Source organism: Bidens hawaiensis, unplaced genomic scaffold (assembly GCF_021521415.1).
Source record: "Bidens hawaiensis isolate Kalapana, Puna unplaced genomic scaffold, B.hawaiensis_p1.1 tig00056956_1, whole genome shotgun sequence".
NCBI lineage: Eukaryota > Viridiplantae > Streptophyta > Magnoliopsida > Asterales > Asteraceae > Bidens > Bidens hawaiensis.
This window is the reverse complement of record NW_027500270.1, coordinates 23906-95994: the sequence shown is the minus strand read 5'-3', so window position 1 is coordinate 95994 and position 72089 is coordinate 23906. Positions and strand designations below refer to the sequence as shown.

The 72089-nt window shown below is 36.8% G+C and overlaps 2 protein-coding genes and 1 long non-coding RNA gene across 3 annotated transcripts; 1 reads left to right on the top strand and 2 right to left on the bottom strand.

The window, feature by feature from the left end:
• Positions 1-8797: 8797 nt before the first annotated feature.
• Positions 8798-11017, bottom strand: LOC143601675 (uncharacterized). Its single transcript, XR_013147696.1, has 3 exons — positions 10959-11017; positions 9638-9703; positions 8798-9134 (listed from the first exon to the last, which is right to left on the bottom strand). It is a non-coding gene; the product is annotated as an uncharacterized LOC143601675 (long non-coding RNA).
• Positions 11018-42880: 31863 nt separating this feature from the next.
• Positions 42881-45203, top strand: LOC143601674 (amidophosphoribosyltransferase, chloroplastic-like). Its single transcript, XM_077079025.1, has 2 exons — positions 42881-43380; positions 43894-45203. Exons 1-2 carry the CDS (start codon positions 42882-42884, stop codon positions 45111-45113), a joined length of 1719 nt encoding a protein of 572 aa, XP_076935140.1. The 5' UTR covers position 42881; the 3' UTR covers positions 45114-45203.
• Positions 45204-47514: 2311 nt separating this feature from the next.
• On the bottom strand, positions 47515-50512 carry LOC143601673 (bZIP transcription factor 29-like). The gene is made up of 5 exons (XM_077079024.1): positions 50450-50512; positions 48985-50270; positions 48448-48580; positions 48099-48183; positions 47515-47981 (listed from the first exon to the last, which is right to left on the bottom strand). The coding sequence occupies exons 2-5, from the start codon at positions 50247-50249 to the stop codon at positions 47770-47772; spliced, it is 1695 nt and encodes a 564-aa protein (XP_076935139.1). The 5' UTR covers positions 50250-50270; positions 50450-50512; the 3' UTR covers positions 47515-47769.
• Between the last annotated feature and the right edge of the window lie 21577 nt (positions 50513-72089).

Below are 72089 nucleotides of genomic sequence, written 5' to 3'. Positions count from 1 at the left end.
CAAAAATGGTCGGGTAGCGTAGTGGGTGATAATGAACCATAGCAAGGGTGTTAAAATCGCTCGAAATGCCGATCAGAAACTAAAACAGCGCTGTCTGGGCAACTTCGCCTTCATCTGGGCAACTTCGCCTTCAAAGCGACGAACTTCGCCTGCAAGCTAAGTTCGCCTGATGAACTTCGCCTGCAAGCTAAGTTCGCCTGATGAACTTCGCCTGCAAGCTAAGTTCGCCTGATGGCAACTTCGCTGTAAAGTTAAGTTCGCCTAACTGGTAACTTCGCCTGAGGCCAAGTTCGCCTGATGACAACTTCGCCTGAAGCCAAGTTCGCCTGATGGCAACTTCGCTGTAAAGCTAAGTTCGCCTAGCTGGTAACTTCGCCTAAAGCTAAGTTCGCCTAAGTTTAACTTCGCCTAAAGTCAAGTTCGATTAGAAAATAAATTAAAAATCTAATGAAAAATGTGTTAAGACAGTTAATGGAAATAAAACTTTTCCAAGCTGACCTGGCAGCTCGACCCCAGCCAGGGGCTCTGCCCCTTGGACCCTGCTAGGGGCTGCCGCCCCTAGACCCCGCTGCCAGGGGCGCTGCCCCCCGGACCCCCGTTCGTTGTGGGTAGTAATTAAGACTAGAAAGATGTTATAAGTAGTGATAGTTAAATTGATATGTATACTTGTTATACAGTCAGCCGTGCACAACTGAAGAAAGGGATTACGATCAACGGAGAACGTAACCGTGTTCAGGTGAGTTTCTAGCCCCATTTATGTGTTACGTTTTCGGGGCTGTGTGCATACTCAATATGTTTGTTAATACACTTATCCTAAGAGATAAGTGTATGCCTTATGTGGATAATGTGAAATGTATGAATGATTGCTTGATAGTACGTGAACGATCTTCGGATATTGCACGTACTGTCAGGTTGTAACGCTATGTATAAGGTAAGTATGTTATGTATGTTTATGTGTATGAACATGATAGAGATAACAGAAGAAAGAAATGATAATGTATGGGTACGAAAAGGGTACCGAGCCCTAATAATACTCGAGGTATGATGTATGGTTGTATGGTTACGAAAAGGGTACCGAGCCCTAATAATACTCGAGGTATGATGTATGGTTGTATGGTTACTAAAAGGGTACCGAGCCCTACTAATACTCGAGGTATGATGTATGGTTGTATGGTAACGAAGAGGGAATCGAACCCTTCTAATATTCGAAAACTAGGGACCAGACCCTTATAATATCTGTGATGATAGGGACCAGGCCCTTATAATATCTGTGATGTTAGGGAATCGAACCCTTCTAATATTCGAAAACTAGGGACCAGACCCTTATAATATCTGTGATAATAGGGACCAGACCCTTATAATATCTCCCTTCTAATATTCGAAAACTAGGGACCAGACCCTTATAATATCTGTGAGGTTATAGGGCGAAAGGCTCTTTAAAAAGTATGATTATGTATGTAAGGAAAGCATGAAGGTAAAAATGAGCGTATGATTATGAATGTAAAGAAAGTATGAAAGTAAAAATGAAATTAAAAGCACTTAGGTGTTTATGAAAGAAAGTTAAGAGATTAAGTATGAAGCGTACGAATGTATTGTATGATTATGTGATTAACTAGAACTCACTCAGCGTAGCTGACTTTTAGTATGCACGCAGGTGAGTAGGATGAGGCAGCTCGCTTGAGGAGACACATGGCACTGAACAAGAATCTGGTATCTGAAGACTTATGATGTTTTAATTTTAATGCTTTAATGTTGAAAGACAAAGGATGTTTTGAGACAAGTTATGAATTATGTAAAGTTTTATGAAAGTTTTATATTCCGCGTAAATGTTTTAATTAACTCTGATATTTAGAACTGTGTTTATGAGTAAATCCAACACGAAAGTAGGGCTACCGGTAACGGGGCCTTACAGTTTCAGTCATCAATTAACCGAAAAAATATTTAGTTATGAAACTAGGATCGTAGAATAGATGCTTAAAAGAAAACCCGAACAGGACCCCTGACCCTTCTCAAGAAGACACCTATGGGTTTCTAATAAGTTTTAACGCACACCAGTTTTAAGAATCAAGTTTCCTTACGGTCACCTACTTAATTATGAACTAGTTCCTTTATACGAAATCATACCTTACAACGCGGAAATCAAAGGCAATCTATCTATACTATATAATAAATAAAGGTTTCTTAATGCCACACGGCATCACACAAAACAACTTCTTACAAAATTTTCCCACCTCTCTCTCTTATTAAATAAATTTCTCTTTCTTATTAATAATTTATATTTAACTTTTTTTCTTTTTTATCTATTATTTTTTTAATACTTATTTTTTGGTTTAAAAAATTTAATACTTACATAAATATTTTATTTAGTTTTGTATAAATATACTGTATTAATCATTAATATTAAGCTATTATAAGTAACGATTTTTCATGTTAATCTAGATAAAATAATTAATTTCAAATTTCAAAAAAAAAATTTCCACTTTATGATTGTTTTACAATAAAGATGAATAAGCACTAAGGCCAATCACTATAGACTATAGGTAGTTGATTTGTTTTTAAGACAACCTTTTTAACGCAATATGGAGGTTAAAATTACAAATATTGTATACACAAAAATATTTAAAGACTTGTGAATTTTCAACAACTTTTACTTCTATATTGTGTAATGTGTAATTTGTTCTACAATATGTTATATCTTTTGAACATTTTTTTTTATTTCACACTGTGTTATATTTAAATAAATTTATTTATTATAACTCGTGTTCTACACGGGTCTTAATGGCATATGTTACTACACATGAGTGATCCTTACAAAATTTTCTCACCTCTCTCTCATTTGTACTATATAATAAATAAAGGTTTCTTTATGCCACATGGAATCATACAAGATAACTTCTTACAAAATTATTCCACCTCTCTCTTAATAAATACATTTCTTTTTTTATTAATAGTTTATATTTAACTTTATATCTTTTTTATTATTTTTTGTTTTTAATAATCATTTTTTGATTTAAAAATTTTAATACTAACATAAATATATTATATTAGTTATTAATGATTTTTCACATTGATTTAGATAAAATAATTAAATTCAAATTTTAAAGAAAAAATTTTTATTTTATGTTTCTTTTGCAATAAAGATTAATAAAAACAAAGCTAATCATTATAGATGGTTGATTTGTTTTTTTGACAAACTGTTTTAACACTTAGTAAGTTATGTTTTGTTATCTAACGTTGAAAGTAAAAACAAAATAAAACTACTAATTTTGATATAGAGGTTAAAATTACAAATATCGTATACAAAAAAATATTTAAAGGTTTATGAATTTTTAACAACTTTTTATTTTCATATTGTGTAATGTGTAATTTATGCTGCCATATATTATGCCCATATATCTTTTAAACATATTTTTTGTATTTGACAATGTGTTATTACTTAAATAAATTTATTTATTATAACCCGTGTTCTACACGAGTTTTAATGTCACATGTTATTACACATGAGTGATTCTTCCAAAATTTTTTCATATATTTCTCATATTAAATATATTTTTTTTTCTTATTAATAGTTTCATATTTTTTTCTATTTGATCTATTATTTTCTCTTTTAATAATTCTTTCCTGGTTTAAAAAATTTAAAACCAGCATAAATATATTGTTTAGTCTTATATAACTATATTGTATTAGTTATTAATTATTAAGCTTTTGTAAGTAATGAATTTTCACGTAAATTTACATAAAAATAATTTATTTCAAATTTCAAATGAAGAAATTTTCACTTCATGTTTGCTTTGTAATGAAGATTAATAAAACTAAGGCCAATCGTTTAAGATGGTTTTTTTGTTTGTTTTGAGACAACATGTTTTAACACATGGTCAGTTATGTGTTCTATTATCTAGAGTTGAAACCAAAAAACAAAATGAAACTACTAATTTTAATATGAATTATAAAATTAAAATTAAATTACAAATTTTAACAAAATGTAATCATTACCTTGCTTATTACAATTAAAGTTATATAATATTAATATGAATATTAATTGCAAATATTGTATAAAAAGAAATATTTAGAGATTTATGTTTAACTTTTTATTGCATATTGTGTATTGTATCATTTATTATACCATATATTATATTTTTTATATGTTGAAAATATTTTTTATATTTCACATTGTGTTATTTTTAAATAAATTATTTATTTTAACCCGTGTTTTACACGGATACCTAACCTAGTTTAATATATTTAATTGATTCAATAGACAATATTAAATAATCAAACCTATACGGACTCCTTACGAAGAACTGAATCTAGCAAGAGTAATTAACAAAGACCTATTAATAACCTAGCACCTTACAACTATTTAGGTTAGCATCACACTTTGGTTTATTTGATTAAACAATATTATTCCTATGATCTTATCGCGAATCAATCATAAAATAGTTAAAAACACATAGTAGATGACCTAATAATAAACCTATCATATGACAAACATTAATCAAGGCAACTATGGAATAATAAAACTCAACAAACAACCCTAAGTATCCATATGCATCAACTGTATATAATTAAACCTTTTACTAGTTCGTAAAACCATAACGATAAATAAATCTCAAGTCAAAATCAAACATCAACAAAGGTTCATCATAAGCCTAGGCGGTCTATAATGTTTAGCCTGTCATTATAAAATCAAACAAAACAATTTAAAGGAAATCATGGTGAAAAATAATAAAAACGAAAGAAAATAGGTGATAAAACCCGTGGTCTTCGTTCTTGATCGAGGAGCACTTCACCGGTTGATTCCTTGCCTTCAAGCCTGCCAAAATATGCAATCCTAAGCTTGGGGAAACTCCAAATTCGGCTCTGGTTCACAGGGTATGTTTAGGGTTAAGTTTAGGGGTCTTTATATATATGTATTTTAAGCCCAAAACCCTAATTTCCGTAGAATATTCCCGAAACTAGCATATGCCCCTGGCCACGTAGCGCTCCGGATAAAAACTGGGGGGGGGGGGGGGTCTGACCGGTCCAGTTCAATTCTGATGCGGTCCGGTTCGTTTTTTAATCCTCCGGTTATCTGGTTTGGCTTGTTTTTCGCTCTTTTTAACTACGATCAACCTCCGGATCCTACATTATTAAATATGTTAGTAATATACAAATTCTAATAAAAAGCGAACAAAAACTAATATAATATTATATAAAATATACATGGGAATTATATATATATATATATATATATATATATTTAGCACTATATCGAAGTGCTTGAATAATTCGAAGTTCCAGTTACAATAATGTTCACCAAAGACAAGCAAATGAAATTTAGACATACATGAACGGGTATAATTTTGTATATTATTTGCATTGATTAAGCACGTTTTTGGGGTTACAAATACATTGTCTCAAGCTATTCAAAGAAGGGATCAAGATATAGTGAATGTTGTTCAAATGGTTAAGGCAACGAAGCAACAACTACAAGCGTTTAGACTTGAAGGATATGATTCACTTTTGAACGATGTGAAAACTTTTTGTGAAAAAATAACATTGAAATTGTTGACATGAGAGCTGAATATGTTGACCCTAAGTATTAAAGAAAAAAGACCAACATAACTGATCGTCGTTTTTATGAAGTTGAAAATTTTAACACGGTGTTAGATATGCAAATACAAGAGCGTGACAACCGTTTTAATGAGGTAACTCCTGAATTACTTACGTGTATGGGTAGTTTGAGCCCGGATGATAATTTTAAAGCAGTTGGTGTTCAAAAGATGTGAAGACGGATTTGCGTAATCGGATGAGTGATGATTATATGAACGATTCTTGCATTTGTTATATCAAAAGAGACCTTCTTGCCAATGTTTCAGTTGAAGATGTAATGGATCGGTTTCAAAAGATGAAAACTCGTCGCGAACTTTAAATTTTGTAATGTTTCTTGTTTTTATTATAGTGACATTGTAATTTGATTGTGTACGTGTTTTCTTGTTATCTTTTGTTATGATATCGTATTGTATTATGTTTATATCCTGATCCGACCCGACAGAGCTAGAAGTTTTAATAGTCAGTTTTGAGAAATTTGAAAACCGAAAAAATGTGAGCTCATTAGAAAAAATTCCTGAGTCTGCCACTGCACAAGTCGAATTCGAGCCAATAGGCTTCCGTAAAGAAAACAACCAGAGTACCTCTAGAGCAACACTCCTTTTTTCAATCTCTCAATCTATATACACTCTTTATTTCAAATCATAAATAAAAACCCTCATTGGTTGCATTGTATATCAATCTTTTAACTTACCTTTATTTTTTCTGTCTCAATACGTTAACCTGGCCAGTGGCCACCCACCTTTATTTCAAATCATAAATTAAAACCCTCTATGTTGGCTCCAAGTCAAAACCGTAAAAACAACACTCCTGCTCACAAAATATTTGCTTTATCAACTCACTACAGTTATTGTACGTTGTTCTTGCACTTTACATGGTGCTCAATTTGTTGGCTATGGTCGGTTGACAACACTATAATACTTCATCGTTTATATCAACTTATTTATAAAAAAAATGAAAAAACGGTTATAATTCATTGTACATTGTCCCACAAGTTGATTCGAAAATCTTCCACCCAACATGAATCTCTCTAACTTTTCTTTATATCTATGCACCTGATAGTTGACTTCGCATCTCCATGTATCTCACCCACAAATAACATTCGTTTATGATCTTTTCTCAAGTTATAATTCATAAGACTCCGTCAATATCATGCTAACCATCAGTCAACATGACCAGATAAATTGTAGTTTGCGCTGAGTAGATGACCTTCAATGTTATGGTAAGAAACCTAGTGGATAGCCAGATTCGAACCCGCGAACTGTCCTAAAGAAGAATCGGGTGCTTACCTCTCCTAGAGTAGGGGAATCATGTTTCATTGCCTATATATTCGTGAATTTACACTATGTTCACATGTAAAATAATATAAATTAACATTTTGATTTTCTAGACTTTGTATGAATGTGAACTTTTATATACATTACTCATTCATGTACGTTGATTTTGGAATTTGGACTGTACTACTTTTGCATGAGTTGAGTTTGGGCTTAATAATTACAAGTCGAGGGTTTGACAAAAAGATAACGTTTACTCATAGATGATTGGTTTGGTTTCATTCATCATGCGTTACTCTTGAAATTGCTAAAGGCCTTGATTGGGTTATGTTTGTGGCCTTGTGGGTCTTTCACAATCCAAAATTTTGTGGGTTTGGGCTTTTGGAATCACAAGTGATGAAAGTTCGGTTTCCACTCATAATTAGAGGTGCACAAATCAGGTTTTTCAAATACTCGGGTTCGGGTATAACTGGGTTCGGGTATACCCAGGTTGGGTTCGGGTCCAGGTATTGTCTCTAAAAACCATACCCTATGAATCGGGTTCAGGTCGGATATTGAACCGGGTATTCTATAATCGGGTATTTGAATACTCTATTTCCGAGTATTGATAAAACCCTATTTTTGGGTATTTTTTAGGGTTTTTCTGGGTTTTTTTTCGTGTATAGATTGGACTTTTTTAAGGGATTACAATTTTTAGGGTATTTTCTGGTATTTTTCATGTATTTTTCGGGTATAGATCGGGTATTTGAAAAACCCAGTTTCGGGTATTGGAAAAGCCCGGTTCTAGGTATGGAACCGGTTCCGATTTTCGGGTATTACTTGGTATAAATCGGATCCGATTCCGGGTATGGGTTTTGGTACTAAAATGCATACCCTATCCGTACCCTACGGGTAGGATAGGGTATGGGTTCGGTATTAAAAACCCGGGTATAAAAAAACCTCCGGGTATTTTTTTCGGGTCCGATTCCGGGTTCGGGTTTTTTTTCACCTCTACAGCTCTACTCATAATGGGAGCCTCATTTACTGTTTGATTCAACAACAAACATTATGAATACGTTTTTGTCAGTGCATCTATAATTGAAAACAAAATGCAGTTAAAATTGCGAAACATGGTTATATTTCAATTTTGACTAAACAAGTAAAAACCCCGTGAAATCAAACCAAAAGAAACCGTTACTAACGGTTTGGTTTGGTTTGGTTTGGTTTCGGTGTACAATGTTCAAAAACCTTAGCAATGGTTTGGCACACATTTTGCCCTAAAAATCATCCAAAAAACCTAAAAATCATCAAAACCTGTCCGCAAACACCCATCTTTCTGATATTTGATGATGGTCGATTGAGGCTAGCAATTAACACTCAAAACCTAACTTTGCTTTGAGCTTATAGGAATTGCTTCATAAAAAGCTTTTGAATTAGAGTGAATTTGGATGACTAATTTCACCATCGAACCAATAAGCATGTGAATTGAGTCACGGATACGAATTTAGGATGTTGGTTGCAACAATGGTAGTGGACAGCTGATTTAGGGAGGACAATGAAACAGTTATTTTGATAACCTAAGTCCCACCCATATCTAGTTGTAAAACCGTGTCCCATACCTGACCATTACACGTCAAGGTATCGGATATGCTCATTAGTCTGTGAAAAATTACTAGTTCGGATCGTCAAATGCATTTCCTAACATATAAACATTTCTATAACTTTGTTAAGGAAATCAGAAATATATAATGAATTAGTGAATTAGTATATTATTCCATCACACAAGAACAAAATTAAATAGAAAATAATGTTTGTACGGTTTGGTACACATGTATGCATGTTGCAGATAATCGGATCTTGTATCGTATACCCGTCTAATACACAATCACATACGCTCCAAATTTTTGGGGTTTCAGGTTGGCCCCATAGGATGTATTTTGTAATGGGTTAATATTTTTATAATAAACAGTTGTACATGACATCACTATCAACAGATGCAAATAACAAACAATTATTCTTGTAGCAAAATAACCATATTTAAATCATGTTTTCATGTCAAGATAATGTGATATAACCATTTGTCATGGTAGAAACGAGTAAAAACTAATGTAAAGGCATCATTGTCTAAACAAAATCAAACAATTACAAGCAAAACATAAGATACTACGGCCCGTGTGGGCCCACTCGAAATCATCAAGAATTATTCAAAACGAAAATCAGTACCTCATGCATTCACTTCTCCTTTTAGTGGTGAGCCTTAGCTGCCACCTTTCTTTGAGAGTTCGCCTTTGCCTGATAACGCATCAAATATGTGCACAAAAAAGTTAATAAAGAATCGGCAAGCATTAATTTATGTCACGAGTCACGACAATTACCCAACACAAATTAACGATTTAGATTTAGTCTAAACACGCTCGGGTCAACCTGGTGAGTTCGTGGGTTGACCCATGCAAACCCATTTATTGTTATAAATTTTGAGTACTTTTTGCCAAAAGTAAAAGAAACACGAGAAGCGAGCATTAGGTTTTATACTTTGAATGCCATTATATATGCATACATTTTTTTTGTTGCAAATGTAATTTTAGAGTGTTAATATGCAAAAAAAAAGAAGAAAAAAGAAAGAACAAGAACAGAAAGTTCAGGTTTAAGTGTTGTGTCCTGATTTTTTTGGGTTCATGTCAAGTAGACCCACGAACACGATGCAATTAACACCCTATCAGCAACTATATGAGAGAATAAAATAACAAAATAAAAGTTTGAAAATTAATATTAATAGTTAAGAAGTGATGCAGTACCTTAAGGTATTTGAGTTTCAAGCTTCCATAAACTAGTCCAACAGAGAATGCAGACACACGAGCCACCTACGATAACAAAATCCAGAACCATAACAATATGCATCAACCTCAGAAAGAAACCTTTAATTTATAAAACATGCACAAAGACACAAAGCATAACTTGATAGATGACGTATTAGACTAAAGTAAAGATTCGAAGATCTCAGATTTTGTTTTCATTTGTTGTTTAGCATTTCAAAGCATAAATAGGTTGGTGGGTTGCAACAGATGGATGGTAAACAGGTTAAACAGGTCAACCCAGTTGTAATATGCAAATTTTTATAAGTGTTAGATCCGTAGTTTGGTTTTAGAAAAACGTGTGGTGTTACAATGCATTCTGATCCCAAAAGTCGGCATGTGATGTGCACAAAACATGTATGCGAAACATTTGTAATAACAATATTTTAAACACCAAAATAGTTATAGACGATGGGTTCATTTTAAACCCAAGTTCCTTGGAAATATATTTTTGCCTCCACGTTTCCACTTTCCACCCATAACACAAAGCCACCAAATCCTTAAAACAAGTCCAAATACAACACACATTGCTAGATGAAATGGGTGAAGTAAGTCATAGACTCATCCTGATAAGTTGACAATTAATCCACGGCCCTGCCCCTTAGGGCTAACCACCATTCGTTTTGTTGAACTTATAACCACCACATTCATATCCGTTGATCAACAAAATTCAGTTTTTGCTTGTCAACCATAGAAGTAAGGTCTGTGGTTAGCACGCAGAAACAAAATTTTACTAATATGAATATGATGGTTAAAAACTCAACAAAAACAGATGTTTCTCAAGACCATGTAAGTATGTAACTAACTGCCAACTTATCTATGTAATGTAACTCAGGTCCTCATCTTCGTCTAACAGTGTGCGTTGTATCTGCATTATACTTGTTTGTGAAAAAAAAGATAAAACCATAAAACAATCGGGTGGGTTATTTAACAGGATAAATGTATCTTATAATTAAAATTAGGGATGGCAGTGAAACCCGACCCCGAGGGTTTGGGATGAGGTTTAATAATCGGGCATGGGTTTGGGAATACCATTGCCATATCTAATCAAAAATTGAAATCCAAAAACCTACACATGTAATCAAATTGCAATTACTAAACCTAAATCCTAAGCCTCTAACAAGCAATTGAAAACTAGATCATCGAGACTGTAGTATTTAGTGACGTAAACTATGCATCTAAAACAGCAGCGATGATTGATTGGTAATATAATAATAAAAGAAAGAAAGAAATGTGTAAAAGAAAATAAAAGATAGAAAGTTACAAGAGCGAGGGTGCTGGTGCCGGAGTAAGGGCCGGGAGGTGGTGCCATCGGAGTAATCGCTGGTTGGAGTAGATCTGAAGCCCTTGAATAGAAGACGCACGCACAAGGACTTGTTAGCGACAAAAGGACTTGGGGTCTTGGTTATGGTATGGACCAATAAAACAAAACCAAATTTGGTGGCCCAAGCCCATCCAAACTACTTTTTACTCTCTCTCTCTCTCTCTCTCTCTCTCTCTCTTCCCCCTTTGTTAACCCATAACACTTAAATTAATGGGTGGTTAGTTCACACTGCCTATGTGACGGTGATACAATAACTAGCTATTTCTAGTTATCTTACAACACACAGCCTTAATGACCCAACCCAACATCTCTTAACTAAATAATATCTCTCTTCCATCGATACAATTCAACACTAATTAAATTTGACTCACATTCATAACCCAGCCCAACCTAAGTTGTTATTATATAAAGACAGAATTATAGAGATTGCCTTTTATGTTTGTAGTGAATTTCAGTGCTTGTCTTTTATCTTTAAAACTGACTTAATTTGCACTTTACATTTCCAAATGCTACACCCTTGTCATTTTGCCCTAAGATAGTTAGTTTTTCTTTTTAAATCCGGTCATCTGCCTTGCACGTGAGGGCATATTAGTAATTTTACCTTTTCATTTAAAAAATATTTTAATAAATAAACAAAGAAGCAAATTAAATAACTTTATGTACCTTAAATATATATAAACGAAACATTTAAAAACTCTCTGGTTGCTTCCATCTCTTCTCAAGCCATCAGATTGTTTTATTTGTAAATGGAGGCTCCTCATACAATTGATCTGAATTTACGGGTATAAGTCTCACCAAACCCAGATAGCCCTTAAACAGGTTATAACATCTCATTAAATTAAAATTTAGTCTTACTAAATATTTGATATGAAAATCTTATAAAATAGGGGTATACTAAAAATTAAGAAACAATTTTATAGTAAAAAAAACGGGTCATGGGTCTCAGCAAACCCAGATAGCTTTTAAATGGGTAATACATCCCATTTATTTGTGAAACCCTTTATCATCAAACCCTAAGCATATTATTAGCTTCCTTACAATAAAAAAATTAAAATCCAAAAAAATATATAAATACTACAATTATATAGATCGTTAGATTGCAGAAGTAGGTGATGATGTGGTGGTTTGTGGATGTTTGTTGTGGAAAAAAGTATAGGTTTTTTATTTTGTTTTTTTTTTGAACGGCCAACAAACATAGAATGCTTGGGTACTCCGTACAGGTGACCAAGTGGCAAAAGGCCACGGCCAGCTGGCCTAACCTAGCCGTATGGAGCTCTTAAGCGCCTCCAAGTTATCTACTGTTTCGGGGAAAACCCACCCGCCCGAAAGCCCATTGGTGGTAAAACCTGGACGTCCTAAATCGAACTGGTGATCACAAATACCTCAGTATTCATTTATTAAGTCACCCATGTCCCCCCTAGTGCTATAGGTGGGGATTGAACTTGGGTCTATATTGAGAAACCCATGTTTTCTACCGCTACACATATTGGAAAGGACAGTAGAAGTTTTTTTTTATAAAAGATTGAAATCTAATGTGGTGCTGATGTGACGGTTTATGGAAGTTTGATGTTGTAGATGCTTAAGGGGTGTGGTTGTTGTTAGACAATGTAAGTTAAGATAAAACAAACAAAATTTTGTTCAAACTATAGAGGGGGTCATGGAGGACGGGCAGTGACAGCCCAACTATTTTGGAAGCCTAAAGCATAGAGAAAAAACGGGGCCTTTTCATAGGGTTGGAGACCAACTATTTTGGAAGCCTAAAGCATAGAGAAAAAACGGGGCCTTTTCATAGGGTTGGAGAGAAGAAATTACAGAATTTATAAATTTTTGTTTAAAATGTTTATAAGCAATTGTCGTTTTTATATATAAAATTAAAAAATTTTAAATTTGTTTTGAAAAAGGAGTTTGATTTATGTAATACAAATAAAAAGGAATATATATATATATATATCACCCAACTTCGTTTTCTTTTCTCAACAAAGTGGAAAGTAGTTATATACCTGGGGAACCATTTAGAAATTAACAAAGTGATCAAAAACAACTAAAAGAACTTGCAACCTAAGAAGTTAGAACCTGGGTGGTTGAATGCAAAGTCCTCTTTTGAAAGTTGAATTCTTGTATTCTAACCGTTGAGGTAATATATGGTAATGTTTATTCTTCAGGTATAAGGTTTTAGTATGTTTTTTGACATATATACATATATTTAAACATTTTAAACGGAGGCCTAAGCCCTAGCTTCACCCAACAACACTGTTGGGCCGGCTCTGAGGACGGGACAACACCCTCTTTACACAGGAGTGGCGTAGTGTTTGAGATGTGAATGAAAGTGTTGTGGCATGTGCATGAACGTCTTACACATAATCTTATAGGTAATTTTCCTATTGACTTTAATAAATAGTTTAAAAAATGTATAAATGTGTGGTAGAACTTAAAAAAACGTTCATCAAATCTAAACTTCCCATAATTCTTTTCTCTCTTTTAGTTTTAACATGTATTTAAGAAACCATCAAATTTGGTTGGTAGAGAATGAAGGAAATTTTTGTCCATATATCTACTTAGCCACTTTGATTGGCCTTTGAGATCTTAGATCTCATTTTCATTCCTAAAAGTGGTTTGATGTGATCACTCCTAGTAACTTTTCCATTTCTATCTTTGTAATTACATTAAAAATCTTTACATTTTTTTTTTTACTTTTTTAATTAAATAATATTCTTTTATACTTTTACAATTACATTTGTTTTTTCATCTACTCACAACCACTTTCACCAATTATTAAAAAAACTATAGAGTATGAACAATTTTTCTCTAAATTTACTCATAAGCAATAACATTTTCTCTTCTATTTGGTTATAATCACTTACAATCATACTCTAAAAAGTAAAATACACACTCATATATTTATGCTCTAAGACTAAATAAAGATATCACAATAGTATAAGATAAAAGACGTTTATTTAAAAGTTTATGATCATTAAAATTGATACTCATTCAATGACCAATTTCTATAAAACTAATGTGGATTTTAGTTGTACATATCAAAAATAAAATTTAAGAAAGAAAAAAGTATAACAGGAATTCTAACACTTTCAACATATTCGTTTTACATGAAATATATTTCAAGCTCATTGCTTCATTTCAACAATATAACTCACTGGCTCGGTTGTTGTATAACAGAAAATCAAATTTTCGTAGTAGAGACGTAAAATTTGTTTTCAAAGAACTCTGTCAAGTACGAGGTCTCGGCCATTCTACTTCTTTGTCTTCTTTTGCCTATCCATTCAAATTGTAACTCTTATCTAAACTAGCTATAATGTATATACTAGGTTAGATCTAGGTTAGATCCCGTGTTTCACACGGGTGGAAATTATAATAAAAATAAAAATTATTATATGTAATACATAAATTCAGTTAAAATTTCATATAATAATTTTTATTTGTAATTTTTATTTTATATTCATTTAAATGAAATTATAACTTAAAGTATTAAAATAGAATTACATGTATATAAAAAAAATAAAAGATTTGTCCTGGTTTTCACCATTAAGTATTTTTTCAAGATTTTAGCCATTGTATTGATTTATATAGTCAAACTTTTATTATTGATTTAAATGTATATAAAATAAAATTAATGAAGAATTTTATATTGAATTGTAAAAGGTTAAATATTAGTCTTTCTAAATTTATATGAATAGCTTAATATAATTTTATAATGGTAATTAAATGAAAAATAATTGATAAAGGATTTTATGCATTTAATGAATTGTTATACATTTTAATAATGTTAATTAGGATTTAATTTAAATATTAATGAGATGGATAAAATATAAAAGGCAATTGATTATGTAGCATCATATGTGGACAACCTAGATGAATACCATATGGATATATGGTTTTGCTTTAATATATTAGTAAGATAAGATTTATTTTGGTATTGTAAGTAATTTTAATTTATATTATAATAAAAGAATCCAATTACAATAGTGAGCCAGGTGAGCGGGCAACAAGTTGCGCTGTCACCCCTTTTGAATTCAATTGTTATAAACTACATTTTCCTATACTGTTTTATCATATGTTGATTGAATGCCATATTTTATAACTTTAACCTTCGTTGATTATTTATATATATATATATATATAATGGGTTATTATAAAATTTAAGATAAAAAATAGAAGAAATAAAAACGAGACTGATATAAGAGCCACATGAAAAAAGATTCAAATATCCTTAATTTTAATCATCTAAATACCAAACAAAAATGATTCTATGTTTTCATGCCATACAACAAAAGACTGGGGACTTCCCAAACAATTTAGATAAGGTTGACAACATATATGACGTGTTAAAGTTACAGGCTAGTTTATTGTATGCTATTTTTTATATACCATACAAATTAATTGAGTTGGTTTGTTTCAAATAACAATGATAGTTATAATATTCGGTTTAGATAACTATTCTTTATATGAAACATTTAAATAATTTCATTCCGTTCAGATAACTATCCTTTATGTAAAACATTTAAATAATTTCCTGTAGTGGTTTACAAGTATGAGCAAACGGACTATTATCGCTCTTAATTCTTAAGTTAGCTATCCAAATTCATGAGAAAATCATCATATTCTTCTGTATGGTATCATAGCATAACAACTATAGTTTTCACAGTTTGTATATACTATATAGTCGGTAAAACTGATTTGAGGTTTTAAAGGACTGTCTAACCGATGTTGAAGTTGTTTGTGTATAGCTGGCAACATACTCGTAATTTCACACCCCTAAAAGAATGGCATGTCACATTAAGTTAATCGTATAATTATAGATAAATCACCTTTTAAAGTTATTAAACAAAATTCCTGAAATACTATAAATTAAAATGAAATTTCATGTCCATCAGAAACTTCACACGTGAACATGACACCATTTAATTTCAGCCACGGCCTTTTCCTCTTACGGTTCTTCATTGGTTCCCGTATACATGTCACGGAGAAGTAAAATATAGTTTAATCAAACGCCTAGTAAATAAGAAAACATGCACAACACGTAAATGAAACGGTATAGACAGTAATAAAAAGACATCAAGATAAAATAGAAAATAACTTATGAGTTATGAATAAATTAAACATAAAAAGATATTCTTCTAGCTCACATAATCATAGCATATATATTTTACTTGTGCCTGGGGTGGTACCCAAACGTACTAAAAAATGTGTGGACTGTTGGCGCCACACAATCATACATCAAAAAAATAGATATAAAAATATTATTGTGTCGTTCCTTTCTATCAAAGCACACATCATATTCTTAGAGCACAAACAAGAGAGATGCTGGTTGACTAATCACACCGCATATCCAAAGTTCTTAACTCATGAAGTATAAGCTTAAAACAAAACTAGTTAGCATATCCGACGTGCTGTGTTAAGCTGATTCCGTTATCTGTATATCACAATTATTAGCATTAAGTTAGCGTTGCATTTCTATTTTCTTGTAGGAGCTATCATCATGTATATTTGTTCAATGAGTAAAGTTAAAATAAGAAGTAGTTTTTTTTTTTTTAAATGTAAGAAGTAATGTGAACCGTTAGATTCATTATAAGACATAAGGGTAAGATAGTAAACTATAATTTCTTTTTAATTATAGAATTGAATTATGAAATTAATTACCCTCTCTATTTAAATACAAACATCACAATTTCCTTTTTCCTGGTTACAATGTCCACGGCCACAACAATTTCCATATTTTCATAAAATATACCATCTAACCATTTCCCATAAATACGCATCAATTCACCGTTGTTTCATGAATTTTAGTAGGGCTGTAAACGAACCGAACGAACACGAACAAAGCCTTGTTCATGTTCGTTCGTTAATAAAATAATGTGTTCATGAACGGTTCACGAACACTTACCGAACGAGATTTATGTTCGTGTTCGTTCATTAAGGAAATTAATGTGTTCACAAACATAAAAAAATCGGCAGAGCCTAAAGATTGAGACCGATGTATTCATTAATGTGACTAATGAAAGCATGTAAACGAATCGAATGAACACAAATAAGGGCATGTTCGTGTTCGTTCATTTAACTTTAAAAGAACACAGACACTTAAACAAACAAATATTTATGTTCATGTTCGTTTATTAAAAAATGGACATATGTTTTCGTTTGTTTCAACTCTAAACGAACATAACTGCACAAAGATAAATGAACATGTATGAACAAATGTAAATGAACACAAATATAAAGGAACTAAAATGAAACACTTAAACGAACACAAATTAACAAATATAAAACCTTTAAGCAGATGACCTATCTATATAATATTTAATTATTTTCTATTAATACATAAACGAACATAAATAAATAGACATAAACGAACGTTCATGAACATAAATGAACGAACGGAATATGTGTTCATGTTCGTTCGTTTAATTAAACGAACACATTTTTTTGGTTCATGTTCGTTCGTTTATTAAATAAATGAACATAAGCGAACTTCCCACCGAACGGTTCACGAAAGTTCACTGAACGTTCGGTTCATTTACAGTCATAAATTTTAGAACAGGGGGGATTTGGCTAGAATTTCAGTCATGAATCTGATAGAAAAATAATATATAAGTGAGACTTGATTATAGGAATATGGGGAACTCTATATCATCCTTTCACGCTCATGATTTGATAAATTATTGATTGAGATTAAACCTTTTTGAATCTTTAAACCCACTTCAATGATGAATCCTATGAAAAATTCAAAATTTCAAAAATGTTTTTTTTTTCCTTAATTAGAAATAGAGGGATTGAAGATAGGGGTGGGTTGCTTCTTAAAAATAGGTGTTTGGGGATAATTTTAGTGTTTCAGAGATATAGAGATAACACTGGATCTGAAGCAATATATCATGTTTCATATAAGTGTGTTATTGTTCATCTTCCAACCAAGTGTATTTTTTCTTGTTGTTCTTGGTCTTGTGTTTTAATTTGGATTTAAAATTTAGCGTTGTTTTTAAATTTTGATTATTATTTGATTTAAAACACAGAGTAATATATCTTGTGATGTACTTGGCGGTGTGTTTTAAGTTTGAATTAAAATATGATAATTATATATTGATAATGTCTCCATATATAATATAACGCACTGAACGATTATGCTCTTAGAGTGTTATAAAAAAGGATTAAAATAAAACACACAGCCTTCAAAACACACTTTCCATCTAGACCATCAGATCACCAAATCTAACGCACCAGATTACTTCTTATACTTTTTAGACACATTCCACTTATTATTATAACTCCACCCTTTGTTCAATTGCGTCTATTTAGTTTATTAACTGCTCCCTGCTAAAATGTATTTACTATGAAACCTAATGTGCAGCTAATTACTTTTAATGTCATATAAAAAGAGAATAGCAAACCAATGTTTTCAAACGGGACCAGACATAGACCCGGACGACTTACCGGGTCACAGGTCGGACCAACCCTGGAGGTCGGACCGAACATTGACTCGGATGATGCCATACATAATATATAATATATAATTAAATTTATATGCATAAAATGAACATGATCAAAGTCTTCATAAAAGATTTGCCTGTGATGCTACTGTTTTCTATAACGGAATATCTTATAGAATAGTAACAAAGTTTCAAAAGTGTTCCAATTAGGTCACTCATGCAATTTTTTTCCGAATCGGGTCACTAAATCTTCAAATCGAGTCTCACCGATTTTTTTGTATGTCAAGAAAGAAATGGAGGATAAGATGTCGGATTCGGAATTTACAAAATATATAGTTAAATTTAAATAATTAAAAAAAGTGTTAATTATATTAAAATTTAAAAATAAAAAATAAAATCCACGTCACTACTCAACGCCAACATAAAAAAAATAAAAAAACTTTCTATGTGAAACAAAAAAGGAAAATGCTAAAAAAACATGTTAAAGCTTTTAATTTAATAAAATAAAGTTGAGTGCTTAATTGGAACACTTTTTAAAGTTAAGTAACCTAATTGGAACACTTTTAACTTAGTTACTATTCTATGAAATTCTCTCTTTCTATAAATACTTAAATCACAGATGCTTCAATTGTTTCCAAAAACACTTTAATTGCACATTATGACACTAAAACAAGTTTCCATAAGTTTTTCCATTAAGCTCCATCAACCATGCACACAATGTTTTATGGGCTGCCTATTAACTATTTATGGCTAATTTTTTATGTAAAGAAATATAAATCATGGCTGGTTGGTTGGCATTTCAATTGTTTCCAAATTTGATAAGTTTATAAAGATAAAAGACCAGAAATAATTATGGGAAAGGTAATGAGAAAAAGTATTATAAAGAAAAGAAAGCATATTATGTGTAACACCCCGTAACCGCAGCGGAAACGTAAACGGGATGCAACAGACACATCTGATGTCAACAGCATTGCTTATAAAGAAAATACCACTACATTAATTTATATCATGTTACATTGTTGCGAGTTTCGTTACTGTCTAGGTGTTACACACATGTTTTACCGATAAGACATTAATATATTCATTACAAAATATAGATCAGCAAGCTTCCAACAAGTAGCACAGATCATTAAGCACATATCAATCATTCCAACTAGGGCATACCTAGAAAACATGTAAAGAAAACGGGTCAACTACGAATAGTTGGTGAGTTTCACTAATTTAAATAAACACCGACAGATCATTTTAATAATCATTTATTAGTAATGTAATTATGCTGGGAACTATGTTACCCCAGAACATTTCCATTAATCTTCTGGGAACTATGTTACCCCAGAACAATAATAACCTCTGGGAACTATGTTACCCCAGAACAATAATAACCTCTGGGAACTATGTTACCCCAGAACAATTCCACACGATAAACAATTTATATATTCTGTGCATCAAACCATATATATATAAATATACAAGTGTTTCCATACGATCGGTATGTACTTAAATACTTTAATAAAGACATGCTTTCCGCCCCGGGAAAATATTTAAAACGGTTCATTAAAAAAAAAGGGGCTCGTGAAAACTCACATTTCTGTGAGTCGGGGCGTGCTACAATGAACTGCTATAAGCCTGGATCTGTAATATGATATCTAAGTCGTTACTATATAATTCCCATAAATTAAATCCGTGTCAATCGGTACATCTGGGGACATTGTTAACCCAGTACTGTACTCGATCCGGGGACAATGTTAACCCCGTGACACTTCTAAGGACTCAGATTGTGACATTACTTAGAGTCTGACGGTCAAAATTATCATTTTTATGTTTTCCTTGATTTGCGTGCCTAGCACGGTTATCCGTTTTTAGTTTCAAAAATGAGTTTGTTCACAACCGACCCAAAAATGGTGTTTGACTGTTATTTTAGTTAAAGTGATGAAATTAGAGCTCGGTTTGGACACCCCATTTGGCCGCGGGGCCCGTTTCCGTCATTTAGGTGCCGGAAACAGTAAAATCGGGTAAAATTACCCAAATCATCCGAATTATTTTCGGATGATTTACTTTTATTTAATTTACTTAGTATTATGAAAATGGTCCATTTTTAGGTTTTTATATACCAGTCAGCTCGCTTATGCGAGTTTTGCCGGTTTACACGTTTTAAGCTTTAAAAATTTGTTTTTATGTTCTTTTTAGCACAAATAATTACCCGTTTAGTCTCGGGTCTTGAAATTTTGGACAAAACTTATTTTGACAGTAAGAAATTTTATAAAAATTTTCCAGATTTATTTTTCTATATTTACATTTATTTATCTATTTTTAAACATTATTAAAACACTAAATATGTCAAAAATACCAAAAGACTTTAGAAAAATCCCAAATTTTTCTGGGACGATCCCTGCCATCCTCATAACTCCTTGGAATTTTTCCAGAACCCAAAACTCATTTTTCAAACCGTTTTTACAAAAACCGAGCTAGAAAGCCCTAGAACTCGTTTTACCGAAAAGCCCCCTTAGACTTCTCCAACTGAGCTCAAATTTTGTGTGTGACTTTTATATGTTATAAAAAGCTTATCCTAAATTTTCCAGAATTTTTCATCAAGTTTAGCTATTTTTCACCATTTTTGGCCAAAACCGAGCATTAAATTCACCAAATATTCATCCTTTATCCAAAAATTACCAAAAATTCACAGATCTCATATTTTCATGTGTAGATCATCTCTGTGAAATTTCGTGACCTGACTCTAAGCGTACTACAATCTGTCCAAAATACATAAACCACGCGAAAACCGAACTATCTTGTGTTTTCTAGCGTTAGATCGCAAAGATCTTGGTTTCTAGCCTTTTCTAGCCACTAGATACAACACTTACAAGCACAATAACACTATACCAAGCAATTTACACCAACAATCAAACCATTTCTTTCATAGTGTCGGTTTTGATATAAAAACAAAGGTTTTTAACCGTAAAAATCCGTTCTCGACTCTTTTTACTCATTTCTTGGACCAAGATCCCTTGTATAACTTGTATACATCTCTTGATCATGCAAGAGTCGGTTTCATCTCGGGTTTTCACCCGTCTTTCACTTGGAAATTCATTTTTAAAGATTTTAACCGTAAAAATTCGTTATTGACACTTTTAACTCGTTTCTTGGACCAAGATCCCGTGTATAACTTGTATACATCACTTGATCAAGCAAGGATCGGTTCCATCTCGGGTTTTCACCCATATTTCACTTGGAACCTCTTGTTCTTGCAAAACAACTCAAAATTAAGAAATCAACACCAAAGATTATGCATTATAACATGCTTATACCTTGTGTTCTTGGTTAAAAGTGATGAATTTGGATGAACACTTGAAATGTATGAAGAGATTTGAGAGAGTTTGATATTGTAAAAAAAAAAATGAAATGATATTATGGAAGGGGTGGGCCGATCGGTCCACCATATGGGGTGGGATGGGACCCACAAGTCCATTCTAAGCCACATATTCGGATTTCCGTAATCCGGATAATGTTTTGGATAATCTGGTTCAGTTCGTTTCTCGTTTAAACGCGTAATTCGGCTTAAAACGAGCCCAAAATGGTCGTTTTTCGGGTTAAAATAAAATTTACATAAAACCGATTTAAAAACTTAAAAAAAACTTAACCCATGACGTTTATTGACTTAAAACATCATATTATTAATAATTACGCATCTTTTTCGGCTTGATCGATCGTCTCTTGCTTGGTTTGATGTTAAAGGTTTCGTTTATCGTACCGACGTACTAATAAATCGAAATCCTTTTTCTGTGCTATAATTCACTTATCCCGAAGCATTAATACTTCGTAAACATCACTAAACATTATATACTTCGTCTATAATGTAATTCCCGATTCGTTCGGGTTTCAATAATCGTTCATTGGTTAATTGTAATTCCAATACGATTCACTATATAATCGAGTATGATTCGTACTATGAATCATATATACTCGTATAAACGTACTATAACTCATATAATCAATATTAAATGACACGTAAATAGTATATACCGGCTAGGGTATACCTGGATTTGCCGGAATCGTTACATTCTCCCCCCGTTATAAAAATTTCGTCCTCGAAATTTTACACGTCAACTACTTCTTTTTGAGGAAATAGGTGGGGGTATTTCTTCCGAAATTCATCCTTTCGTTCCCAAGTAAATTCTGGGCCTCGTTGCGAATTCCATCTAACTTTGACCAACGAGATCTTATTGTGTCTAAGTTGCTTGATCTTACCGTCCACTATTTCAATGGGCTCCTCTACGAAGTTGAGCTTATCATTTATTTGAACACCCTCTAAGGGTAACACCGATGTCTCATCCGCCAGACATCTTTTCAAATTTGACACATGAAACACGTTATGAACTGCACTTAGTTCCTCAGGCAGTTCTAATCGGTAAGCTACCGGACCGATTTTTGCAGTGATGCTGAATGGTCCAATGTATCTAGGGGCCAACTTCCCCGCCTTCCAAATCTGACCACTCCTTTCCAGGGTGATACTTTCAAATATACCTTTTCCCCCTTCTCAAATGACAACGGTTTTCGACGGGTATCGGCATAACTCTTCTGCCGATCCCGCGCGGCTTTCAGGTTGTTCTTAATTTCAAGAATCTTGCTGGTCGTCTCCTGGACCAGATCCGATCTAATGACCTGCGAGTCACCCACTTCGGACCAGCAAAGTGGTGATCGGCACTTCCGTCCATACAATGCTTCATAAGGTGCTGCCTTTATACTGCTATGGTAACTGTTATTATAGGAAAATTCAACGAGTGGGAGATGTTGATCCCAGTTTCCCTTAAAGTCCTGTACGCAGGCACGAAGCAAATCCTTCAAAGTTTGAATGGTCCTCTCAGACTGACCATCGGTCTGAGGGTGGTAAGCTGTGCTTAGGTCAATACGTGTTCCCAATGCTTCTTGGACAGCTTGCCAAAGTTTGGAGGTGAAATGGCTATCCCTATCGGAGATGATCGAGATGGGGATGCCATGACGAGACACTATTTCATTTATATAAATTTGCGCAAGTCTCTCGGTGTTATAATTATTTCTAATCGGAATAAAATGTGCCGATTTGGTTAATCGATCCACGATTACCCAAATTGCATCATGTCCCCGGGATGTCTTAGGGAGGTGTGTCACGAAATCCATCGTGATTTGCTCCCATTTCCATTCGGGAATTTCCGGTTGTTGTAACATTCCCGAGGGTTTCTGGTGCTCCGCCTTAACTCTCGCACACGTCGTACACTTGCCGACTTATGTGGCTATATCCTTTTTCATACCTGGCTACCAGTAAAATTCTTTCATATCCTTGTACATTTTATCTGATCCCGGATGTATGGAATATTTTGATTTATGTGCTTCGTCCATGATCAATTTACGAAGGTCGTGGAGGGTCGGAATCCAAATCCGATCTTTGAAATAGAGAATTTCGTCCACACGCTGTTCGAAATTCTTCTCGTTACAGAAAAGTCCCTCTTTTTCCAATTGGTCCCCTTTCAACGCCTCGCGTTGAGCGACTCGAATCAAATCCGAAAGGTTCGACTGGACTATCATTCCCAACGCTCGCACGCGTAGTGGCTTAACTCGATCTTTCCTACTCAAGGCATCGGCTACAACGTTAGCCTTGCCGGGGTGATATCGGATGTCACAGTCATAGTCACTCAGTAACTCGACCCACCTTCGTTGTCTCATATTCAGTTCTTTCTGATTGAATATGTGTTGCAAACTTTAATGATCAGTGAAGATGGTGCACTTTGTACCGTAGAGATAGTGCCTCCAGATTTTAAGTGCGAAGATGACTGCTCCCAGTTCTAGGTCATGAGTAGTGTAATTTTTCTCGTGAACTTTTAATTGTCGAGAAGCATAGGCTATAACCTTACTATTTTGCATCAATACGCATCCTAACCCTCTCCGGGATGCGTCACAATACACAACAAAACCATCGTCTCCGTCGGGGAGACTTAAGATTGGCGCTTGGCACAATCTTTGTTTTAGCGTTTGAAACGCCGTTTCCTGCTCTTCACCCCATTCATACTTCCGATCCTTTTGAGTCAGGAGGGTTAAAGGTTGGGCGATGCTGGAAAAGTTCTCTATAAATCGACGATAGTATCCAGCTAAGCCTAAGAATTAGCGGATTTCCTTTGGAGATTTAGGCGCTTGCCAATTCTTAATTGCTTCAACCTTACTCGGATCAACGTGTATTCCTTGGTGGTTTATAACGTGACCGAGGAATTGCACCTCTTATAACCAGAAGTTACACTTGGAGAATTTTGCATATAACTTCTCCTGATCCAGGAGCTCTAAAACTAACTTTAAGTGTTGCTCGTGCTCTTCTTTACTCTTCGAGTATATCAAAATATCGTCAATAAATACAATGACGAATTTGTCGAGATAGGGTTTACAGACTCGATTCATGAGATCCATGAATACTGCTGGCGCATTTGTTAGCCCAAAAGGCATAACTAAGAACTCGTAATGGCCGTAGCGAGTCCGGAATGCGGTTTTTGGGATATCCTCCTCCTGAATTCTAACCTGATGGTATCCCGATCTAAGATCTATTTTTGAAAAGTAGCTCGCACCTTGTAGTTGGTCGAACAGATCATCGATTCGGGGGAGAGGATACTTATTTTTGATTGTCAACTTTTTCAATTCCCTGTAATCAATGCACATTCTAAGGCTCCCGTCCTTCTTTTTCACGAATAGTACAGGTGCACCCCACGGGGAATAACTGGGACGTATAAATCCTTTATCCAACAATTCCTGCAACTGGTTGGATAATTCTTGCATCTCGGATGGTGCAAGTCGGTAGGGCGCCTTAGCAACAGGGCCAGCTTGAGGTAACAGATCGATTCTGAATTCGACCTGTCGGGTTGGCGGTAATCCAGGAAGCTCATCTGGGAAAACTTGTGGAAATTCGCGTACCACGGGAATATCGTCCACCCGTTTTTCCTCAGAATCAGTGGCCGTCAGGCTCGCTAGATACGCCACACATCCCTGACGTATAAATTTTAACACCTTGAGATGGGATATAAATGGTATCATGGTGCCGGATTTTTCTCCTTGCACTAATACCTCCTCGTCATCCGACACTCGGATCTTGACGATTTTCTTTTCACAGTTTATTTCTACCCTGTTACGTGCTAGCCAATCCATTCCCACTATCACGTCAAAACTACCCAATTCTACCGGTAACAAGTCAATCAGAAAGGATTGTTCGTTCAGAATAAAAGGGCAATTCCGAACTATCTGATTAACTATCATGGTTTTACCGTTAGCGACTTCTACGGTGTAAGGTTCTATGGTTTCACCAATAGGAAGGTTTGCTATCGAAAGGAATCTAACGGAGACAAAACTTCTATCGGCGCCTGTATCAAATAATACAGAAGCGTAATGATCAGAGACGAGGAAGGTACCTGTCACTACGCTGGGGTCCTGGCGTGCCTCGTTTGCCCCCATCACGAATGCTCGGCCTCGCGCCGGATTGGACGACGATGCCTGACCCGTGAGTTGTCTCCCGTTTCCTCCCTGGTTCAGTTTCGGGCAGTTCCTTTTGAAGTGATCCGTGCTGCCGCATTCGTAGCAAGCACGGCTAGTGGTCACCATTTAGTTTCCTTGCGGGTTTTGCTGTCGGGCCGGTTGGGTCCTAAATGGCTGCGCACGGATAGGTTGCGGTTGTCGGTTCAGGTTGTTCAGATTTGTCTTACAATTTGGTGCGTAGTGTCCAATCCTGCCACACCGGTGGCACACCACCTCTTTGCACACGCCACCATGGTGGTAACCACATTTCCCGCACTTAGGAAACGTTCCCTTCTGCGGTTGTTGCCTTCCGCCCGAACTAGTCATGGCATAGCTCTGGGCAGCGGGCCTAGCTCGTTTGCTTTGCTGCTTTTCCTGGATCCTATGGTCATGTGTACCCCGTTTTCCCCCAGCGGATTCTCCTGTCACCTTTAGTGATCCGCTCCGTAAGAAATCATACGTGACAATGCCAGCCTGTGTCACTGCACTTTCATACGTCTGGTGTCCCCCCGCGTTAACTATACTCCTCACTACTGGAGTAAGTCCCCAAATATAACGTTCCACCCTCTTCGTCTCTGGGGTGACCAACCACGGTACTAATCGTGACAGTTCATTAAACCGATTGGTATAACCCAAGTGGTCCGCCCCCTTCATCTCCAGATTCCACAACTCATTTTCCAGTTTCTGCAATTCATTCTTTGGGCAGAAATGTTCCAACACAAGAGCCTTAAGCTCTGTCCAGGTCATATGGTTTGTCGCCGCCTGACCTCGAGTCTGTACTATGGTGTTCCACCATGTCAAGGCATGGTCTGTGAATGTACAGGTGGCGTACTTAACGACACAATCCTCGGGACAGTTGCTGATATTCACCACTGATTCTATTTTCTCTATCCATTTAACTAACCCATTCGGTCCTTCAGACCCGCTAAACTCTAATGGCTTGCACAACATAAAGTCCTTGATCGAACATCCCTTGGATGCACGAATCGGTTCAGTACGGTTCGTCTCTACCGTAGGTATAGGGCCATTACTGTCTGTAACGACCACCCTAGGCGGTGCGTCATTACTCGGAATCGTGTTTTCATTCTGCGGAGGATTAGTATTTCGTTCCCCGTCATTATTGGTGGTCGTTTGATTGCTCGGAGGGGTTGGATTGGTCGAGTTGTTAATACTGGCGGCGATGCGCGATACTATATCTGGTATCGCTTCCTCCAACTGGCGAGCAACCAGACGGCTCACGTCCACTTCCGACAATTGGGCTGAACGTTTTGGTGCCATTCTACACAACATCAAGAAAATATATATAATCAATACAAATTCCAATCATAAAACACAACAAACATTCCATTCATTAATAAACGTTAGTACATATTACACAAACATCCGTTCATATTACTTTCCTGTCACTATTACATTAGATAAGTTTTCCTACATAGGGCCTATGTCGGCATCATCTCGACATAACCCGCAACGGGTCAGTGCTTGAATGATGCCCAAAAGTATCTATACTGATATGCCCCAAAAGAGACCCACCCTAAGGGCCAGTGGTTGTATTATAACTAAACAAGATTCACTCCATGTTAGCATCACCACTAACTGCTTACACAGAGTATAAAAAAAAATGGTCCCTGTCTATCCCCAACCCAAAACAACTAAACATGGTGGTAAACCAACCCCACCAACATCGCCACCAACACCACTAACACCGCCATCATAACCCGAACCCGACTCTCCATCCGGTCAAGCATCCATTGGGAGTATGAGCACTCCCTCTTCAGCTGAGCAATTGCATACTGATGATCCAGTATGCAATCACCCAAGTACATTCTCCTCTGGACTCCTACCGTCAAGGCGGCGGAGTGCTCGTTCACCTGTTCGGTGAGCGTTCGGAGCCAGGCCGCAGCGTCCCGTTCCTGTCTCGGGAGACCCCACACCGGTAGAGTCGCAGGCTCGGGACGAGAGCTGGAGGACTCGCCCCTGCGAGTAGCAGGTCTGGGTGGGGGCGAGATAGGTCGGACCGGTGGAATACTGATCCGCGCCGTGAGGCGGGGTCCGAATCCAGGGGGTGCAGGAGCGACCTGTGGTGCGGGTGGGGTCGGGGATCTGGCCATCCTAGCTGAGGAGGACTGGCCGGAACTCCTAAAGCTAGCCTCGGAAGGCTCGGTGCTAGATGCTACAAGTGGGCTCCCGGAGTCCCCGGAGCTGACCTCCTCCGGGTCCTCCTCGATCGACACACTGGGGGTTCTTGACATATTACCTGCACACAAGTTAACAAACATATAGTTCTTTCCATAGTGTAAATCATAATCAAATTAATATACACTTACTTATACAACTTGACCACATAACAATATTATCACATATTTGCACGTATGTTGCCAATTTTACCTATTAAAGTCCCCCGTGACTTTCCCTGAATTCCCTCGTGCAGACAAGTCTGTTATTATGTTCCGGACCATAATAACCCACATGTCCATCCAAGTTCATCCCGATCTCGTCACAATATATTATTAGTTGATATTCAGATCCTATAATACTTGAGCTACTGGTTATATTTTAGGTATCTTTTAAAGACATCCTAATTCTTTATAACCAATGGCTCTGATACCAAGTTCTGTAACACCCCGTAACCGCAGCGGAAACGTAAACGGGATGCAACAGACACATCTGATATCAACAGCATTGCTTATAAAGAAAATACCACTACATTAATTTATATCATATTACATTGTTGCGAGTTTCGTTACTGTCTAGGTGTTACACACATGTTATACCGATAAGACATTAATATATTCATTACAAAATATAGATCAGCAAGCTTCCAACAAGTAGCACAGATCATTAAGCACATATCAATCATTCCAACTTGGGCATACCTAGAAAACATGTAAAGAAAACGGGTCAACTACGAATAGTTGGTGAGTTTCACTAATTTAACTAAACACCGACAGATCATTTTAATAATCATTTATTAGTAATGTAATTATGCTGGGAACTATGTTACCCCAGAACATTTCCATTAATCTTCTGGGAACTACGTTACCCCAGAACAATAATAACCTCTGGGAACTATGTTACCCCAGAACAATAATAACCTCTGGGAACTATGTTACCCCAGAACAATTCCACACGATAAACAATTTATATATTCTGTGCATCAAACCATATATATATAAATATACAAGTGTTTCCATACGATCGGTATGTACTTAAATACTTTAATAAAGACATGCTTTCCGCCCCGGGAAAATATTTAAAACGGTTCATTAAAAAAAAAGGGGCTCGTGAAAACTCACCTTTCTGTGAGTCGGGGCGTGCTTCAATGAACTGCTATAAGCCTGGATCTGTAATATGATATCTAAGTCGTTACTATATAATTCCCATAAATTAAATCCGTGTCAATCGGTACATCTGGGGACATTGTTAACCCAGTACTGTACTCGATCCGGGGACAATGTTAACCCCGTGACACTTCTAAGGACTCAGATTGTGACATTACTTAGAGTCTGACGGTCAAAATTATCATTTTTATGTTTTCCTTGATTTGCGTGCCTAGCACGGTTATTTAGTTTCAAAAATGAGTTTGTTCACAACCGACCCAAAAATGGTGTTTGACTGTTATTTTAGTTAAAGTGATGAAATTAGAGCTCGGTTTGGACACCCCATTTGGCCGCGGGGCCCGTTTCCGTCATTTAGGTGCCGGAAACAGTAAAATCGGGTAAAATTACCCAAATCATCCGAATTATTTTCGGATGATTTACTTTTATTTAATTTACTTAGTATTATGAAAATGGTCCATTTTTAGGTTTTTATATACCAGTCAGCTCGCTTATGCGAGTTTTGCCGGTTTACACGTTTTAAGCTTTAAAAATTTGTTTTTATGTTCTTTTTAGCACAAATAATTACCCGTTTAGTCTCGGGTCTTGAAATTTTGGACAAAACTTATTTTGACAGTAAGAAATTTTATAAAAATTTTCCAGATTTATTTTTCTATATTTACATTTATTTATCTATTTTTAAACATTATTAAAACACTAAATATGTCAAAAATACCAAAAGACTTTAGAAAAATCCCAAATTTTTCTGGGACGATCCCTGCCATCCTCATAACTCCTTGGAATTTTTCCAGAACCCAAAACTCATTTTTCAAACCGTTTTTACAAAAACCGAGCTAGAAAGCCCTAGAACTCGTTTTACCGAAAAGCCCCCTTAGACTTCTCCAACTGAGCTCAAATTTTGTGTGTGACTTTTATATGTTATAAAAAGCTTATCCTAAATTTTCCAGAATTTTTCATCAAGTTTAGCTATTTTTCACCATTTTTGGCCAAAACCGAGCATTAAATTCACCAAATATTCATCCTTTATCCAAAAATTACCAAAAATTCACAGATCTCATATTTTCATGTGTAGATCATCTCTGTGAAATTTCGTGACCTGACTCTAAGCGTACTACAATCTGTCCAAAATACATAAACCACGCGAAAACCGAACTATCTTGTGTTTTCTAGCGTTAGATCGCAAAGATCTTGGTTTCTAGCCTTTGCTAGCCACTAGATACAACACTTACAAGCACAATAACACTATACCAAGCAATTTACACCAACAATCAAACCATTTCTTTCATAGTGTCGGTTTTGATATAAAAACAAAGGTTTTTAACCGTAAAAATCCGTTCTCGACTCTTTTTACTCATTTCTTGGACCAAGATCCCTTGTATAACTTGTATACATCTCTTGATCATGCAAGAGTCGGTTTCATCTCGGGTTTTCACCCGTCTTTCACTTGGAAATTCATTTTTAAAGATTTTAACCGTAAAAATTCGTTATTGACACTTTTAACTCGTTTCTTGGACCAAGATCCCGTGTATAACTTGTATACATCACTTGATCAAGCAAGGATCGGTTCCATCTCGGGTTTTCACCCATATTTCACTTGGAACCTCTTGTTCTTGCAAAACAACTCAAAATTAAGAAATCAACACCAAAGATTATGCATTATAACATGCTTATACCTTGTGTTCTTGGTTAAAAGTGATGAATTTGGATGAACACTTGAAATGTATGAAGAGATTTGAGAGAGTTTGATATTGTAAAAAAAAAATGAAATGATATTATGGAAGGGGTGGGCCGATCGGTCCACCATTTGGGGTGGGATGGGACCCACAAGTCCATTCTAAGCCACATATTCGGATTTCCGTAATCCGGATAATGTTTTGGATAATCTGGTTCAGTTCGTTTCTCGTTTAAACGCGTAATTCGGCTTAAAACGAGCCCAAAATGGTCGTTTTTCGGGTTAAAATAAAATTTACATAAAACCGACTTAAAAACTTAAAAAAAACTTAACCCATGACGTTTATTGACTTAAAACATCATATTATTAATAATTACGCATCTTTTTCGGCTTGATCGATCGTCTCTTGCTTGGTTTGATGTTAAAGGTTTCGTTTATCGTACCGACGTACTAATAAATCGAAATCCTTTTTCTGTGCTATAATTCACTTATCCCGAAGCATTAATACTTCGTAAACATCACTAAACATTATATACTTCGTCTATAATGTAATTCCCGATTCGTTCGGGTTTCAATAATCGTTCATTGGTTAATTTAATTCCAATACGATTCACTATATAATCGAGTATGATTCGTACTATGAATCATATATACTCGTATAAACGTACTATAACTCATATAATCAATATTAAATGACACGTAAATAGTATATACCGGCTAGGGTATACCTGGATTTGCCGGAATCGTTACATTCTCCCCCCGTTATAAAAATTTCGTCCTCGAAATTTTACACGTCAACTACTTCCTTTTGAGGAAATAGGTGGGGGTATTTCTTCCGAAATTCATCCTTTCGTTCCCAAGTAAATTCTGGGCCTCGTTGCGAATTCCATCTAACTTTGACCAACGAGATCTTATTGTGTCTAAGTTGCTTGATCTTACCGTCCACTATTTCAATGGGCTCCTCTACGAAGTTGAGCTTATCATTTATTTGAACACCCTCTAAGGGTAACACCGATGTCTCATCCGCCAGACATCTTTTCAAATTTGACACATGAAACACGTTATGAACTGCACTTAGTTCCTCAGGCAGTTCTAATCGGTAAGCTACCGGACCGATTTTTGCAGTGATGCTGAATGGTCCAATGTATCTAGGGGCCAACTTCCCCGCCTTCCAAATCTGACCACTCCTTTCCAGGGTGATACTTTCAAATATACCTTTTCCCCCTTCTCAAATGACAACGGTTTTCGACGGGTATCGGCATAACTCTTCTGCTGATCCCGCGCGGCTTTCAGGTTGTTCTTAATTTCAAGAATCTTGCTGGTCGTCTCCTGGACCAGATCCGATCTAATGACCTGCGAGTCACCCACTTCGGACCAGCAAAGTGGTGATCGGCACTTCCGTCCATACAATGCTTCATAAGGTGCTGCCTTTATACTGCTATGGTAACTGTTATTATAGGAAAATTCAACGAGTGGGAGATGTTGATCCCAGTTTCCCTTAAAGTCCAGTACGCAGGCACGAAGCAAATCCTCCAAAGTTTGAATGGTCCTCTCAGACTGACCATCGGTCTGAGGGTGGTAAGCTGTGCTTAGGTCAATACGTGTTCCCAATGCTTCTTGGACAGCTTGCCAAAGTTTGGAGGTGAAATGGCTATCCCTATCGGAGATGATCGAGATGGGGATGCCATGACGAGACACTATTTCATTTATATAAATTTGCGCAAGTCTCTCGGTGTTATAATTATTTCTAATCGGAATAAAATGTGCCGATTTGGTTAATCGATCCACGATTACCCAAATTGCATCATGTCCCCGGGATGTCTTAGGGAGGTGTGTCACGAAATCCATCGTGATTTGCTCCCATTTCCATTCGGGAATTTCCGGTTGTTGTAACATTCCCGAGGGTTTCTGGTGCTCCGCCTTAACTCTCGCACACGTCGTACACTTGCCGACTTATGTGGCTATATCCTTTTTCATACCTGGCTACCAGTAAAATTCTTTCACATCCTTGTACATTTTATCTGATCCCGGATGTATGGAATATTTTGATTTATGTGCTTCGTCCATGATCAATTTACGAAGGTCGTGGAGGGTCGGAATCCAAATCCGATATTTGAAATAGAGAATTTCGTCCACACGCTGTTCGAAATTCTTCTCGTTACAGAAAAGTCCCTCTTTTTCCAATTGGTCCCCTTTCAACGCCTCGCGTTGAGCGACTCGAATCAAATCCGAAAGGTTCGACTGGACTATCATTCCCAACGCTCGCACGCGTAGTGGCTTAACTCGATCTTTCCTACTCAAGGCATCGGCTACAACGTTAGCCTTGCCGGGGTGATATCGGATGTCACAGTCATAGTCACTTAGTAACTCGACCCACCTTCGTTGTCTCATATTCAGTTCTTTCTGATTGAATATGTGTTGCAAACTTTTATGATCAGTGAAGATGGTGCACTTTGTACCGTAGAGATAGTGCCTCCAGATTTTAAGTGCGAAGATGACTGCTCCCAGTTCTAGGTCATGAGTAGTGTAATTTTTCTCGTGAACTTTTAATTATCGAGAAGCATAGGCTATAACCTTACTATTTTGCATCAATACGCATCCTAACCCTCTCCGGGATGCGTCACAATACACAACAAAACCATCGTCTCCGTCGGGGAGACTTAAGATTGGCGCTTGGCACAATCTTTGTTTTAGCGTTTGAAACGCCGTTTCCTGCTCTTCACCCCATTCATACTTCCGATCCTTTTGAGTCAGGAGGGTTAAAGGTTGGGCGATGCTGGAAAAGTTCTCTATAAATCGACGATAGTATCCAGCTAAGCCTAAGAATTAGCGGATTTCCTTTGGAGATTTAGGCGCTTGCCAATTCTTAATTGCTTCAACCTTACTCGGATCAATGTGTATTCCTTGGTGGTTTATAACGTGACCGAGGAATTGCACCTCTTATAACCAGAAGTTACACTTGGAGAATTTTGCATATAACTTCTCCTGATCCAGGAGCTCTAAAACTAACTTTAAGTGTTGCTCGTGCTCTTCTTTACTCTTCGAGTATATCAAAATATCGTCAATAAATACAATGACGAATTTGTCGAGATAGGGTTTACAGACTCGATTCATGAGATCCATGAATACTGCTGGCGCATTTGTTAGCCCAAAAGGCATAACTAAGAACTCGTAATGGCCGTAGCGAGTCCGGAATGCGGTTTTTGGGATATCCTCCTCCTGAATTCTAACCTGATGGTATCCCGATCTAAGATCTATTTTTGAAAAGTAGCTCGCACCTTGTAGTTGGTCGAACAGATCATCGATTCGGGGGAGAGGATACTTATTTTTGATTGTCAACTTGTTCAATTCCCTGTAATCAATGCACATTCTAAGGCTCCCGTCCTTCTTTTTCACGAATAGTACAGGTGCACCCCACGGGGAATAACTGAGACGTATAAATCCTTTATCCAACAATTCCTGCAACTGGTTGGATAATTCTTGCATCTCGGATGGTGCAAGTTGGTAGGGCGCCTTAGCAACAGGGCCAGCTTGAGGTAACAGATCGATTCTGAATTCGACCTGTCGGGTTGGCGGTAATCCAGGAAGCTCATCTGGGAAAACTTGTGGAAATTCGCGTACCACGGGAATATCGTCCACCCGTTTTTCCTCAGAATCAGTGGCCGTCAGGCTCGCTAGATACGCCACACATCCCTGACGTATAAATTTTAACACCTTGAGATGGGATATAAATGGTATCATGGTGCCGGATTTTTCTCCTTGCACTAATACCTCCTCGTCATCCGACACTCGGATCTTGACGATTTTCTTTTCACAGTTTATTTCTACCCTGTTACGTGCTAGCCAATCCATTCCCACTATCACGTCAAAACTACCCAATTCTACCGGTAACAAGTCAATCAGAAAGGATTGTTCGTTCAGAATAAAAGGGCAATTCCGAACTATCTGATTAACTATCATGGTTTTACCGTTAGCGACTTCTACGGTGTAAGGTTCTATGGTTTCACCAATAGGAAGGTTTGCTATCGAAAGGAATCTAACGGAGACAAAACTTCTATCGGCGCCTGTATCAAATAATACAGAAGCGTAATGATCAGAGACGAGGAAGGTACCTGTCACTACGCTGGGGTCCTGGCGTGCCTCGTTTGCCCCCATCACGAATGCTCGGCCTCGCGCCGGATTGGACGACGATGCCTGACCCGTGAGTTGTCTCCCGTTTCCTCCCTGGTTCAGTTTCGGGCAGTTCCTTTTGAAGTGATCCGTGCTGCCGCATTCGTAGAAAGCACGGCTAGTGGTCACCATTTAGTTTCCTTGCGGGTTTTGCTGTCGGGCCGGTTGGGTCCTAAATGGCTGCGCACGGATAGGTTGCGGTTGTCGGTTCAGGTTGTTCAGATTTGTCTTACAATTTGGTGCGTAGTGTCCAATCCTGCCACACCGGTGGCACACCACCTCTTTGCACACGCCACCATGGTGGTAACCACATTTCCCGCACTTAGGAAACGTTCCCTTCTGCGGTTGTTGCCTTCCGCCCGAACTAGTCATGGCATAGCTCTGGGCAGCGGGCCTAGCTCGTTTGCTTTGCTGCTTTTCCTGGATCCTATGGTCATGTGTACCCCGTTTTCCCCCAGCGGATTCTCCTGTCACCTTTAGTGATCCGCTCCGTAAGAAATCATACGTGACAATGCCAGCCTGTGTCACTGCACTTTCATACGTCTGGTGTCCCCCCGCGTTAACTATACTCCTCACTACTGGAGTAAGTCCCCAAATATAACGTTCCACCCTCTTCGTCTCTGGGGTGACCAACCACGGTACTAATCGTGACAGTTCATTAAACCGATTGGTATAACCCAAGTGGTCCGCCCCCTTCATCTCCAGATTCCACAACTCATTTTCCAGTTTCTGCAATTCATTCTTTGGGCAGAAATGTTCCAACACAAGAGCCTTAAGCTCTGTCCAGGTCATATGGTTTGTCGCCGCCTGACCTCGAGTCTGTACTATGGTGTTCCACCATGTCAAGGCATGGTCTGTGAATGTACAGGTGGCGTACTTAACGACACAATCCTCGGGACAGTTGCTGATATTCACCACTGATTCTATTTTCTCTATCCATTTAACTAACCCATTCGGTCCTTCAGACCCGCTAAACTCTAATGGCTTGCACAACATAAAGTCCTTGATCGAACATCCCTTGGATGCACGAATCAGTTCAGTACGGTTCGTCTCTACCGTAGGTATAGGGCCATTACTGTCTGTAACGACCACCCTAGGCGGTGCGTCATTACTCGGAATCGTGTTTTCATTCTGCGGAGGATTAGTATTTCGTTCCCCGTCATTATTGGTGGTCGTTTGATTGCTCGGAGGGGTTGGATTGGTCGAGTTGTTAATACTGGCGGCGATGCGCGATACTATATCTGGTATCGCTTCCTCCAACTGGCGAGCAACCAGACGGCTCACGTCCACTTCCGACAATTGGGCTGAACGTTTTGGTGCCATTCTACACAACATCAAGAAAATATATATAATCAATACAAATTCCAATCATAAAACACAACAAACATTCCATTCATTAATAAACGTTAGTACATATTACACAAACATCCGTTCATATTACTTTCCTGTCACTATTACATTAGATAAGTTTTCCTACATAGGGCCTATGTCGGCATCATCTCGACATAACCCGCAACGGGTCAGTGCTTGAATGATGCCCAAAAGTATCTATACTGATATGCCCCAAAAGAGACCCACCCTAAGGGCCAGTGGTTGTATTATAACTAAACAAGATTCACTCCATGTTAGCATCACCACTAACTGCTTACACAGAGTATAAAAAAAAAATGGTCCCTGTCTATCCCCAACCCAAAACAACTAAACATGGTGGTAAACCAACCCCACCAACATCGCCACCAACACCACTAACACCGCCATCATAACCCGAACCCGACTCTCCATCCGGTCAAGCATCCATTGGGAGTATGAGCACTCCCTCTTCAGCTGGGCAATTGCATACTGATGATCCAGTATGCAATCACCCAAGTACATTCTCCTCTGGACTCCTACCGTCAAGGCGGCGGAGTGCTCGTTCACCTGTTCGGTGAGCGTTCGGAGCCAGGCCGCAGCGTCCCGTTCCTGTCTCGGGAGACCCCACACCGGTAGAGTCGCAGGCTCGGGACGAGAGCTGGAGGACTCGCCCCTGCGAGTAGCAGGTCTGGGTGGGGGCGAGATAGGTCGGACCGGTGGAATACTGATCCGCGCCGTGAGGCGGGGTCCGAATCCAGGGGGTGCAGGAGCAACCTGTGGTGCGGGTGGGGTCGGGGATCTGGCCATCCTAGCTGAGGAGGACTGGCCGGAACTCCTAAAGCTAGCCTCGGAAGGCTCGGTGCTAGATGCTACAAGTGGGCTCCCGGAGTCCCCGGAGCTGACCTCCTCCGGGTCCTCCTCGATCGACACACTGGGGGTTCTTGACATATTACCTGCACACAAGTTAACAAACATATAGTTCTTTCCATAGTGTAAATCATAATCAAATTAATATACACTTATACAACTTGACCACATAACAATATTATCACATATTTGCACGTATGTTGCCAATTTTACCTATTAAAGTCCCCCGTGACTTTCCATGAATTCCCTCGTGCAGACAAGTCTGTTATTATGTTCCGGACCATAATAACCCACCTGTCCATCCAAGTTCATCCCGATCTCGTCACAATATATTATTAGTTGATATTCAGATCCTATAATACTTGAGCTACTGGTTATATTTTAGGTATCTTTTAAAGACATCCTAATTCTTTATAACCAATGGCTCTGATACCAAGTTCTGTAACACCCCGTAACCGCAGCGGAAACGTAAACGGGATGCAACAGACACATCTGATATCAACAGCATTGCTTATAAAGAAAATACCACTACATTAATTTATATCATATTACATTGTTGCGAGTTTCGTTACTGTCTAGGTGTTACACACATGTTATACCGATAAGACATTAATATATTCATTACAAAATATAGATCAGCAAGCTTCCAACAAGTAGCACAGATCATTAAGCACATATCACTCATTCCAACTTGGGCATACCTAGAAAACATGTAAAGAAAACGGGTCAACTACGAATAGTTGGTGAGTTTCACTAATTTAAATAAACACCGACAGATCATTTTAATAATCATTTATTAGTAATGTAATTATGCTGGGAACTATGTTACCCCAGAACATTTCCATTAATCTTCTGGGAACTACGTTACCCCAGAACAATAATAACCTCTGGGAACTATGTTACCCCAGAACAATAATAACCTCTGGGAACTATGTTACCCCAGAACAATTCCACACGATAAACAATTTATATATTCTGTGCATCAAACTCCATCCCACATGGAAGGTGGGAAAGAAATAAAAGCACTTTATAAGGAATAAGTTTTCCATGATAACGTTCTTTTGGGGCTAACCACTCTCACTAGTCCTCACCCGACGCGCACGGACACGGACTCGGACTCGGACTCGGGCAATGGGCGTAATGTGGCGTTTCGATGGCGCACTTAGCACTTCGCACGCTCGCATCGCCGCGGGCCGCTTTGGTATTTTTTTGAACTACGGAAGGTCGACCAACAAGTGACAAGATACTAAAGTTCAAGGACTAAAAATAAAAATTATGATTTCCAGACCCATCGCGCTACGCGACGGGTATACAGGCTAGATAATCGCGTTACGCGATGCAGTTTCCCATGAGTTTAGAAAAAGGGGCGTCGCGCTACGCGATGGTCCAGAAGGAAGGGGGTATCGCGCTACGCGATGACCCGGTTAAGTAACCGGATCAACCACGTGTCAACACATGGCAACCTCTGGTGAATTGCGGCGTCACGCTACGCGATGGCCAGGGGAAAACCCCATCGTGCTACGCGATGGTGGTCAAAACTTTGCCTATAAAAGGGGGCTACGGGATTGAAGCATTCTCATCCCAAAAACACCTTTCTTTACACACACATAACCTAGGGACGCGTTCCCGACGATCGTGAGGTTTCGAGACTCTGATTTCTCGTAAAACGTGCATGAATTGAAGTTTTAACGCTCTGTCGAGTGGTTAAGCGAGTTTGAAACAAGGTTTTGACGGTTTAACTAGAAGTGCTATTGGTACAAGGCTTAGGCAAATCAAAATACCCGCGTAAGGTAGGGATTCTGCTTAAGTTATTATTTTATATAGCCTAGACCCTAGTCAAGGGTATAGTCTATACCTTGATCAAGTAAGTAAGTGAAATATAAGCTTTCATAAGATAAGATAATTGATGAAATGTTGCTCTTTATTTTTATAAAGATATTACTTATGAAAGAAGAAACTTGATATATACGGTTCTTCATGATGAAGAAACGTAGCATATAAATATTTTGTAAAATGAAATGAATATCAAGGTAAAGGTTTTGCAAATAGACTTAAGGTCTATAGCTAGATTATAGATCTAGTTATTTATAGAATGTTATTCTCGTATTATAGGTCCGAGATAAAGATCAGACTTCTGTTGGTGAGAAATCTTGAAATCAACAAAAGGTGAATACGTCCAAACCTTTTTATAGTGTGAAATGTTTTATGACGTGAATACGTCTATGTACTGTATATTTTGAAAAGATATTTACTCTTTGAAACTATGGACTGTTATCCATATGTAAAAGAGTTATGGAAATATTTGCATGAGGGTTGGTTCAAATCCTCTAAAACGTTTTGATACAAGGTAATACTAAACACTTAGGCTAAAATACACATTTGTCTGGATCCTTACATATATGTACTGTAGTGGGCACACTACAGACATACTGACCATGAGACAAGTGACTGTCTCTAGGGCGAGTGAAGTCCGATTATGTGGTTTGTGCGTATGTTTAGTTCCGATGAGATGGGATTGAGAACCACTGAGTCGTTGAACACTATTGGTGTTGTGTCATTACGAATTGTGAAAATGTTTTATTGAGTCAGCGTATTCACCAGCATATAGCTAACGTATTTTGAAACTGTTTTCAGGTAACCAGGGGTAAGGAATAGTGATGGATATGCCAGTGGAGATAGAAGAACACTAGGCATAGTTTACAGCTGGCGGCTCAGCAAATTTTGTATGGCATATATATATTAAACTTGTTTTTAAACAAATAATTTTGTAAAACAAACAAAGGAATTCAATTCCCTATGTTATGAAAGTAAATATTTTAAAATAACATTTCTGCTGCAAACTTTGATAAATTGACAAAAGTGGTACCAACTGTGAGTCACACGCTTAGGCCCGAAGGCGGGGTGTGATACATAATTTGGTAATCACGTATATATTTATGGGCGTTTATTATTCTATTTAAAACCGTGAAATCGTTTGTCATATTTTATACTCAATTTATTATAGAAGTACAAACCAAATCGTTGGTAATGATTCAGTTTGGTTGGTTTAAATTCTCAACGGTCCGGTTTCAGTTTTCAACGACAACATACCATTACTAATGATTTGGCTCACAGTTTAATCCAAACCCATCAAAACCGGACCACAAACGCCTATACATAAAATGTTATTTTTATATCTTAAACAAACTATGATAATACCATACTTAAATTAAAGAGAATAAAATGTTCGTTTTTATGGTGCAAGTTTTTTTTAAAAAATATTAACGTACGAAAAAATTATGACCGTTTAAAAATCGTGGGGAAGTTGGGTTATAATTGAAACTAAAAAGAGTAAATAGATAAAAGATAGAGGTTGAATTTGTAACTATTCTTTAAATTTATATAAAGTTGATTAAAGTAGAGGGACCAAGATTGTAAGTATATTGGTAAAATATGAAAGACACGTGATATTTGTGTTACAAATGACCACTTTGTCCCTCTTACTCTTGTACCATGTGCCTTAACAATTGTAAAGTACTTAAAATCTATCGTCTTAATTTGCCCTTCACTTGTATATTATATATAGTATAGATAATTTAAATTTTTACTTGACTAGCCCGAGTAAGGAATAAGGATGAAAGTGACAACTGAGATTCTATGATTAAAACCTGATTTAAGGACTTAAAGTAAAGGTAAATTAAAGTATGTGACTTGCTTTCATTTGCTTTTGAGATTTGGGCTAAACCATTTTTTCATTTACGTACTGTTAGTATTTAGACATTTAGTAATATATATTTTTATATACACTATAATAATTTAAATTTAACTATGTCTAATAATACGTGTATATATACACACACATACTCACACATATATACACACTATATACACACATACACACACACACATATATAATAAATTATTTAAAATATAAAAACCACACGGTCCGGTCCGGTTTTATACAGTTGGTTTCTGGTATAAACCGTAAACTAAACCGTTCATTACGGTAAAATTTTAAGCAATCAACCGAAAGTTAAGAATAAATACATGTCGTCAAATCGAACCGATAACCGGTTTGGGTGATTTCATGGTTTCAAACCAAACCATGAACACCCCTAAGCTTGACCAATGAAAAGGAGCCAGCAAGGCACTCCCTAATGACCTTGCACATGACCAACTGCTCCATCTAATCAGAGATAAACACGTGTCTCCTTAGGTGAATGGAATATCCTTTGGACAATGACAGCCCAATCAATCACTCTTTACCACTCCCGGCTATAAATACCTCATACAATCAACAAAGAGGTGCACACATATTCCATCAATCACACAATATTACTTAATACTTTATCTCATCAGAAATGTTACTGATTTTCACGCCAGAGGGTGGTTATGAGAAGACTCCCCATCCTGTCCTTCTTGTAACGATCCCACGGTGATCTGTTTTGCAGGTTCAGATCTGATTTAAAATTCGTTTGGCCAGAACCATACTCTCGAACCCCTAACTTGGTTGAAACATAGATCTAACCATAACCTTAGGATTAAGTCGGCGTTTCTTCATTGGCGCCATCCATTTTTCGTCTAGAACAACTTTTGTTGGTGGTTTTGGTCGAAATGAGTCTAATCAGGCGAATATGACCGTTACTCCATCGCTCGCTAAGGAAGGCGCTCCCATGGGTGGTCCTATCCCTGATGATGACAAGCATGTGACGGTAGAAAACCGACGGCGTCAGCAAACTACAGATCGGGAAATTGTTCCAGCGCATCTCTCCCTTTCAGGGAGGATGGCACGCTCATCGGACGTTAGCAATCTGGAATTCGCCAAAGGATACAAACTCCCCAAGAATGGTTATGTCAGGAACAAGTAAGAATTGTAGAAGAGTACGAGCGTATGTTATAGAATGAGCAAATATAAATAAAAAAAACACATCTCAAAGATATATTCGAAATAATATAGAGCTTTATATAAAAAAATTATAAAAGAAAAACCAAATATAAATAAATTAGTTTTAATAATATAATATTGAAAAAACAAACAAGATGCTAAACACATCTTTGACTATGACTTTAGATGACTAACACATCGTTAACCATGTTTTTGAAAGCCTATATCATTAACCATGTGTTTGAACTAACACATCCCCGAAGATACGTTAAAATAACGATAAATCTGGAAAAACGATTTTGAGGGAACAAATTTGAAATCTCACACGATTTTGCGAATTTTGTCTTAATAAAAAAATAACAAAAGCCAAAAAGAACCCCTCAAATCTCGGGAATAGAAAATCCTAGTTTCATTAATTATTAATATTTTTTCCTAAATTACTAGAACCAACGTACTGAGCCCACTAGGAAAAGTCAGTCATCCAAAACTGTCACCACCCGTGACTCTTTCAACTTAAACCATTCAAACAAACACAAACACATCTTATAAAACCTCAAAAACCTAACCCTTCCACTTTGGCTATTCATAGCCCCCAACCAAGCACAAACCAAACATCATTCTTCTCCTCCCGAACCCAACCGAACCATGTCCGCCGCCGCCACCACTTCCACCGCCGCCGCCACCCTCCCCCGCCCACTCGCCGACAAAACATCCTCGTCCTTCCTTAAACCCACCCTCTTCACACCCTTGTCCAAACCCACACCCCTTTTCTCCCTCAAAGCCAAAAACCCAATCTCCGACATTGTTTTTCACTCATCCGAGGAGCATGAGCAACAACAAGACATGTTTTTGGACGATAAACCTCGTGAAGAGTGCGGTGTGGTCGGAATCTACGGCGACCCGGAGGCTTCCCGGTTATGTTATCTGGCGCTTCACGCGCTCCAACACCGTGGGCAAGAAGGCGCCGGAATCGTTGCCGCCACGCCCGACGGCGTACTGAAGTCCGTCACCGGCGTGGGGCTTGTGTCGGAAGTGTTCAACCAATCGAAACTAGACCAGCTTCCCGGTGACAACGCCATCGGCCACGTTAGATACTCTACCGCTGGCCAATCCATGCTCAAAAACGTCCAGCCGTTTGTCGCAGGTTCGGTTCGGTTAGCGTATTAGTCTCAGCCGAATTAACTAATGGTTCGGTTTATTTGATTAAACAAAATCAGACTTGGGCTAATTTTTCTTTAAAAATACATGAAAATGATGCATATAAATATACAAAATGAACTGTATAATAATTTTTAGGCCCGTTAGACCCAAAGCTTTATTTTTAATAGAATAAAAAAGAGGTTGCTGTAAAGCTTATTACCCGTTTACCTTTCGTGTTAGTGTCTTTCATATTAGTGTAATCTTTTGAATGGTAAGTGTAGTATAAAATACAAAATGTTGGTTAGGAAAAAAATCATGACAGGGATGTATACATATATTATATATGGTGGTATGAAATATATGAAAATATGAATGGCTCGGTTTGGTTAGTTTCGGTTAACCAATGGTAAAAAAACTACAACTGAGTTTGGATGATTTGGTTTATGGTTAATTTTGGTTTGTCGGTTTTCAATTCGGTTTTGATTAACGTATTGGTTATTGCTTACTCCTATTGCAGGTTACCGTTTTGGGCGCGTGGGCGTCGCACACAATGGCAATTTGGTAAATTACCAAACGCTGAGGGCTGAACTGGAAGAAAACGGTTCTATTTTTGGCACTAGTTCGGATACTGAAGTTGTGTTACATTTAATTGCTATTTCGAAACAGCGACCGTTTTTTCTAAGAATAGTTGAGGCGTGTGAGAAACTTAAAGGAGCTTATTCAATGGTGTTTATAACGGAAGATAAGTTAGTTGCCGTTAGAGACCCGTTTGGGTTTAGACCGTTAGTTATGGGTAGGAGAAGTAACGGGGCGATTGTGTTTGCGTCCGAAACGTGTGCGCTTGATTTGATTGAAGCGACATATGAACGAGAAGTTAATCCGGGTGAAGTTTTGATCATCGACAAAGATGGAGTTCAATCGTTGTGTTTAATGCCACATCCGGAACCTAAATCATGCATTTTCGAGCATATTTATTTTTCGTTGCCGAACTCGGTCGTGTTCGGGAAATCCGTTTATGAGTCGAGGCGGAAATTTGGGGAAATATTGGCGACCGAAAGTCCTGTTCAGTGTGATGTGGTGATCGCGGTCCCGGACTCAGGAGTTGTGGCGGCGATTGGGTATGCGAACCGAGCGGGTTTCCCGTTTCAACAAGGTTTGATTCGGTCGCATTATGTTGGGCGCACGTTTATTGAGCCGTCTCAACGGATTAGAGATTTTGGGGTTAAGTTGAAGCTGTCACCGGTACGAGCTGTTTTGGAGGGAAAACGGGTGGTTGTGGTTGACGACTCAATCGTTAGGGGGACCACAAGTTCAAAGATTGTTAGGTTGTTGAAAGAAGCGGGTGCGAAAGAGGTGCATATGCGTATCGCAAGCCCACCGATTATTGCTTCGTGTTATTATGGGGTCGATACACCGAGCTCAGACGAGTTGATATCAAACCGGATGAGTGTTGAGGAGATTCGGGAGTTTATCGGGTGCGACTCACTTGCGTTTTTGAAGATTGATAGTTTGAAGAATATGTTAGCGGCTGATTCGCCTAGGTTTTGTTACGCGTGTTTCTCTGGGGATTACCCGGTGCTACCGAGTGGGATTGTGAAGCGGGTTGGGGATTTCGTGGACGATGGATTGAATGGGAGTATTGATTCGATCGATGGCGGGTGGCTTCAAGGATCAAAGGAACAAAAGGGGGATTTGGATGTGAATTATGAAGAACAAGATGGTAAAGTTGCAGTTTAGGTTTAATGATTGGGCAAGGATTTAAGTTTCTTGATCTTAATTTTATGAAACAAGTTATCTTGCTATGTTTACTTTAATATGGATTTGAGGTTTTTTGGCATGGATCTTTATTGAACTTGTTATTTTTGAAATTGTTTTATGGAAGAATGATGTATGAATAAACTCTTCACCAAATACTGGTTTCTCTTTAGGGGTATTCATCTGTTCGGTTTTCAGGATCATTGGTTTTGATCAATTTTTCGCTCTAATTCTGAACCGAATTCGAAGTTAAAAGCAAACTGATATTGAATTTCTTTAAACCGAATTAAGTAGTTTTGTTGAAAACTGAACTGAAAATGGTATATGTAATTCGGTACCCTCCCGCCAATGGAACATTTTTATTGCCCATGATCCTCAGTCTTGGGTTTAAGTTCCATCGGTGACAAAATGATAATGATAGTGGCTTCGAGGTTGGGCTGGGGGTTTTCTCACATGTAGTGTGTTTTTTTCCTGATGATGGAATGACGATAATCGGGTGGATTAGTGGCCTGCTAGTAATTCAAATGAGCGTTAAAACAATAGAATGTAATTTGATATACAGTTTGACGCTTAAAAGTGTATTTGCGTTAGCACCGTTAGGCATGAGTTATCTGTTATAGAATCAATGCGAAATGTAAAGATGGTCCATAGAGATTGAAACATACATGTGAAAGCATGTAAAGCATTCATGTCGACAATTGGAGGAATTGAACAGATTCTGGTCAATGTTCACATCTACTTTTAGTGATATACCAAAATCAAAGGTAGGCAGGAATTTTGTGAGGAGTAAACAAAGAAAATTTTTGTGGTCCCACATTATTTAATTATATTCAATCATGAGAAATTGTAATCAAGGGTAGTTAATGACATTAGCAGGAAAATTGTACGAATAGCATTTGAATCTGACCTAATCAAATGAAACGAATTCAAAATTTGATTTTAAATTATGTTTTAGGTTTTTTTGAATCGTTTTAAAGATCAGTTGGAATTCATGTTGATTTTAGCCAGCAAACTCTCTCCCTTAAACCTTACTTGCGCTCAGAGTCTCTTAACACTACCGTAGTCTTTGATTAGATGACTCAAGGAAGACAAAAGCAGAAGTGCATAACATACAATCACTTGTATTGTATGGATAATGCTCATCTGAAAATGATACACAACACACCCCTTCATGCCTGCAATTTTTATTTTATTTGCTTCAGCCCTTCGAACCCAAATTCAATTTTGTTAGGCTTCGCTTTGGGGCAACACCCTTGCCAAGTGATGAAGGTGTGTGATAAGAACTTACACACACAGATAGATATGCCTAGCGTCGGCCCCCATATCGCCCTCTAAGAAAGATGTTTTAACACCCAGGCCGGCTGTCATCGATTGGGGCGTTAAATGGCATCACATAGCCTTAGAACGTCACAAGTTCAGTTCCAATTCGGAATCAGTTTTAAAATAACGGCGGTTCTTCATTCAATGGCCTAGGGCTGCAATGAAAGATTTTTTAAAATAAAAACCGAAACAGTTGACTCAAGGACTGGACAAGGTTACGATTGGCCAGCCTTCAACTTGGACAGAGTATGGCTATGAGGCTGACAGGCTGCAATTTTTGCACCGAAAACCAACGCCAATATGGTGATAAAGACCGTCCATCCTATTTCGAGTCATACTACACTGTATGACACTTCAACCAAAACCTGTTTAACCATTACCGACTAGCCCCATCTACCTACAGCCATCCCAGTCCGGCTAGATTGGGTCCGGTCAGTGTCAACTTCACCGTGATCCATAAAACTAACTTGAAATCAGCTTGTAGATAAACAAGCTGCCCATGTGAAAGATACATTTACTTGTCCGATCTGTGAGCTCAAGCTCAACTTCAGCTCCTTGGATATTCTGAGCCTAGCAGGGAGACCGAAACCCAGACCAAGCCCGATCTAGGTGTAGTTTCATTCAAGCCGAACTCGACCTTAAATTTCAACATTTTAAGAGCTTTCAAGCCTAAAAGAACTGGCACGTTTAACTTCAAGCCTAAAACCAAGCCAAAGCTGAAGATGGCCCAGTATTAAGCAGCCCTACCAATATTCACACCAAACACGACCACCGAAGGCACATTGTATACAAACACTACTTAAGATCATAGTTCCATGTCACTACTGATACGATGCAACAATCATCCACATAAGGCATAATAAATAGGTGAAACTACAACTTCATATTCAAAAATTACATTAGAAAACAAGAACAAGTTCAAATCCCATGAAATTCAAGATCAAGAATAAAAAGAAAGTTTTTAAACACCAAGTAGTGTGTGTATATAAGATCAAATTAGAACTTACACAGAAATAAAAAACCATAAGAACAAATCCGAGCCACATCCATAATTCCATCAGATTTCAGCCAGGCCAGAATGATTCTTACCGTTCTTACTTATATTTAAGTTCCTATTAAAACCCTTCTTTCTCTACATATATATAAAATAAATGACTAAAAAGCTCCATAGAATATATTAGAAGTCACTTAACAGAACCCTCATCCCGAAATGACACAAAAAACTAATGAATGAATGCACCAGGGATATATCAAGAAGATATTATAGTGATAGTATGAACAAGCTTAGCACCTTAAGCTTACTAGGGCCCACTAGACCCTACTGGTTCGAATCGGGCTTGGTGGCGGCACCACCGTTTCTGGACTGCTGCTGGTTTTGGTGTTGCATCTGCTGCTGTTGCTGTTGCTGTTGGTGTAACTGAAACATTTGTGGGTTGATTGAGAGTTGAGAGAACTTGGTTGCATCCCCATTTAGTTCAGCGTTAGTCATTTTCAAACGGTGCACCTCCGCAGTCAACGCCTCGTTTAAAGCTGCCATAAGGTTGACCAGGTTGTGTTGAGTCAATAACAAGAGAAAAAATAACTCACCATCGGTTTATGGATGGACCGGTGGATTATTATTATTACTAAATGGAAAAATGGTCATACCATCCCGAAGCTGTGTTTGTTGTTCCATAGCTTGCAGCCGAAACTTTAGCTCGTTGTTTTGACTTGTGAGCCCGGCCGAGTCCCTCTGTATTGTGATAATCAAATGAATGGATTATAAGACGACTCAAATGGAATCTTTTCCCACAAAAAATGAATCTTCTTTTTTCACAAAAATGAAATTTTTAACACAAAAAAATGAATCTTTTTGCATCTTAAAAAAATGAATTATTTTTGTTTCCACAAAACTGGATTGTTTTCAACAAAAATGAATCTTTTTACGTCTTTCCCAAACAAAATGAATCTTTTCCATCGAAATATCTTTTTGAAAAACTTAAAAGAAAAGGTGCACCTGCAATAAGGTAAGTTGTGCAGATAGTGTTGTTGCTTCGGTCTGTAAAGTTTGAACCTTGTGTTCGAGTTCAGTAATGTAACGCATTTTCCGTTCTTTTGATCGAGCAGCAGATTGTCTATTAGCCAAGATCCTAAGAAAGACCACAAAACATTCTTAAAACACCCAAGAAACAATGTGATCAACAATGCAACATAAATCTAACACAATACTCAAGTATTCAGGTCAACTTCAGATTGAGCCCATGAGCATGTTTAGTCAATAGGGTCTTGGGTCAATGTGGGGGCTCGCCATTTGTTTTACAATAATTTTAAAAACGCGTATTTACACCATAGCTTTAACTGATTATGCATCTAATGCTGAATTTTAAAGATAACAGATAAAATGAGAATCATAGTTTAAACGTAATAACTTTGTATACATTTGTACTTATGGTTATAACTTTTTATAATGTATCAGTATGTACATTGTCTAAACATTGATAAAATCCCAAATAACCTTCCAAACATTTAAAACAATAAGATAATAGTTACATACCTCTTGGCCCGTTTTGGATCAGATAAAGCAATCTCCGCAAGTTTCTCATTCGCCATTATTTTCTTAAGCTCAGCTCCAGTAAACTCCCCGTTCCCAAACTCCAAACTAAATGTATTAGAATTCGAATCAATAGAATTATTAGGCGATAGTTGACCAAGTTGACCACCAGGGGAAGGCGGGAGCTTTGGTGACTCATCACCAAAGTTCATCCTCTCCATAAAGCTATCCATCGAAACGCTCCTGTAATGCCTTGTTGTCGGAGCAATATCTCCACCTGCACTCCTTTTAACCCCTTCTCGCTTATTATTAACCAAATTGTTTCCCAGTTTTTGAATATAACCCCCGCTTTCATTCACACTACTTGTAGCCTCGTTGTCACTGCTATCGCCACCGTTTGTCTTTGTGCCACTGGCTCTGCTATTTTCTTCACGAGTCTCGTGTTTTTCATCGGTTCCAGACGAGTTTAATGTGTCAAGATTGTCTAAATTCATATAAGCCGAAAACAAATCGTCCACAACTTCCCCTTCAGATTTCCTCTCTCCCATTCCTTCAGCATTGCCCTCATTACCAGTTTTCTCCCAGCTTGATTCTCGCTTGACCAACTGAATCGGCTTTGACCCGTAATTGGTTGATGGAATCAATGGTGGTGATGATTGCATGATGGTCGAGAACCCAAATGGGATATCACTGTTTGAGCGCCGATGAGCCTTACGCGGTGGAAGACTCTCACCCGTTCGGGTCAAACTCCCTCTTCCAAACGGGGAAGAAGGCGGCAACAAAGAGTGCGGATTCGAATTTGAATTTGAGTGGTCATCCATTGACACATCATCAGAAACTTGATCAGGCGAACGCGATGAAGGCGAATCACGATACGGTGACGGGCTCAACGGAGGGAGCGCATCAAGACCAAAAAACGCAGGCTGCGATAGTGATCGGGAATGCGACGGACCCGAACTATGATTAAACCCATGTGAACCCCTGTTTCCGGAAGCTTGGGCCACCGGAATCTGCGAGTACGGCGAGACGGGAGGAAACTGCGGGTGAGACGGTGGGATTCCGGCTCGTTTTCCGCCATTATCAAGACTATAATTCGAGGAAAACTGTCGGTTCTGCGACCGAAACTGAGCCGTGTTCGATTGAGGTATATCGAGCTGATTGAAAGTGAGAGGCTTTTGTGATTGATGTTTAGGGAGTGCTGATGACGAAGTACCAAATGATGATTGAACTCGTTGAATCATATCAGTATGCCCTTCAGTATCCCCCATTTCTTCTCAATTTCCCCAATCCTAATCAAACAAATCAAATCAAATCAAACCCTAATTTCAAATGAAAACATAACTCAATTTCAAACCCTAATTCGAAATGAAAACAGAACTCAACTCCAAAACCCAGATTCGAAATGAAAAGATAACTCAATCTCAACCACTAATTAACAGCATTCAATCAAAATAATAAACAAATTTACCGGCGAATATGGAGTGATAAGGACGGCCGTAATGGCGACGGAATTGACGAAGGGGTGTGTGTGAAGGTTTTCTTTCACTAATAATATATGGATATTGGTGACGATGACTTATGACACGGATTTCATGACTGCTACTACTTGAGCTGATTGATGATGATGATGATGATGATGATGATGATATACGCGTGAATTTAATAACGGATTTGAATGTGAATTAGAATTTCGGGTGCATTTCAATTTCATTCCGACCGCTGTTTGACTAACTAATTAATAAAAGATAGTCCCCCCTCCATCAACGCAGATCATATACAAATCATGCTATAAATTATTAATGCAAAAATCTAAACTTACTCATTTTAGTCGTCATTATTATAGGTTTTTTTGGGGTTCAAATTTTACGTTACGGGTTTCTCAAGTTGGTCTTTCGTATTTCAGAATTTTTTATTTAACCCGAAACCTAGCCCGAATCTCTTACGGGTTTTTCGGGTAAGGTAATTCAAGTTCGGGTTTTATTGAAGTGGGTTCGGGTTTTTTGGGGTTCAAATAAAATATATCTTCATTTGTGAACATGTATAACCAAATAATAAACCAACATAATAAAAAAAAACACAATCCGTAGACAGATAAAATTAAATTCCACGGAAAAGTTTTGTACTTCAAGGAGAACCCGAATTCGAGTTTGTAGAAACTAAAAACTTAAAACCAAGAACCGAGTCGAATTACTATACTATGGTTCTCATTCAAAGTAGTACGTTCTCAGGTTTGGGTTAGTTCAGTTTCAGATTTGCTTACGTTAGTTAGATTTTGGATTTCGATTAGAAGTGGCACGCCTACTCGCCTGGTCATGAGATACACGATTAAGAATTATGACCTACTTTTGTTCATGTTATACGTTTTCTTATTAATATTGACCTAAATTAATGTGATGTGTGATACACTAGAGGTGGGCAAATAAACCGGTTAACCGAACCGATCCGAAAATTAAACCGAAACCGAATCGTTTTGAAATCGAATATGTGGAACTGATTGAAACCGTTGGTTTGGAACCGGTTTGTAATTTTCTTCACCAAAACAGGTTCCAAACCGGTTAACCGAACCGAAACCGGCCAAAACCGGTTAAAACCTGAAACCAAACCGACCATAACCTGATCAAGAAACCAGTTTCAACCCGAACCAAAACCGATCATAAACCGGTTTTGATTTTTGTTGACCAAAGCAAACCGGTTTCAACCAAACCGATTTTAAGTTTTAAACCGGTTTGTGCAGCTCTATGATACACGACAAAAACTCAAATATGTACGAGAAATGCTGAAATTGTTTTAAATAAACGACTATAAAAGTATAGTACATTAAAAGATGATGATTACTTTAATTTGTCCAATGTGGATATCTTTTCATATTGAAAAGTTTTGTTGGTTCATAAATTTAAATAAATTAAAGTTGTATGTTTTTCTTGCTATTGTATCAATATAGTTTTTGCCTTTTTGGTATTGAATAAAAGATATTTTTAAATTAAAAAGAAAAATAAAGCAACTTTGAAAAAATACATAAAGGACAATTCTTCCAAAAATTTGGCTACCTAAAATTGAGTCGCACGTGATACAAACCGTAACTTTTAAGGTCGAACAATGCTACTTCCTGAATTCAAAAGTAGTTTGAGCTACTGTTTAACCTGGTGCTTTCAGCGGGGCACTAGGGATGTGTGTTTTTATGCATGTCGCGTTATTATGCATTAATATGGGTTAAATTTGTTAAGCTATTGACACTTTAGTCTGTGAACATAGAAAACAGTAACGACGCTCATATAACTCTTAACAAACTGATTTTCACAAAGGTACGTAATTATAACGACACTATTTTTCTTGCACGTATTATGCGGCGAATTCGATCCGTAAAGCAAGTGCGTTGTAGCGTTGAGTCAATGTAAATTCGGTTAGTATTTGCTACGTTCGTTACGATGGAACTAAACCTAAAAAACAAATACGTCAAATTAACATATTTAAATGAAAAACCAAAAAAATATCAGCAATCGTATAACGTATTATAAAAAAAATTAACATATTTAAAACAATATTTATTCGGTCGGTAAAACTCAAGCGTTACAACGGCGAGTTGGCATGTAGTCGATCGGCATCAGTTACGTTCGTAATGGTAGCAGAATTAAACCCAAAACTTAAATTCTTCGAATTATATAATAAACAAAGTAAAAAAAATTAGAACGACGTTTATTCGGTCGATAAAACCCGGAAACTTGTAAAACCCGATCGTCAAAACAGACGTTGGTAAAACTTGGGCATTGGAAAACTCAACGTTGCGACAGCAAGTCGACACAAATTCAATTAGTATTAATTACATTTGTTATGGTATAAACAACGTTAGTACTACTCAAGCGTTAAGAACCAAAAAAAAAATTCGTAAAATTAACATATAGAAAGATAAACATATAAAAAATAAAATATTTAAAATGATGGAGTTATAAGGCCTAATGATTGACATAATAACGTGTTTACATGGCGTAGCGGCGGTAAGTTGACATGAATTCGGTCGGTTTCAATTACGTTCATTACTGTACCGAAAACAAAAAGGCCATTTAAACCCGAGTGTTGTTAGTCACGGGCATTATAGCGATGAACCGATAAAAGGCGAGCGTTATCGGTCCAAGGCTTTGCAACGATTAGTTAATGAAAATGGGGTTGGTTTTGGTTAACCATTACAAAAAAAAAAAAAAAAAAATAGTGTATGGCATGTCACAAACTAATGCCATCACGTTAACCATTTACAGTCTTGTAGCACAAAGCTTCAATTTTACTATATATATAAAAGATAATTATGTTGAAAGTCTTTTTTTACGAACGAATAAAGCCCGGTTATCAGGAGTAACCCAATTACAAAAAAGGTGACTCATATGTCTATGATTGCATACAACGCTGGGTAGCTTAAGCCCACCATTTTCTGCTCCGAATAAAATCTGTCGCCCAAAAACGCGCTACACTAATCCCCATTTAGGATCACATTAAAATTTGAAACATTGCAATTTCCATCTTAAATTTTTTACTTTCCTTTTAGTAACAGTTGAGCTGAAGCTCTTTTTAACAATTTTGTTAAACTCTAAACCAATTTCTAGATCTTTTGTGTTTTTCCTTTATTAAATTCTATGTATTATGTTGAAAGTCTTTTTTTACGAACGAATAAAGCCCGGTTATCAGGAGTAACCCAATTACAAAAGGTGACCCATATGTCTGTGATCGCATACAGCGCTGGGTAGCCTAAGCCCACCATTTTCTGTTCTGAATAAAATCTGTCGCCCAAAAACGCACTATACTAATCCCCATTTGGGATCAGATTAAAATTTGAAACATTGTAACTTCCATCTTAAATTTTTACTTTTCTTTTAATAACAGTTGAGCTAAAGCTCTTTTTAACAATTATGTTGAACTCTAAACCAATTTCTAGATCTTTTGTGTTTTTCCTTTATTAAATTCTATGTATTATGTTGAAAGTCCTTTTTTACGAACGAATAAAGCCCGGTTACCAGGAGTAACCCAATTACAAAAGGTGACCCATATGTCTGTGATCGCATATAGCGCTGGGTAGCCTAGGCCCACTATTTTCTGTTTCGAATAAAATCTGTCGCCCAAAAACACACTTACACTAATCTCCGTTTGGGATTAGATTAAAATTTGAAACATTGCAATTTCCATCTTAAATTTTTACTTTTCTTTTAATAATAGTTGAGCTAAAGCTCTTTTTAACAATTATGTCGAACTCTAAACCAATTTCTAGATCTTTTGTGTTTTTCCTTTATTAAATTCTATGTATTATGTTGAAAGTCCATTTTTACGAACGAATAAAGCCCAGTTATCAGGAGTAACCCAATTACAAAAGGTGACCCATATGTCTGTGATCGCATACAGCGCTGGATAGCCTAGACCCACCATTTTCAGTTTCGAATAAAATTTGTCGCCTAAAAATACACTTACACTAATCCCCATTTGGGATCAGATTAAAATTTGAAACATTGCAATTTCCATCTTAAATTTTTACTTTCCTTTTAATAACAGTTGAGCTAAAGCTCTTTTTAACAATTATGTTGAACTCTAAACCATTTAACAATTATGTTGAACTCTAAACCTAGGTCTTTTGTGTTTTTCCTTTATTAAATTCTATGTAATAGTTAGGATGATGATTGAAGGATTAGTTGGGAAAGGTTTTGGTATTATTTGGCCTTGTGTAATTTGTGAAATTATAATCTTAGGCGTTAAAACTTTACACTTGAATTCTCATATATAATTATATTAATTTCAAGTTATTTATAATATGTTTTCATGATCGAAGACAAAACACATCTTAAATGAATTTTTTAACCACGTCGAAGCTTCGAATTAAGTTTCCAGGAATCTTTTTTTTAACGGTCAAAATTCTATACTATGTACGAGAGACCTAATGGCAAAAGACCACCGTCAGCTAGCCTAACCTAGTCGTACGGAGCCCTTAAGCGCCTCCAAGTTATCCCCAGTTCCGGTGAAAACCCATCGGCCCAAAGGCCTACTTGTGGTAAAACCCGGACGCCCTTAGTATCGAACTGGAGATCACAAAGATCGCAGTCTTCCTCCATTGAGCCACCCATGTCCCCCCATACCAGAAGTGCGGATATCTTGCTTTCATGATTTTTTGATAATTATTTCAAAGATTATAGTTTTTTGATTTAAGGAAAAACGAGTAAAATCATTGAAGTATAACAGTTATGAGACAGATATACCTTAGACCTCCATTGTTTCTGAACCTTTGTGAAGAGTTATCAATCCAATCATTATCTTCCTATGGTCTTCTGCCTTGACGGAAATAAAAATGACTCCAGGACTCCAGATTTCATAACAAAAATCAGAGTTGTTGATAAAAAGGAATATTTTATTTCATAACTGTTTTTCCCGGAGGAAAAACTTCTAAATATTTACATCATTTTCCCCTAAAGGGGAGCTTACTCACACATAGCTAAGATTACAAGGAAATTAAATTTTTCGGGAGAGTATTCGATGCCTCTATCCCTTACAATTCTTATATTAAATAGGAAAAACAATGAACGTAAAGTTCTTTTTGTTTACGTAAGTGCTTACGTAATTATCTTCATAATTGAACCTGTGTGGGGTCCTAATTACGTGTCCTCCATTATTTGACCGAGAGGTTGTCTCTTTGCCTGCGTTATTCACATGCTTGCTTTTAATCAATGAACCCATGTGTAGGGTCCAATTCACGTGTATCCTCCATTATTTCGTCTGAGAGGATGTCACTTTCTCTGCACTCTTCACATGCATGATTTTCTATTATGCGTGCCAGTTCTTGACACAATAATTTTTTAGTGGCCAGGCCTACATCAAGTTGATTGAGAACGATTCGTTGCTCAATGGTCTCTATTGCATTTTTTTCATGAACAGGTAGGGGGGTTCCACTGTAACTAGTAATTATGCAGTTTTGGCTGCAGTAATTAATTTTTTTAAAACTTCCAACTTTAATCTGCTGAAGAGTCTTTAAGATTTTTAGATACCCATTAACTCTAATGGAGACCCAATTGCTGACATCTTCTTTTTCTTCCATGACTTTGGAAGGTTGGACATTTCTTGTTTTAGCTAAGCCAACCTCTAATAAATGTAAGGCGGGAAAGCTTTTTCCTTGATACCAATCTGGTATCGCAGAGATGCATTCAATATAAATGTTAGCATCTTTGGCAGCTGCAATCTTCCTTCTGAAGGTTTTTATAGCCTTCTTCATGCCTTCTGTGAACAAGTTAATTTCTTGTAAATTAACAGAGGGATATATACATTTAATTAGTCCAGCAGAAAATGCAAGAGAAATTAAATAAGGATCAGATCCTGGACAGAAGTTGTATAGACTTTTTTATGTCTTGTCTTCTGTGTATATATTTTCGACTTCAAAGTCGTCTGGGCTAAGAGCCCTAGCTTTAGACCAGACTGATCGGAATTCGTCCAAACTTATTAGGTCGATTTCTTCATTATGAATCTCTATTCTTTTTTCTGATTTTCTTTCAAATGGTGAGTTTGAAAAGTTAACCGGTGATGTTCTTGTTGTCTTTACTACAGGTGTAGGAAAGATAGAAATTCTTAATGGAATTTCTTTGTTCCCAAATTCTGTAAAAAATCTTGTGGCTTCATGTTGGGCTTGTAACAAGGAGCTGAATTTTTTGTAGGGAGCTGATGTATTCTGGACATATTTTGAGAGAATAGCCCAGTCTGCATAAATTCCTCTGTGGTCCCCATAAAAAATGACGTAGAATCTTGAATTTTGATTTCCTGGAGATGTCACCTTTTGAGCATAGGTGGTTTTAATAGTTTTTGGCAAACTATCATCCATAAACGGATTTGAGTTATCTTTACCGGAGCTGTTTGCTTCCGGACTAGAAGATGATTGTGGCTCATCTTTTGCCTCATGTATGCTTTTTCCCAAAGCATCAGGGATCAACGGACTTGATTTTTCTTTACCTTTAGCCGTTTGTAAATGAATAGATTCTGTTTTTAGACTTTCGTCTTCCTGTATAGAATTTACAGTTTTGGTGTTAAGCAATTCATTGTATAACACAATTTGCTGTTGCACAGCTCGTAATTCTATTAAAAGAATTTTTTCTTTTAGGCGTAGGGCCTTGATTTTTTATTTTTCTTCTTCCATCACAATTCTTTTTCTAAATGAGGGTGTGATGAACTTTCGAAAGAGACGCATTCTATTTATAGAAAAAGATTACGTCATTGCTTACGTATTTTGAAAGTCACGTGTCAAGCTATCAGCTAGCACGTTTTTTGGTCCTTCAATATGTTCAATATTAAAGGAATATCTTGAAAACCACATTTGCCATCTGACTAGGCGTCCTTGCTTATTATCTCCTGAAATTTTTGTTTTTAGGAAATAAGTGAAGTTTTTATTATCTGTCCTGACTAGGAATTTTACAGGGGTTAGATAAATAGAAAACTTTGAAATGGTGTTTTTTACCGCCAGTAATTCTTTTTCATTACTGTGGTAGTTTCTTTCAGCTGGTTTAAAACTTCCAGATGTGTATTTACAAATTTCCTCTCTATCAGCTGTTTTTGCCTTTAAGACCCCACCCCAAAAATCATTTAAGGCATCGGTTTCAATTATAAGAAAATCTTCTTCTTTTGGAAGATAAAGTCTAGGAAAACTTTTTAAGTTTTTCTTTATCTTTTTAATATAATCTGTATCGGCTTCCTTCCAATCCCATACATATTCCTTTTTTAATTTTACCTGTAGCGGCTTTCTGAGCTCTGCAAGCTTCGGGATGTAGCTTTCGGCATAAGTTAAAACACCAAGAAATCTTTGCAGATGTTTTTTGTCTTCTAAAGTATTTGGAAATTTATGTAAATTTTCCAAAATATGTTTTTGTGGACAATGAGTTCCTTGATCTATTTCAAGACCTAAAAAGTTTATCTTTATTTTAAAAAGATTTGCTTTCTTTTTTGACAAAATGATTCCATATTTTTCAATTGTTTTTAAAACAGATAAAACATGAAAATAGTGTTGTTCCTCAGAGTTAGAAAATATTATGATATCGTCTACATAGACGGTACAATAATCTTCTAATCCTCTTAAAGCATTCTGCATATGTCTTTGAAATATACTAGGTGCTTGTTTTAATCCGAAGGGAACTACCTTCCATTGATAATGACCATCAGGACATGTGAATGCAGTTAGTAACTGAGATTCTTCATCTAATAGTACCTGCCAGAAACCACTTTTGCAGTCGAAACTAGAAAATATGGTTTTTCCTCTTAAGAGGGTTAGTAATTCTTGCATACACGGAAGATTATGACTATCTCCTATTGTTGCTGAATTAACCGCTTTATAATTTACTACCATTCGCTTTTTTCCTCTTCTTTTTTCAGCTTCATTTTCAACTAGAAACGCTGGTGACATATGGGTGACTTACTTGGAACAATTAATTTTAGCTCAAGTAACTCTTTAATTTGTTTGCTAAACTCTTCTCTATCTTGTGGACTGTATTTCATTAGTTTTACCCTGATTACAGTCTTAGGATCTATTAATTTTATTGACGCTTTTATCCATTTTTTGGATTTTTCTGGGTCAATGGGATTTTCTGAGCATACTTTTTCAAGCAGTGCTTCTATTTTTTGATATTTTTGTATTTCTATGAAATATTTTTCTTCTGGTTTTATAACTTCTTGAGTTATATTAGTACCATGTATTTGCTTTGTTTTTGAATCTTTTTTCATTGACTCAAGAAAATCGGGGTTCCCAACGCGAAGTGCTTTGGTTATTTTCTTAATCAGAATCATTTCTTGATTAAGGTGAAAAGATATCCTGTCTAACTTGTATAAAGGGTCCATAAAGCTGACAGAAATTATTTCTAATGAGTAAATCTATTCCTGATTCCTGCTGATTAATGGTAGGAATAGGAAATGGTTCTCCTGAAAAGTAAACTATAAGATTTCTACAAACCTTATTTAGTTTGATTGTTTCTTCATTAGCTATAGTTACTTTAATGTCCTTGGGTGTGTTTTCCCAAAGTTCTTCAGGGATAACGTACTTACTTGCTAGACAGAGGCTTGCTCCGGTATCAACATAGCAATGTAAAGTTATCGTTTTATATCCTTTTAGAAAAACTTTTCCTTTGATATAAATAGAGTTGGGATTGGTTATATTAGCATAAACCAATTCCTCTTGTTTTAAAATATTTTGACAAAAATGTAATTTGCCTAATTCATTTTCTTCCCGCTTATGAGTTGTAGTCATTCTGAGTCAGTAGAATCGTCAGAAGAGTCGTATTTGACTGTTAATGAATATACCTGAGTATACCCATCGTAAATGTTTCCAAAGGGAAATATCCTTCTTCTTCAGCTTCTAAAATGAGCTTTGTTTTTTTTGGGAATTTTTGTCGGTTAGAACATTCATTGGCATAATGTCATTCTTTAGAACATATCCAACATCTGCATTTTTTCTTTCCTTGCGGACAGATTTTTGGTTTTTCTTTTGAAAAATATTTTCCTGGCGTAAATTTTTTCTTCTTGGTTTTCCAATACCTTCTTTTTGTATATTTTCTTTTATATTTCTTTTTGAAGTATTTTTTATCTTTGGGTGGGTCATATCCAAAGGATAATTGAGGTATTTCAGTTAAAGTACTGCAACATTTTTTGTTAAATCTTTTTAACTGTTTTTGTTTATTGGAGAAATCACAATAGACTGCTATTTCTTCTTTAACAATTCTCGTAGCAAATCCGAGGGAATGCATAGTAAAAGAATTCTTTTCTTTATTCCATCTTTCTTTGGCCTTTTCTCCTACTATGGGGATTTTCATTAAGTAGGCTTCTTTTCTCTTTTAAAAGGTTATCACATGGGCGTTCTTTTAAAAGATTATCACATGGGCGTTGTCCTTTCATGTCAGTTTTTTAAATTGTAAGGCCCCGAACCCGGTAGCCCTACTTTAGCGTCGGATTTACTCATAAACACAGTTCTTCAAATCAGAGTTTATTAAAACTTTTCGCGGAATATAAAACGTCAATCATTTGTTACAAAACATTAAATCTTTTCTTTGATACCATAACACAAAACTTTATATTTTAAACATCTTCACTTCTTTCTTCAGATGCCAGTCGTTCAATCCATGCCGTGTGTCATCCTCATGCTAACTCTATAATCCGCTCACCTGCGTGCATACTAAAAGTCAGCTACGCTGAGTGAGTTCTAGTTAATCAAGCAACTTAACATACAACCACTTCATACAATATATATATACGTATCCGAAGACACATAGTCCACTGTCTAACATGCCACTGTTTAACCACTTAATTACCCCTATAGCTTAGCCTCTTAATTACCCCTACAGCTTAGCCACTTATGCCACTTTATGCCACTTGTGCCACTTTATGCCACTTATGCCACTTGTGCCACTTTATGCCACTTATGCCACTTATGCCACTTGTGCCACTTATGCCACTTATGCCACTTGTGCCACTTGTGCCACTTTAATAACGAAGACACGCATAGACTCACTCTACCACGTGCTCACGTTATGCCCCTAACTCTATTACTAGACCCCTATCCACTTCTATCACACTATACTTCTACTTGTCTATAACCCACTTCCTATCAGCACCTTATTTACATAATAAGCAAATCACATCATAGAATACATACACACTAACAACCACTTGACAATCACTATCCTTGGCGATACGTGCAATATCCGAAGATCGTTCACGTACCGACAAGCATTACATAATAGCTACTTGTATAACATCTATACACTTACCACTTAAGGTAAGTGTATTCACACTTTCACATCTAACCTGCTTACCTTACCACTTAGCCTCTTATTTACACCTACCACCTTGCCACTTTGCCACTTTAATAACGTATAACGTTATGTCACTTTGCCACTTTAATAACGTAAAACGTTATGCCACTTTCCCATTTTAATAACGTATAACGTTATGCCACTTTGCCACTTTAATAACGTATAACGTTATGCCACTTTGCCACTTTAATGACGTAGTCACGTATAGGCTTACCCTACCACGTACTATCGTCATGTCACTAACACTCTTACTACACTCTTGCCACTTCTAACACGCTCTACCTCTACTTGTCTACAACATGCTTCATATCAGTTACATAATAAGCAAGTCACATCATAGCATTCATACACACTAATAACCACTTGGCAATCACTATCCTTGGCGATGCGTGCAATATCCGAAGATCGTTCACGCACCAACAAGTATTATATAATAGCTACCTCGTATAACATCTATAGCATACACTTACCACTTAAGGTAAGTGTATTCACACTTCACATCGAGTATGCACACAGCCCCGAAAACATAACAAGGAAATGGGGCTAGAAACTCACCTGGATCCTGTTACGCTCGCCGTTGATCGTAATTCCTTTCTTTAACTGGGCTCGGCTAACTGTATAATATTTACACATATCAATTACTACTACTACTATTACTACTACTCATTTTCGATAACCGCCTTAACACATTTTCCATTAGGTTTTTAATTTATTTCATAAACGAACTTCACTTCAGGCGAATCTTGGAAACAACTTGGTTCTGGCTTGATTCGATCGAATAGGAACACGTTCGATCGAATAGGAACACGTTCGATCGAATAGGAACACGTTCGATCGAATAGGAACACGTTCGATCGAATAGGAACACGTTCGATCAAATACAACACACGTTCGATCAAATACAACACTCATTCGATCGAATACAAAACTCATTCGATCGAATGAGTTGGAGACCATTCGGTTGCTTCCCTATTCGGTCGACTGGACTTGTTCGATCTACACATTCGATCGAATGGACTGATTCGATCGACTGGTTCGATCGAATGAGTCTGATTCGACTCCTTCAAGCTGGGCGACGGAGAAAACTACGGGTTTTCCAGATTTTCCAGATTTTTGACCCAAAATCGAAGTTTTTGACATGGAAATGCTCGGGATTGAAAGGGCTATCGATTCCTAGTACTTTTAAACACAAAAGCTTGCATTTTGACACCAAAACAAGGCGGTTTTTGACCCGAAAACTCAAGTTACGTTTTTGCTCGATTTGAGGCCGAAATGGTTATGAAAACGGATGATTTTCGAGAGGGACTTACCAAAAACGACTAGGAACAAGATTGTGAACTCGGATTTGTGATTTGAGAACTTTCTCTCTCTAGTTTCTCTCTCTAGAATTGAGAGTGTTTGGGTGTGGGTGTGAAAGGGAGTTGGTGAAAAAATGGTGGAAGAGTCTTGGTTCTCGATTATATACTACGGGAATTAATCCAAGTCCAAGACCCATACCAACTCCTATTCTTTTATTTATTTCCTGATAACCCGAGTAAACTTTCCATCTAATAATAAGTAATATAATTAATATTACCTTTGAAATTTCGGGATGTTACAAGTCTTCCCTCCTTAAAGAGGTTTCGTCCCCGAAACCTAACTTATTCCCTATAAAAGAAAAACTTCTTAGTTTTACACGCTTTACTGAATCGCTTGCTTTCTGAGTTATCCTCCTTACTCCTGACTCGTAGTCATCGAATGGTGGTCATGTGTTTTAGCTATTTAAGGTAGCTCGTCCATGAAGCCCTCGATGTACCAAGTCTCGTATCGCCTTCCCGAGGAACCTTGTTTTGCATCATAACGCTAACTCCTAAGGCGACGCTTAACCATCACACAACTATTTATCATAACCAACATGCATTCAGATAAATTCATAGATCGTTCATACAAAAACACAAGAAGTCACAAGTACTTCATAACATAAAAGGAAATCATTCAAGCTTGCTAAACAAACACAGGTTCAACTGTAATATAAAACACTCTTTAACTACTAAACATAAAACAACTGTGACATGCCACTTATTATCCTGCAACCTTCTCAGCAGCTAATAGACCATCCTTTCACGCGTTTCCTCTTCCTTCCCCCACTGCCACGGCTTCTCCACACTCCCTAGCTATGTGACCTGACTTACCACACTTGTAACACTTCTGGTCCTCGGTGCATTCACGGGAGATGTGTCCCTTCCTCCCACATCGGTAGCACTGATTTGGACCAGCCTTACATTCCCCCAAGTGCATCTTCCCGCACACTTTACATGCTTCCCTTCCTGCCATCGTCTGTGTCTTTCTCCCTGCACGCTCCACGACATCCCCAGCTCTTTTAGTTCCTTTCCCTTTTTCCTCATCTTCCACTCCCACATCATCCGCCGCCAGATCATCATAGACCATCTCCGCCAACTCGACCGCTGACTCAAAGGTGACGGGTTTGCTTGTCCTGACTAACATGCGGACTCTCTGTGGTAATCCCCTCACGTAACACTTGATTCTCTTAGCCTCAGTGTTCACCATGTCAGGTACCAACCTAGACATGCGGTTGAATTCAGTAGTATACTCACGATGTGTCAAAGTCCCAGCTCTCAAGTTTAGGAACTTCATCTCCGCCCTTTCAACCTCGGCGTCAGCACAGAACTTCCTCATCACCATGTCCTTTAGGTCATTCCATCCCATTGCCTTGATCTCTTCACGGGTCTTCCTCTGCTCCACACTCTCCCACCAATACATAGCCTCATCTCCAAATGACTGAGTGGCATAACCCACTGCTTGGTCAGGATGACACTCGCTGATTCGGATAACTTTATCCATGGCAGTTATCCATTGAAGAGTGGCAATTGCGTCTCCTAAACCAGTCAGCTTCGGCGGGTCGCATCCCTTGAAGGATTTATAGCTGCACCCACCTTGGCCTCCTCTCCTGTCATCAACTTTTATAGACTTACCCCCACTCGAGGCGCCTCTTTCCTCTTCCCCATCTTTCCTTCCATCACCACCTGCCCCTTCAGCAGTTCGTTCACGGCTTCCAGCAGATCCTTCGGGGTTCAGATTCTTCACAGCAGCAACTACCGCTTGGACAATGGCTGCTTGAACTGCAGGGCTAAGTTGAACTCCTTCGTTGTTGTTCTGGTCTCCTCCAGCTGCGCTTCCTTCATCTTCGGTGTGGGAAGCTTCTTCTACCGAGGGTTGCCGGACAAGACGAGGCCTGCCACGACGTCCAGTGCGACCCCCAGTTCCAACAAATTCTCCAGCTCCCGCCATTAGTATTCTACAAGGGAAAACACAAACATCATCACTCAAGGAACTATTTAGTACAAGGATAGTAAGGCTAACAGGTAATAACAGTGGCCAGTTGTGATTAGCTGATCACGTTACTTTCCGTGTCCTATACACTTCCCTTTATGAGTCTATTTGTGCTGGTTCTACTTAAGCAGTTTGTCAAAGTAAACAATCAATTATTCCTATCCCTACCGTTCACATATCTTTCCTTTCTCATTAACAATTATCATTTAATCATACACCTTACCTTTACTGATCTTGCTTGAGCAACACATGGCATTCTTGAACTGGCATCTTCTTTCTTTTCTTACTTAAATCCCATTCTCTGTTCGAGTCTAAGCATGTAGGATGCTTAAATCTCTCGAACTTTGCTCTGATACCAACTTGTAAGGCCCCGAACCCGGTAGCCCTACTTTAGCGTCGGATTTACTCATAAACACAGTTCTTCAAATCAGAGTTTATTAAAACTTTTCGCGGAATATAAAACGTCAATCATTTGTTACAAAACATTAAATCTTTTCTTTGATACCATAACACAAAACTTTATATTTTAAACATCTTCACTTCTTTCTTCAGATGCCAGTCGTTCAATCCATGCCGTGTGTCATCCTCATGCTAACTCTATAATCCGCTCACCTGCGTGCATACTAAAAGTCAGCTACGCTGAGTGAGTTCTAGTTAATCAAGCAACTTAACATACAACCACTTCATACAATATATATATACGTATCCGAAGACACATAGTCCACTGTCTAACATGCCACTGTTTAACCACTTAATTACCCCTATAGCTTAGCCTCTTAATTACCCCTACAACTTAGCCACTTATGCCACTTTATGCCACTTGTGCCACTTTATGCCACTTATGCCACTTGTGCCACTTTATGCCACTTATGCCACTTATGCCACTTGTGCCACTTATGCCACTTATGCCACTTGTGCCACTTGTGCCACTTTAATAACGAAGACACGCATAGACTCACTCTACCACGTGCTCACGTTATGCCCCTAACTCTATTACTAGACCCCTATCCACTTCTATCACACTATACTTCTACTTGTCTATAACCCACTTCCTATCAGCACCTTATTTACATAATAAGCAAATCACATCATAGAATACATACACACTAACAACCACTTGACAATCACTATCCTTGGCGATACGTGCAATATCCGAAGATCGTTCACGTACCGACAAGCATTACATAATAGCTACTTGTATAACATCTATACACTTACCACTTAAGGTAAGTGTATTCACACTTTCACATCTAACCTGCTTACCTTACCACTTAGCCTCTTATTTACACCTACCACCTTGCCACTTTGCCACTTTAATAACGTATAACGTTATGTCACTTTGCCACTTTAATAACGTAAAACGTTATGCCACTTTCCCATTTTAATAACGTATAACGTTATGCCACTTTGCCACTTTAATAACGTATAACGTTATGCCACTTTGCCACTTTAATGACGTAGTCACGTATAGGCTTACCCTACCACGTACTATCGTCATGTCACTAACACTCTTACTACACTCTTGCCACTTCTAACACGCTCTAACTCTACTTGTCTACAACATGCTTCATATCAGTTACATAATAAGCAAGTCACATCATAGCATTCATACACACTAATAACCACTTGGCAATCACTATCCTTGGCGATGCGTGCAATATCCGAAGATCGTTCACGCACCAACAAGTATTATATAATAGCTACCTCGTATAACATCTATAGCATACACTTACCACTTAAGGTAAGTGTATTCACACTTCACATCGAGTATGCACACAGCCCCGAAAACATAACAAGGAAATGGGGCTAGAAACTCACCTGGATCCTGTTACGCTCGCCGTTGATCGTAATTCCTTTCTTTAACTGGGCTCGGCTAACTGTATAATATTTACACATATCAATTACTACTACTACTATTACTACTACTCATTTTCGATAACCGCCTTAACACATTTTCCATTAGGTTTTTAATTTATTTCATAAACGAACTTCACTTCAGGCGAATCTTGGAAACAACTTGGTTCTGGCTTGATTCGATCGAATAGGAACACGTTCGATCGAATAGGAACACGTTCGATCGAATAGGAACACGTTCGATCGAATAGGAACACGTTCGATCGAATAGGAACACGTTCGATCAAATACAACACACGTTCGATCAAATACAACACTCATTCGATCGAATACAAAACTCATTCGATCGAATGAGTTGGAGACCATTCGGTTGCTTCCCTATTCGGTCGACTGGACTTGTTCGATCTACACATTCGATCGAATGGACTGATTCGATCGACTGGTTCGATCGAATGAGTCTGATTCGACTCCTTCAAGCTGGGCGACGGAGAAAACTACGGGTTTTCCAGATTTTCCAGATTTTTGACCCAAAATCGAAGTTTTTGACATGGAAATGCTCGGGATTGAAAGGGCTATCGATTCCTAGTACTTTTAAACACAAAAGCTTGCATTTTGACACCAAAACAAGGCGGTTTTTGACCCGAAAACTCAAGTTACGTTTTTGCTCGATTTGAGGCCGAAATGGTTATGAAAACGGATGATTTTCGAGAGGGACTTACCAAAAACGACTAGGAACAAGATTGTGAACTCGGATTTGTGATTTGAGAACTTTCTCTCTCTAGTTTCTCTCTCTAGAATTGAGAGTGTTTGGGTGTGGGTGTGAAAGGGAGTTGGTGAAAAAATGGTGGAAGAGTCTTGGTTCTCGATTATATACTACGGGAATTAATCCAAGTCCAAGACCCATACCAACTCCTATTCTTTTATTTATTTCCTGATAACCCGAGTAAACTTTCCATCTAATAATAAGTAATATAATTAATATTACCTTTGAAATTTCGGGATGTTACATAAATAATTGTATTTTTTAATATTCTATGGTTCTTTCGTACCAAAAGGCCATTTTAATGCATTTGGACATTTAGAACTTCCTAATGACGGATTTCCTACATTAAAGTTAGGAAAAGAGTATTTTTGAAATCTTCCTTGTTCGTTGAAGATTTTTGTGTGTTCTATCTTTTGAGGCTTAGCTTCCTCTATTTTATCAATCTTTTCTGAGACATCCTTAATGATCTTTGCAGCTATAGTCTCTAGATTTTCATTGGTAGATAATTTTTCTACTTTATTAATTAAATCTCTAATTAATTCTTCTAACTTTAGAAGAGAACTCATGTTATGGTTATTAGAGTTCTTCTCGCTTTAAGCTTAGAGAGTTCTTTTTAGCAACAACTAATTCTTGTTTGAAGAATCTTATATTCTGAGCTTTTATGTTCTCCTGTAACATAAAGTTATATCTAGTTTGGTTTATTTGGCCTTCGTATCTCAGAATTTCACTTTTTTCAAAGTTAATTGCATCATCTAGAGCTTTAACTGCTTCTATGAGTGGTGTTAAAGGCATTATATTCCTATAACCTCTTTAAGAATTTCTCCATACTTATCTATTCTTTCTGACATAGATCGTATTAATTGTATTTCTGTAGAGGTGGAAGTAGGTTCTCTAGTTCTTAGAGTGTGTCCAGAAAAACTGTGTCTAGGTCTAGACTCTAAAATTTGTTTATCTCGAGCTATGTTTATTGCCCAATTTTCTTGAAGTTGTGAAGGTTCAGTGAATTTACTTTCTTCTACTGTTCCTATATCTGAGAATATATCTTCGATTGTTATACTCTCTTTTTCTTTATACTCTATTGAATGAGTACTGTTGGTAATAGCATACGATATTAGATAATTAATCGTAAATACTTTATTTCCTGGTTCCATTAGATCAGTTCTTTCGCACTGATGTATGAAACTAAGAGTTTTGTCGAAATCTCTTGAATCTCGATGTAAAGCAAATTTAGGGTATACGGTAAACATAAATTTACCATAAGCTAAATTTTCTTGTACTGCCCCCAAGAGAGCATCTTGTCTGTTAATGATTCTATTATCAACAACAGCCATTTTTATAGGAAAATTAATTCCATCTCTGAACTGTGCTTTTAGTAAGATTTTACCGCTCCTATATGCACCATGTTCATTGATTTTCTTAATTCGGGTTTAATAGTCAAAAGTCTTTTTGCTATTTCTCCTTTAGTTAAGAGTGGTAAAAATACTTTTCCCGATGTATCCTTTATGTCTACTGAAAATTCTTCAGTATTAAAGCAGTAAAGGATTTTATTTTTTCTTGAAAAAGCCTTTGAAACTAGGCTTTGCAAACTATTAGGTTGATTAAAAACCTGTCTATTATCAAGCTTGAACTTAAGCTTGCTTATTTTTGTTAATTGGTCAAAATTAATCATGTAATCTGCCTGAAAACCTCTTTCATTTTCACTAAAGTTGATAACTTTAGTATTTTGTTTGTATGATTCTTCAGAATCATCTTCAATTAGAAAATTTTTATTTTCTATTTTAACTGAGCCTAAGGCTCAGCTTTTTAAAAATTAATGTCAGAGCCTTGTGCTCAGCTATAATGTTTTCTACTACTACACCACATCAGAAAGGACAGTTTCAATGAATCTTAATATAAATTTATAAACATATTGTGGGAATATTCTGTAATAAATATATGAAAATCTAATTATAAATAATGTTTAATATTAGATTCATTTTAAAGATACTGATAAATAAATGTTATAAGTGGCCAACGAACTTGTGGTAGAGTTGTAAGGAAAAAACTTGGTGTTCTATGTGACTTAGGTTCGATCCTTTCCTCCATCATTTAGTTTTGGCGGCACCAGGTGATGATGGGGTGTAACACCCCGGCTTAAGTGGAAATACTTGAGTGTGACGTACATATTGTTCAAACACACATAACACTATTACGTGACCACAATATCATTAATTCATTTAAATCACAAGTACACAAATGTTCAAGTAAACAAATACATCCAAATAAACAACTATACTAACTTATTTATTATTATTGATAACTTAGAACTAGCGTCTTCGTCACTTCAACCTCTAATAATAGTACCTGTAACATATATATATAATACGGTCAACTAATTGAATAGTTGGTAAGTTCACACAAGTTTAATATAAATACATAAAAACCATGCAATTTCATAAACTAGTGTAATAATAGCACATGCAATGTCCTTTCCATTCCGTAATAACCAACGTACTCGGATCGGGGTCCCTTTTTCACTCATAACAAAATGGTCATGAGTGCAAAGTGGGGCGTATTATCATACTTATTGAGGTAACCACGGGCAAGTAATTTTGAGCAAGTAATCAACTAAACACACAAGTCCATGATACGAATCACAGTTTTGTAAATGAATATACTAAACAGTTTGTTTGATAGGATATATATGCTACCCCCAAAAGTATAAAAGCGTTAAAAAGGGGGTGTGAGAAACTCACCTCGAAATCGAAGATAAACATGCAATAAAAGCCGAAAGCACGATAACGAAACCGAAGCAACCGAAAGTGCATTAAAGAATCCGAAACGATTGAACTACTCGAACTATAATTAAAACAAAAAAAAAATTTAACTATTGGGATTATAAAAGTTAAGGAATTTGGATTTAGGAATTATGTATTATTTTAATGTATTTTATGGGATTTTATATTATAACATTATATTTAACTTTAATGGATTTTAACAATTTTTTATTATTTTAATATTATTTAACTATTAATTTAACACGAGACTGAGGATCTAAACGTTTATGGAATATTGATTTTTAACGGAGATTTAACTTGAAAACAATTACGTTATCGTGTTATATAGGTAACGAAATGATATTTAATAATAATTGGGTTTTTACGAAACTTTAACGAAAACATAAGTCGGTTTTTAAGTGAAAACGATAAGTATAATTTTTATATTTGATTTATAATAAGTTGTAAAAAATATATTTGGGTTATAATAATTTTATTTGATTAATATGATTTTTAAATAATTTAGAATAAGAAAAATGGGTTATATATATATATATATATCCATGGTCTGACCCGGGTTCGAACCCAAGTCTCATAGACCACAATGACATGAATTAACCAGTTGGGCTAACCATTATCAAACAGATTTTACAAATATTAAAGCACAAGTTCATCTTCATTATTCAAAAACCCTAGATCCAATTCAGTAATTTGGTTCAACGTTAGCTCAAATTAGTTTAGGGCTTTGGTTTATTGGTTAAAGACGATCAAAAAGCATGTACTAATTACCTGTTAACGTTATTGATTGATGGTAAACCACGGTGGCCGGGAAAACGAGTTTGATGAATGAATTTGAGATTATAGAGAGTATATTAGGTTGAATTGTTGTTATGACGAGTTTAGACGATGAGGTAGGTCCTATTTATAGGCTTAATTGAAACATATAGTGTTAAAAGCTCGTTATTGGGTTTTTAAGAAATTTTCGGCAGCTAATAGACTTATTTGACCATTATTGGTTGTTTATAAACATTTTGGTTGATGATTGCAAGGTCATAGTTAAGCTATATATGGGTTACAAGTTTTATTTGAGTTAGAAACATATGTTTTGACGAGTTGTAATGGCTATGGTCGCCGGCGGCGAGACTCGCCGGAAAAACGCGACAGTGGGGGGGGGGGGGGTAAGGGGGCTGGGTAAATTGATTAATATGATAATATCTTAAATTTAAATATATTTACAAATTTAACCCTTCATGTTTCATAATCCTTTAAATCAAAGTTTAAAATATATTTTCATATTAGTTCTTTTATTTTGAATTATGTTTAAAAATGAAATCGAAGTTATAGGACTTGGATTATTTTCATATTTTCCCGAATAGTTGCAACTCGATTAAATAAAGAATTTAAAATCTCAGAAGTTCGTTAATTGAACAAATGAAAAAAAGAAACGAACGAACGATAAACGTAAATCTCGTGAATATTATATTAACGATGAATATTAAACATGAATAAAAAGGAATGACGAACGGGTCGGTTTAACAAAATACAAGTGCAAATTCAAATTCAAATAAACGTTAAAGACTGCCATACGAAAAGAAATTTGAGAATATTAATAACATATATATATGTATATATACACAAAAATTCGAAATGGGTCGGGTTTTCAGGTTTGAAAAGTAACGAATGTTACATGGGATACTATGCGAGTAGGTGGCATTCGGTAGTTGGATCTTTGAACTGAACGGATTTATTATATATATACTAAAATTAATATTGAACGGGTGTGCAGTTTAAGGATCAAAAGCTCTAAAATATTAGTTTGAAATTTGGATATATATATATGTACTAGTGTAAGTGCCCGCGCTTTGCGACGGGACGCAGCAGGTATTAGGTTGGTAGGGGTTCGGTTCATGTCTTGTACTTTGTTGGATGTTTTTGAAATCTGTAAACATTAAGAGGATTTTTATATACACACAACAATCTTTTAAATGTTGCCTAACGAGGTTAAAAAAACACAAATGTGCATATATCCTACTAAAAGATGAACTCGGTTACATTTAAAAAAGTCATGTTATAAGGTTAAAGTACATATGGCAATATATTTCATTTTCACTTTTGAAAAACATAAATACGCCATCAAAAATAAGAAATATAACAAACAGTGGCAAACAGAAACCCTAAGCTTAATAATATAAACAACATTATAAAAGAAGTTTCTTCCATCATCTTCTTTACTCTTATAAGCTTTTCAATCTAAGTCAGCACCTACAAATACATCAAAAACATTAATAAATTATGAGATTAATAGAATAGTTCTAAACTATATAACATAATCATGTTTTGAGTATTAACATTTAACAAATTCAATACCAGCATAATCCAACAAACCAACAACTTTGCTTCAGAATAATGATGATTATGTTGGTAATCAAAGAACAAAACAATACACAATTGACAAATCAATTGAATAGAACAAGAAGATGATACACAAACAAATTCTTGAATTAAAAATACTGAAATACGTTTGAATACTTATCATACGTTAACAAATTTTTCTGATATCATTCCCTATTTATAGACTAAATATTTACATATTAACCCTAGTAA

Coding starts and splice junctions, on each gene's coding strand:
- LOC143601674 (XM_077079025.1), top strand. CDS start 42,882: ATGTCCGCCGCCGCCACCACTTCCACCGCCGCCGCCACCCTCCCCCGC. Junction 43,381..43,893: donor CGTCCAGCCGTTTGTCGCAG/GTTCGGTTCGGT, acceptor CTCCTATTGCAG/GTTACCGTTTTGGGCGCGTG.
- LOC143601673 (XM_077079024.1), bottom strand. CDS start 50,249: ATGGGGGATACTGAAGGGCATACTGATATGATTCAACGAGTTCAATCA. Junction 48,581..48,984: donor GATCCAAAACGGGCCAAGAG/GTATGTAACTAT, acceptor GGTCTTTCTTAG/GATCTTGGCTAATAGACAAT. Junction 47,982..48,098: donor ACAAACACAGCTTCGGGATG/GTATGACCATTT, acceptor ACCTTATGGCAG/CTTTAAACGAGGCGTTGACT.